Genomic DNA, 71241 nt, shown 5'->3' with positions numbered 1-71241 from the left:
ACTTATTTGTCCATCTACCTATTACAAAAAATTGTTATATTTAAGTTTTCAAAAATTTGCACACATGTACTTAGGGCATCTCCAACGCGGAGACCTAAACCCAAAAAGGACTCCGGATGGGTCAAAACTGCACCCAGATGGGCAACCCATTTTAAAAGCGGATGCTCCCAGCGTCCGGTTGATCCAAAACTGACGCAAATCTGGGAGCGATTTGGGTCGAGGCGGACACGAGCGCGCGTCCATCTGTGGTCGTTATGTCCGGCCGGACACGCGTTCTGGCCCATTTGACAGAGAGATAAAGGCAACTAGGTAGACCCCGCAGCATTCTCTCTCCTCTGTCCTCCTTTCTCCCATGAAAATCCATGGTACATCCGCCGGAGTTTGGCTCGCCTCGTGGACTGCCGCCGTCGCCTACTCATGGAGGCACCCCTCGCTGCCGCCTCCCATTTTTCACACCTGCCGGAAGTCGCCAGAAGCGAAACAAGCAACGCGCCCGCGGCGAGTTTGGAGCCGCGCCGGCGATGTCAAACGGGGCAGCGCGAGCACGGGCGCCGACCCCTCGCAACACCGCCGCGAGCACGGTCGCTGGCCGCGCAGGCACGGGCGGGGCCGGCCACGTCGGCCACGGGCGGGGCGGCCACGGCCGGCCACGGGCGGGCACGAGCGGAGGCGGCGCTCGCCGCGACGGGCGGGGCCGGCCGCGTAGGCCACGGGCGGGGCCGGCGCTCGCCGCGACGGGCGCGAGCGTGGGCGGAGCTCGCCGCGACGGGCGCGGGCACGGGCGGGGCCGGCCTCGTCGGCCACGGGCGGGGGCGACGCTCGCCGCGACGGGCACGGGCATGGGCGGAGCTCGCCGCGAGGGGCGCGGGCACAGGTGAGCACGACCGGCCACGGGCGGGGACGGGCACATGCGGTGGTGGCGTCGGCCGCACGAGCCACGGGCGGGGCGGAGCTGGCCGCCGTCGTGGCCTGCTGGGACGCGGCGAGCCGTGGCCGGGCGTGGCCTGCCGGGACGTGGCGAGCACGGGCGGGGGGAGGTCGCCGGGGCGGGGCGAGCCGTGGCCGGGTGGGGCGGGGCGGGGCGGAGGTCGCCGGGGCGGAGCTCGCCGGGGCTGGTTCATGCCAACTAGTATAGTACTAGTATGTAGAGAAGAGGAATAGTAATTTGAGTCTCTGTAACGTCCTCGTCTATCCGCGTTTCCGGAGACCGACCCAAACAGCCAAAAACGGACGGTTCAACGCGTCTGTTTTGGTCGGAGCGTTGGAGATGCCCTTACATCCATCCATTATCTGAATGCGATAATTCTTTCGGAATTTTCCGAAACCTGAAAATACTGGTTTCTTGCGCTTGAAAAATACTTGACTTTTCCTTATGGGCCCTTCTTGTGCACTATCCATTGGCTGCGGAGTTGGGTACCAAAATTTTCTCCTACTCCCTCCCATCCATAATAAATGCTGTCATTTTTCTAAAAAAAAAATAACAACTAAAAATAAACTAAAATTATGACACTTATTGTGCATTGGAGGGGGTAACTTTTTTATTTCCACGCCGACAATGGGAGGTTTCACTTGTAAACTAAAATTTCCGTAGTACACGTCATATATGATTGGTTGCTTACTGGCCCGTAATTTAAAGAAATTAGAAGGGTGAAGCATATACTAGTGTTTTGCCAACGGCGCGAGGCAAATCTTGCAAGCCAGCCTCGTCCAACAGAGAAGGTTTTTCTAATTCTATGAATCTGCTTAGAATCATTTTCTCTTGAATATAAGTTAATAAGATAGTTTCGAATTGCTGGGTATTCCACCAATTATTAATCCAAAGTTCCATACATTTGCTAATTGAGAAAGAAACTCCCATGTCAAAAGCATGATAAATACAAGATATATTAAAGAAGGCAATAATTTTTGTTTTCTTTTTTGATCCGTGAGTTGTTATTGAACCCGCTTCATTTGCTATTTCATCCCCATACTCCATATGATATGTCTTTTTTTAAGCAAAAAATCTATAGCAAGGTTTGATACCCTGTATCTATTCTTCCCTTATTATTTTTTGTATACTAGTGGAATTTGGTTGTGTTCTTTCTTAGATCTAGATGGGGAGGAATCGTGAAACAGAATAAAAATAGACCTTTCGGATGAAAATGGAAGAATAGTATGGGATATACACTTGGACAAAATAAATTAAAAACATTTTCTCGTATCCTCATTTCTTTCTTTCTTTAGATAAATACTGAAAAACACCCTTACAATAACAAATTCAACTTCGAGGGGACTTCCTCTCTGTGCTGAGAAAAATGTTCTTCTTCGAATTATTCTTCATTAGGTTCAATTTAAAAAAGGGTATTCTAAACACTTCAATAGGTACATGATGTCTACGGGAGATTCTATTCTTGTAGACAGTGTTGGGTCTCCAAGAGCAGAGGTTTGTAGAACAGCAGCAAGTTTCCCTTAAGTGGATTACCCAAGGTTTATCGATCTCAGGGAGGAAGAGGTCAAAGTTATCCCTCTCATGCAACCCCGCAACCACAAAGCAAGAAGTCTCTTGTGTCCCCAACACACCTAATAGGTGCACTAGTTCGGCGAAGAGATAGTGAAATACAGGTGGTATGAATAAGTAGTAGCAACGGCACCAGAAAAGTGCTTTGCCCAGGACAGTAAACAAGCAGTAGTAACGCAGTAGTAGTAACGCAGTAAAACAGTAAACAAGCAGCGATAGCAGTATTTAGGAACAAGGCCTAGGGATTAGACTTTCACTAGTGGACACTCTCAACATTGATCACATAACAGAATAGATAAATGCATACTCTACACTCTTGTTGGATGATGAACACATTGCGTAGGATTACACGAACCCTCAATGCCGGAGTTAACAAGCTCCACAACAATGCTCATATTTTAGTAACCTTTAGTGTAAGATAGATCAAAAGACTAAACCAAGTACTAGCATAGCATGCACACTGTCACCTTCATGCATATGTAGGAGGAATAGATCACATCAATATTATCATAGCAATAGTTAACTTCGCAATCTACAAGAGATCATGATCATAGCATAAACCAAGTACTAACACGGTGCACACACTCGTCACCTTTGCACACATGCGGGAGGAATAAAACTACTTTAATAACATTGCTAGAGTAGCACATAGATAAATTGTGATACAAACACATTGCAATCATAAAGAGATATAAATAAGCACCTCACTATGCCATTCAACAGTGAATAAGTATTCTGTGAAATATAGCCTAAGAGACCCACACGGTGCACACACTGTCACCTTTACACACGTGGGACAAGGAGTCTCCGGAGATCACATAGGTAAAACTCACTTGACTAGCATAATGACATCTAGATTACAAGCATCATCATATGAATCTCAATCATGTAAGGCAGCTCATGAGATTATTGTATTGAAGTACATAGGAGAGAGATGAACCACATAGCTACCGGTACAGCCCCGAGCCTCGATGGAGAACTACTCCCTCCTCATGGGAGCAGCAGCGGTGATGAAGATGGCGGTGGAGATGGCAGCGGTGTCGATGGAGAAGCCTTCCGGGGCACTTCCCCGCTCCGGCGAGGTGCCGGAACGAGACTCCTGTCCCCCGGATCTTGGCTTCGCGATGGCGGCGGCTCCGGAAGGTTTTCCGTATCGTGGTTTTTCGTATCGGGGGTTTCGCGACGGAGGCTTTATATAGGCGAAGAGGCGGCGCGGGAGGGTCGAAGGGGTGGCCACACCATATGGCGGCGCGGGCAGGGCCTGGGCCGCGCCGGCCTATGGTCTGGGGGCCCAGTGCCCCCCCTCCGGTCCTTCCCGGGTGTTCTGGATGCTTCCGGTGAAAATAGGAACCTGGGTCTTCGTTTCGTCCAATTCCGAGAATATTTCGTTACTAGGATTTCTGAAACCAAAAACAGCAGAAAACGAGAACCGGCACTTCGGCATCTTGTTAATAGGTTAGTTCCGGAAAATGCACGAATATGACATAAAGTGTGCATAAAACATGTAGGTATCATCAATAATATGGCATAGAACATAAGAAATTATCGATACGTCGGAGACGTATCAAGCATCCCCAAGCTTAGTTCGCTCGTCCCGAGCGAGGTAAAACGATAACAAAGATAATTTCTGAAGTGATATGCCATCATAACTTTGATCATACTATTTGTAAACATATGTAGTGGATGCAGCGATCAAAACAATGGTAATGACATGAGTAAACAAGTGAATCATAAAGCAAAGACTTTTCATGAATAGTACTTCAAGACAAGTATTAATAAGTCTTGCATAAGAGTTAACTCATAAAGCAATAAATCAAAGTAAAGGCATTGAAGCAACACAAAGGAAGATTAAGTTTCAGCGGTTGCTTTCAACTTGTAACATGTATATCTCATGGATAATTGTCAACATAGAGTAATATAACAAGTACAATATGCAAGTATGTAGGAATCAATGCACAGTTCACACAAGTGTTTGCTTCTTGAGGTGGAGAGAAATAGGTGAACTGACTCAACATAAAAGTAAAGAGAATGGTCCTTCAAAGAGGAAAGCATCGATTGCTATATTTGTGCTAGAGCTTTTATTTTGAAAACATGAAACAATTTTGTCAACGGTAGTAATAAAGCATATGAGTTATGTACATTATATCTTACAAGTTGCAAGTCTCATGCATAGTATACTAATAGTGCCCGCACCTTGTCCTAATTAACTTGGACTACCGGATCTTTGCCATGCACATGTTTTGACCAAGTGTCACAATGGGGTACCTCCATGCCGCCTGTACAAAGGTCTAAGGAGAAAGCTCGCATTTTGGATTTCTCGCTTTTGATTATTCTCAACTTAGACATCCATACCGGGACAACATGGACAACGGATAATGGACTCCTCTTTAATGCATAGGCATGTGGCAACAATTATTATTCTCATATGAGATTGAGGATATATGTCCAAACTGAAACTTCCATCATGAATCATGGCTTTAGTTAGCGGCCCAAAGTTCTTCTCTAACAATATGCATGCTCCAACCATGAAGGTGGTAGATCTCTCTTGCTTCAGACAAGACGGACATGCATAGCAACTCACATGATATCCAACAAAGAATAGTTGATGGCGTCCCTAGAAACATGGTTATCGCACAACAAGCAACTTAATAAGAGATAAAGTGCATAAGTACATATTCAATACCACAATAGTTTTTAAGCTATTTGTCCCATGAGCTATATATTGCAAAGGTGAATGATGGAATTTTAAAGGTAGCACTCAAGCAATTTACTTTGGAATGGCGGATAAATACCATGTAGTAGGTAGGTATGGTGGACACAAATGGCATAGTGGTTGGCTCAAGGATTTTGGATGCATGAGAAGTATTCCCTCTCGATACAAGGTTTAGGCTAGCAAGGTTATTTGAAACAAACACAAGGATGAACCAGTGCAGCAAAACTCACATAAAAGACATATGGTAAACATTATAAGACTCCATACCGTCTTCCTTGTTGTTCAAAACTCAATACTAGATGTTATCTAGACTCTAGAGAAACCAAATATGCAAACCAAATTAGCAAGCTCTAAGTGTTTCTTCATTAATGGGTGCAAAGTATATGATGCAAAAGCTTAAACATGAGCACAACAATTGCCAAGTATCACATTATCCAAGACATTATAGCAATTTACTACATGTATCATTTTCCAATTCCAACCATATAACAAATTAACGAAGAAGAAACTTCGCCATGAAAATTAAAAGCTAAGAACACATGTGTTCATATGAACCAGCGGAGCGTGTCTCTCTCCCACACAAGCATTTATTCAAACAAAAACAAAAACAAAAGCACACAGACGCTTCAAGTAAAGTACATAAGATGTGACGGAATAAAAATATAGTTTCAAGAGAAGGAACCTGATAATTTGTCGATGAAGAAGGGGATGCCTTGGGCATCCCCAAGCTTAGACGCTTGAGTCTTCTTAGAATATGCAGGGGTGAACCACCGGGGCATCCCCAAGCTTAGAGTTTTCACTCTCCTTGATCATAGTATATCATCCTCCTCTCTTGACCCTTGAAAACTTCCTCCACACCAAACTCGAAACAAACTCATTAGAGGGTTAGTGCATAATCAAAAACTCACATGTTCAGAGGTGACACAATCATTCTTAACACTTCTGGACATTGCTCAAATCTACTGGAAGGTAATGGAAAAAAGAAATCCACCCAACACAGCGAAAGAAGCAATGCGAAATAAAAGGCAGAATCTGTCAAAACAGAAAAGTCCGTAAAGACGAATTTTAAAAGGGCACCAGACTTGCTCAAATGAAAATGCTCAAATTGAATGAAAGTTGCGTACATATCTGAGGATCACTCACGTAAATTGGCATAATTTTCTGAGTTACCTATAGAGAATTAGACCCAGATTCGTGACAGCAAAGAAATCTGGAACTGCGCAGTAATCCAAATCTAGTATTTACTTTACTATCAAAGACTTTACTTGGCACAACAAAACATAAAACTAAGATAAGGAGAGGTTGCTACAGTAGTAAACAACTTCCAAGACACAAATATAAAACAAAGTACTGTAGCAAAATAACACATGGGTTATCTCCCAAGAAGTTCTTTTCTTTATAGCCATTAAGATGGGCTCAGCAGTTTTAATGATGCACTCGCAAGAAATAGTATTGGAAGCAAAAAGAGAGCATCAAGAGGCAAATTCAAAACACATTTAAGTCTAACATGCTTCCTATGCATAGGAATCTTGTAAATAAACAAGTTCATGAAGAGCAAAGTAACAAGCATAGGAAGATAAAACAAGTATAGCTTCAAAAATTTCAGCACATAGAGAGGTGTTTTAGTAACATGAAAATTTCTACAACCATATTTTCCTCTCTCATAATAACTTTCAGTAGCAACATGAGCAAACTCAACAATATAACTATCACATAAAGCATCTTATCATGAGTCTCATGCATAAAATTATTACTCTCCACATAGGCATAATCATTTTTATTAGTAATAGCGGGAGCAATTTCAACAAAGTAGCTATCATTATTATTCTCATCAAGTGTAGGAGGCATAGTATAATCACAATAAAATTTACTCTCCATAGTAGGTTGTACCAAAAGACCACTATTATAATCATCATAAATAGGAGGCAAAGTATCATCAAAGAAAATTTTCTCCTCAATGCTTGGGGGACTAAAAGGATCATGAAAACCAGCTTCCCCAAGCTTAGAACTTTCTATATCATTATCAACAATGGTGTTCAAAGCGTTCATACTAATATTACTACCAGCATGCAAATAAGATTTCATAGGTTTTTTAATTTTCGCATCAAACAATCCATGTTTTAAATCAGGAAATAGAATAAGAAGCTCATTGTTGTCCATTATGCCAAACTAGTGTAAACAAGAAACACAAAGATGCAATTGCAGGATCTAAAGGAAATAGCTTCGAGCACACACACGACGGCGCCAGAAAAATACTTTACCTGGGACCGTAGTATGAGAGCCTTTTTACCTTTCCTCCCCGGCAACGGCGCCAGAAAAGTGCTTGGCGCGTAGTTGACGAGGGAGGAAAAGTGCTTAGTTGCCGGGCTTGCCAATGTGTGAGTGCCGTTTACCTTCCCTCCCCGGCAACGGCGCCAGAAAAGTGCTTGATGTCTACGGGAGCTTCTATTCTTGTAGACAGTGTTGGGCCTCCAAGAGCAGAGGTTTGTAGAACAGCAGCATGTTTCCCTTAAGTGGATTACCCAAGGTTTATCGATCTCAGGGAGGAAGAGGTCAAAGTTATCCCTCTCATGCAACCCTGCAACCACAAAGCAAGAAGTCTCTTGTGTCCCCAACACACCTAATAGGTGCACTAGTTCGGCGAAGAGATAGTGAAATACAGGTGGTATGAATAAGTAGTAGCAACGGCACCGGAAAAGTGCTTTGCCCGGGACGAGTAAACAAGCAGTAGTAACGCAGTAGTAGTAACGCGATAAAACAGTAAACAAGCAGCGATAGCGATATTTAGGAACAAGGCCTAGGGATTAGACTTTCACTAGTGGACACTCTCAACATTGATCACATAACAGAATAGATAAATGCATACTCTACACTCTTGTTGGATGATGAACACATTGCGTAGGATTACACGAACCCTCAATGCCGGAGTTAACAAGCTCCACAACAATGCTCATATTTTAGTAACCTTTAGTGTAAGATAGATCAAAAGACTAAACCAAGTACTAGCATAACATGCACACTGTCACCTTCATGCATATGTAGGAGGAATAGATCACATCAATATTATCATAGCAATAGTTAACTTCGCAATCTACAAGAGATCATGATCATAGCATAAACCAAGTACTAACACGGTGCACACACTCGTCACCTTTGCACACATGCGAGGAGGAATAAAACTACTTTAATAACATTGCTAGAGTAGCACATAGATAAATTGTGATACAAACACATTGCAATCATAAAGAGATATAAATAAGCACCTCACTATGCCATTCAACGAGTGAATAAGTATTACTGTGAAATATAGCCTAAGAGACCCACACGGTGCACACACTCGTCACCTTTACACACGTGGGACAAGGAGTCTCCGGAGATCACATAGGTAAAACTCACTTGACTAGCATAATGACATCTAGATTACAAGCATCATCATATGAATCTCAATCATGTAAGGCAGCTCATGAGATTATTGTATTGAAGTACATAGGAGAGAGATGAACCACATAGCTACCGGTACAGCCCCGAGCCTCGATGGAGAACTAATCCCTCCTCATGGGAGCAGCAGCGGTGATGAAGATGGCGGTGGAGATGGCAGCGGTGTCGATGGAGAAGCCTTCCGGGGGCACTTCCCCGCTCCGGCAGGGTGCCGGAACAGAGACTCCTGTCCCCCAGATCTTGGCTTCGCGATGGCGGCGGCTCTGGAAGGTTTTCCGTATCGTGGTTTTTCGTATCAGGGGTTTCGCGACGGAGGCTTTATATAGGCGAAGAGGCGGCGCAGGAGGGTCGAAGGGGTGGCCACACCATATGGCGGCGCGGCCAGGGCCTGGGCCGCGCCGGCCTATGGTCTGGGGGCCCAGTGCCCCCCCCTCTGGTCCTTCCCGGGTGTTCTGGATGCTTCCGGTGAAAATAGGAACCTGGGTCTTCGTTTCGTCCAATTCCGAGAATATTTCGTTACTAGGATTTCTGAAACCAAAAACAGCAGAAAATAGGAACTGACACTTCGGCATCTTGTTAATAGGTTAGTTCCAGAAAATGCACGAATATGACATAAAGTGTGCATAAAACATGTAGGTATCATCAATAATATGGCATAGAACATAAGAAATTATCGATACGTCGGAGACGTATCAGTACACGCAAGAAATAGGCTAGTTCAACGTTCTATTTCTCATGGAGTAAAAGACTTATCATCACTACGAAGGGAATGTCCCCTCGGTCCCGATTTCCATATAAAGGATACGACAAGGAGAAAGACCCACTTTAACCTAAATTGTAATTGATTAGATCTCCCTCATAAAGAATGGAAAGAAGACGTGATGTTCTATTCAATGGAACCCCCAACAAAAAATTGCACACTATTCCCTCTCTTTTCTATTGAATTGGTCATATCCTCTACCTACATTCCACAATAGTACACCACAAGTAGGATCTACCGAATAGGCCCATGATTCTATAGAAAGACATCAAGACTCCCTCTAGATTTTTCTTGTTGAGATGGAAGTATAGATATAATATCTTTACCAAGATAACTAGAAGCACCAACCATTACGAATCCTAGTGAACCTAAAAAAAGAATACATGCCTTGGAAAAATTATCCCTTTTTAAGAACCTTTTAGAAGTTATACCCATACAATTCATTTTCGATATACTAAATTCAGAAATGGTCAATTGAAATTGGCACAATAAGCTAAATAATTTCGACTTTCTTTTTTTGATTCTGAAATGTTCTTCCGCAACTAGTGCTCCTGTAAAATAATAGGTTAGATACATTGACTTTCTATTAAAAAAATAGTTGTTGATTCAATTAAAATAAATCTCACTATACCCGGCTCTGTATATTCATGCATTTATGCTCGTAGCCTAGCTATATCCCCATCTAGTCCATAGTGGGTTTTTTCTCTGTGTGTAGAAAGAGCCACATACCTTGCCATATGATATTACTTACACTAAAAATACTAGACAATCTTAATTTTATGCACATGACAAAATAAAGAATTCATTGCAATTTCCAGAAATACTAAGCCTACTAAAGGCACGAAAATAGAAGGTAAGTTTAAATCCTTCATATAATAGGTGTCTCAGTTCAAATTTACTATTTCTACCTATTTAAAAATAGCTAAAGTTTCTTATGGTATAATTAAGTATATCTATTATGAGGCATATTGACTATTGTTTTTTAGTTTGCAAAGTATTCCATAAAAATATTTTGTAAAAAAAATAGATGTTATAGATAATAAAATTGCAAAAAAGGAGAATTAATTAAAAGATTTCATTCTTCTTTTCCCACCCTCATGGACTTTCTATCCTTCTAATCGAATTTTAGGATTCAAAAGAAATCAACAAGAATTTACTTCTAGTATATATACTCCTGTAGAAGGTGGGGGGTATCTCTTGTCTTCTTGTTTCCAACAGAATTAGTTTCACCTCAGTTGGAGTTCCCTATCTCAACATATGGCGGTTCTCGTATTTGCTATTGGCATAGTTTTTTATTGAAGGAAAAAAGGGAGGGGTCCTTATGGTTGTGTATATTCAGTTTGCTGAGCTTCCTTATGTTTTTTTAGATGTACACGTCGTTAGAAGAAGATCTGGTCGTATGATGATTAGGCTGGACCAGCGGGTGGGAAGAGACTAGAGAATATAGTTGTAATTCATGTGTAATTGTAAAGAAAGTTGTAAAAATGTTGTCTCGATATATAGGCGTGCAGCGGCTGTCTCATCCATATCTGGTCTCGGGGCGTGACCGATCCTCCTAGTTTCATTATCCCATATGTAATGAATGATGTATATTTGTTTAAGATGAAACAAAATCTGCAGCAAAGTAAACAAAAATCTGATTTGTGATGTACAACAATTATTAGAAAATAATCGAGCTAGAGGTGGTAGCTATGAGCGAGGAACGGAAGTTAATGACGCGGGAGCTCCTGCGTACACACGGCCACCCCTACGCTGGCATCAGGGAGCTGCAGCTGTCGCGCTGAGATAGCAGCGCCGGCACCATCATCAAGGGAGAAGGGTACATGGAGTTCATCAAGAGCTGCGGCTTCAAGGCGGACGACGTCGTCCAGATCTGGTCTTTCAAGGAGACCTACTTCCGCCTCTTTGGGAAGGACATGTGCCACGACTGTATCTTTTGATCATCAAGAAAGAGTAGATATGTGTGTGTGTGATATCCCGTTAGTTTCGGAATTAGAGCATGTCTAGTAGAGCCTCTAAACTCTCAAATCTCTATAGCAGTTTTACAGGTTGGAAATAGCCATTTTTGTGCACTTTTACAGGTTGAAAAACAGGGGTAAAGAGTAGAACCCCTAAACCCCTAAAGAATGCAGTTTGAGGGTTCTAGTCTTTGGCTCAACCCCAACCTCTAAAACTGTCATATGCCATATCACAGTTTTCATCACATATCATCATTTCACATATCACAAATATCATCACATTTCACATAAAACAATAATCATTCTAGTTATTATTACAACACCAAATACTACATTTGAGCACATAAAACAATAATCATTCAAATTGTTACAACAATGTTGGACCATACAACAATAATTGTTCGAATCAAATAGAATAAAGGTAAATCATGCGCCACGGCGCAGCCCATCCAACTGCCACTAGTGCTCGACTAGATCATCACGGAGACGACCATGAGTGGTTGCATCTTCAATCTCACGATGTGCTTGAAGAAAAGCTTCTACACGAGAAGGGTTTCTTTCCGGTTGCACACGTGTGCCAACATTGTCATAGAAACAAGGCAAGTTTAACCCCCTCTCATCTTCTAGGATCATGTTGTGTAGAATCACACAACACTTCATGATGTCCACCAAGGTTTTCTTGTCCCAAAACCGAGCCGGACCCCGAACTATGGCAAACCTTGCTTGCAAGACACCAAAAGCTCTCTCTATATCCTTGCGGGCTGCCTCTTGTGCCCTTGTGAAATGAGCCTCTTTTCTGGACAAGGGCACCCCATTTTTCTCCTTGATGGACTTCACAAGAGTTGCCCATTCGGGATAAATGCCATCGGTGAGATAGTATCCCATTGAGTAGTCATTGCCATTGATTTGTGTAGTTGCAAGTTGGAGCATCTCCAGAAATTAATCTTTTAAACAAAGGAGATCTATTGAGCACATTTATATCATTGAGTGTTCCCGGCAACCCAAAGAATGCATGCCAAATCCATGTGTCCTCCGATGCCACGGCCTCAAGCACAATGGTAGCATCACGGCTTTTACCGCAATACATTCCATGCCATGCCTTTGGGCAATTTTTCCATGTCCAATGCATGCAATCAAGCCTACCTAGCATCCCCGGCCATCCCCTTTTTCATTGGTTTCCATCAATCTTTTTGTATCTTCCTCGTTTGGTGCTCGAAGGTATGTCTCACCATACAACCGGATAACTAACTTAGCAAATCTACGGACGGATTCCGTGGTTGTATCTTGCCCAATGCGAAGATACTCGTCCGTGTAGTCCGCAGGTACACCATAGGCCAGTACCCGCATTGCCCCCGATATCTTTTGGTATGCACTAAACCCCATGATACCGGCGGCGGATCTACGACGCTTGAAATATGTGGAGGCCGCCTCACAGTCGGTGACAATCTTCACAAATAGACTACGGCGCATTCGGTACCTTCGCGGAAGAGGCGAGGAGGGTATGTAGGTACCTCGGCGAAGTAGTCTTCCATCAAATGCTCGTGTCCGAGAGCGCGGTTCCGGTAGATGATGGTTCGCCCCATCGTCGACCCTCTCCTCTGATCCATCAGCTTCGCGCGGTCTTCAAACGATTGCACCTCGACGAGGAGGCTCATCATCTCGACATCATCATCTTGCAACAACTCATCAATGTCGGAATCGTCGGATGTCGACCAATCCGACGAATCCGACATCGAGTCCGTGACAACGTCGTTGTTCATCTCCATCTGCAAAAAAATCAACCGTCAATTACTGCTACAAAATGAAACAAAAGAAATGAAACAAAAGAAGAAAAAAAAGAACATACCTTGACCGGGGCGGCGGCGGCTAGGAGCCGATGCGGAGGAGGCCGGGGCGCGGCGGGGCAGGCGGAGGAGGCCGGGGCGCGGCGGGGCAGGCGGAGGAGGCCGGGACGCGGCGGCAGGCGGAGGAGGCCGGGACGCGGCGGCGGCGGGAGGCGGCAGGAGGGCCGAGCGGGAGGAGGTCGGGGCGGGAGGGGGGCGGGGGCGGCGGGAGGGCCGAGCGGGAGGAGGGCCGAGCGGGAGGAGGGCGGGGCGGGAGGAGGGCGGGGCGCGGCGGGGCGAGCGGAGGAGGGCCGAGCGGAGGAGGCCGGGACGCGGCGGAGCGGAGGAGGCCGGGACGCGGCGGAGGCGGGGCGGAGGAGGCGGGGCGCGGCGGGGCTGGAGGGCGGCGGCGGGATCGGGGGAGGAAGAGGGAGGAAGAGGGGAACGAGCTGAATGTTCCCTCCCGCGCGTGTCCGAGACGACTACAGGTCGGGGACGGGTTGGATTGCCCAACCCTCGTTTCTACAGGCCAAGAAGGGATTCCCAGGTCCGACCTGGGAAATTTTTTACAGTTTTACAGTTTTAGGGGCTATAATCCTTGCGATTTTTTCGTCAAAAACTGTAAAAAAACGGTTATTTTTACAGATTAGGGGTTTAGGGGCTCTACTAGACATGCTCTTACCTCCCTGAGGGTCGACCGCCCGCGTGGTCAGATTTGCCCAGCAGCACTATCCTCGTTTTGTCGTATTCGGCCCGTCGTTTCGCCCTCGCGCCCGCAAAATTTAATTGCCGCTCCAGACATTCAAACTTGCGACCTCTCAACGCGCGCCTGAACTCTGTAGTGCTAGCCAGATGAGCAACTAGTCTTTCGTGCTGCATATAGAGACAGATGTATTTTTGTACTATAGACATAAAATCAGAACTTTTTTCGTGAATTCCCTTTTGTACTATTTTCCATTTGTATCATTTATATTTTATTGCGTAATTTTAATCAAAATTCAACCAATTTTTTACAATTCCCTTTTATTAATAGTTCTATTTGCCTGTTTGTTTTATTTGTATCAAAATATCTATTATTTATGTTATATTTTATTTTTAATTCCCTTTTTGGACCATTGGGTTTTATGGGGGAAATAACGGGTGGGAAAACCACTTGCAACTCAAATAAACTACCACTCGCAACTTAAATAAACTACTACTTTCCACTCAAATAAACTACTATTTTTTGGGCCGACAAAGTTTCATATTTACCGTTGATAAATAAATGATAGAGGGTTTGATAAATTATGAGCTAAAAATATGCCCACAATATTCTAAATAAAATTAGGTTTTCGGGGATAATTTTTCACATTTACCATTGATAAATAACGGGTGGATGGATTGATAAATTGTGAGCTAAAATATTCTAAATGAAATTAACTTTTCGGTTGATAACTCTTCACACTTACCATTGCTAAATAACGATTAGAGGGGTTGCTAAATTGTGAGCTAATAATGTTCCTAAAAATATTCTAAATAAAATTAGCATTTTAGGTCGATAAATTTTCACATTTACCATTGATAAATAATGGGAAGAGGGGTTGTTAAATTGTGAGCTAAAAATGTTTCTAAAATATTCTAATTGAAATTAGTTTTTCGGGTCGATAACTTTTCACATTTACCGTTGATAAATAACGGGCAGAGAGGTTGATAATTTTGAGAGCTAAAAATGTTCCAAAAATATTCTAAATAAAATTAGATTTTTGGCTCGATAAATTTTCGTATTTACCATTGATAAATAACTAGCAAATGGTTTGATCAATTGTGAGCTAAAACAGTTCCTAAAATATTCTAAATAAAATTTGGATCCATAATTTTTCACAGTTGCCATTGATAAATAACGGGCGGAGGGGTTGATAAGTTGTAACCTTTCGGGTTGATAACTCTTCACATTTACCATTATTAAATAACGAACAAAGGGGTTGATAAATTGTGTGCTAATAGTTTTTCAAAAATATTCTAAATGAAATTAGTTTTTTTTGAATTGTTAATTTTTTAATATTTTATAATTGATATATAACAGGTAGATGGTTGATAACTAGTGAGCTAAAAGAAACGCCAAAAAATATCAACATTGGTGCTAGCTTTGAAAATCTCGCCGGGAATAATTTTTCTTGGTGAAATATATCTTAAATCGAAGTTACTTTTTCGAGAAATAAAATGATTTTAATTTTCTAGTTAGGAGAGATTCTCGCCGACTTGAACAATTTTCGTATAATAGCACACGGCATCATACTAGGACTTGTAAAATTATTCGGTTAGAAATCATAGCTTTAAAACTCTGAGTAGTGAGTGAAACGGTGGGCCTCGCTGCTGCTTGACTAATCACTGCTTCATTATGTTAGTTTCCTGTTTTTTTTGTTTAGAACGTGTTTACATTTGCTTTTACCTTTTTACGGTGTTGCATATAGTACAAAAGAATGTCCGCGTCTTGATTTACATGAAGCGCGGGTAGCTAAGCTGGTCGTCTCCGCTGGGGAGGAGGAGGAGGAGGAAGAGGAAGAGGAAGAGGCCGAAGAGGCTGAGGAGGACGAAGAGGAGGACACAAGTTCCTCCGACGAGTCGAACGACACCGCCTTTTCGGAAGAGGTGACGAGTAGGAAGTGTCATCGTGATGAGGATGACAAGGCGGGCCCATCGAAGAAGAAGTAGTTTAAAAAATTAATTCATTTTTTGAAGTTTTTATATGTAATTTGTTTATGTTGCACTACTTTGAAAATTAGTTCATATTTTTCAAAGTCTTCACCGTACCTACAAATTTTTCACTCTATTAAAATAAAAATATAATAAAACGGATGCATTATTTTAATGCTTGGGGGGCGTTTAGGAACGCGGCTGGGAAGCGACGTCCCCTAAACGCGGCACGAAGAAAACACATCCCAAACACTCGATCCGGTGCAGTTTGAGGATCGATTTGGGAGACGATGCTGGAGATACTCTAAGGCATAGCCTGCGTGTGCCCTGCAATGCTTGACTAGATATATGTGACGGCGAGAACCCTACTAGTCGGCCCTCAGGCAATTAAAAGCTCTCCAGCCTAGTTCGCTAGCACTTAGCACCGTTCGATCCTGTTTATTTTTACGAATTATCCATGTGTGAAGCTAATCCCGCAAACTAAAATCGTGGCACCCACAAAGCTTGCAGAAATAGCGAGAGATTGTGTGCTCAAATTCAGCAAGCCAGTTGTAATGGGCAGAATAAGTTCCTGAGAGGTCTCGCTGCTGCCTGGATTGCACAACCTAGAATGTTGGACCAGTTAGAAGAGGAAAATTCTGCTCAGAGTGAGCACCATAGGCCGTACATCCTCTTGCTATCAGGCTAATCATTTTAGTCCCGGTACCTCCTATTCTCACCCTAGCCTCATTTTAGAGGTGTTTGAAACTTCATAGGTAGCCTTATATTCTCAAAGCGCGGAGAGATAGGTTCCATGGGTGCTCGTATTTATATATGATGGTTAGTCAGTAGTCACACGTGATGCAGTTGGAACTATTTATACAAGGTAAATTTCATCATTTATTTCTGCACGAATGCTCTTTGGAAATTATGGCGTCCACCGGGCTATAACAAGGGCATGTGCCACTTCTTGTTTTGTACTTGGTTGAGACTCATAATTTCAAGTTCGAAAAAAAAACTCCTTTAGTGTTAGCACCAGCATAGGTGTGTGCACCTTAATTCTTTTTTTTTTTAGAAACACAGTACAAACGCAGGCGTTCACATACACGCGCATACACTCACCCCTATGAACGCACACACGCACACCCTACCCCTATGAGCACCTCCGGAAGACTGAGCCGGCGGATTGGATCTTGAAATTGACGAAGTCAGGCGCCTCGCTGTCGACGGGAACGTCGCCTCCCACTGAATGAATATTCCGCCTTTATGAGACACACAGATGTCAAATCTAGGATTTGAACTCTGGTGGGCTGGGGGTACAACCATCCTCCTAACCACGCAACCTCAGGTTGGTTCTCGTGCACCTTAATTCTTGGTAACTTCTTCCTTACCCCAAATTCTGATTGCAATTCCTTTTACCTCCATGTTCCCCTTTTACCTCCATGTTCCTTTCAAAATGCATCAAGAACCGAACAATATAGAAATCTGATTTCAAATGGTTTTTCAATAAATTGTTGAAGCTCTTACTAAGTTGTGTACTTCTATGTAGAGTGTAGCTTGTGTAATGAAATCGAATCTATGACACACTTGTTCTTTGATAGCTTTGTTCCATAGTCAGTATTATGATCACTGACTATCTAGGAATTGGTTCCAAGTGGTTGTGTGAAACTAGATACATGCAATTCAATGTTGTTCATCTGTTGTCTTTTGGAGCATATGGACAGAACAACTTGGTTAACTATGAAGCACGTGTAGCACCTAGCACTGTGCTACTTGAGGGACTCAAAGTACCCTTCAAAGATCAGGAATGGGCGCTCGTGGATCAATTTAAGCACCTGCTGATAAGGAAACTAAAGATGCTGATGGAGCTGGAGCCAGACTGAGCTGTTAGTCCTTTGGGTGGATTTATTTCCTGGAAGCATCCCTGGCGTCGCACAGAAGAATGACTACTCTTGCCTACCTCTAAGAACACCCTGAAGACGACGCAATGCATATGGTGGTGGTGGGATAATCCTCTGGGTTCTCCACGGATGTGTGCCTTAGGGTAAATGTCGAAGTATGAGAGTTGCCTTTATTTGTAATAGTACTAAGTATCCTTTTGTTTGGGCTTAAATTCTTAATTTTTGGATTCTAGCTACTGTGAAATTAGAATCTGAAACAAACAGGTCTCCAAAATATCCAGATTGTCCAGAATTAATTCTAAAAAATACACACAGAGTACCACAATCTAAGGGGTATCATTACCTAAAGATCAACCTCTCTAAAGGAAACTAAACTAACCAGGTAACGACACGTGTGCGTATGGGACGCTCCCAATCGAGGGGCGAGCCGTTCCGCGAGCGCGCGGGCCGCGTGCGCATGCATGTACTCCCGTACTTCCATCGTACGCGTGATCAGCTACTCCGCGCTTACGCCTGCCTTCATGCATGAGTACGCCTCGTGCGTCCCCCGATTCACTTGCTAGCTAGCTTCAATTCAATTGACATAACCGGCACAGACGGAAGTACTTCTGTAGCGTATGCCTGACACGTGCATGTATAGCTCAAGCCTAGCACAGAACACAAACACAACTACGTACAACACACGAGTACAGTTGTATACAAGACACGAGTACCGTTACGTACAACACACGAGTACAGTTACACACGTGGACGAGTACAAATACAGTCGCGCACACGAGCAGGTACAGTCATTCACAACACACGAGTACAGTTGAACACACAGGCGAGTACAAGTACAATCACGCACACGAGCAGGTACAGTCACGCACAACACATGAGTACAGTTAAACACACGAGCGACAAGTACAGTCACGCACACGAGCAGGTACAAACGCGCATACGAGCAGGTATAGTCGTGAACACGAGCAAGTACAGGTACAGAAGTACAGTGACGCACACGAGCAGGTACAGTCGCGCGAAGTACAGGTACAGTCTCACACACGGGCGAGTACAGTTAGCGAGTAAAGGGAAAAATTGCACCAATACACTAAAAAACAGAAGTACTTATTAGTTGAAACACGAGTACAGTTAAGTACACACCACATGTATAATCATAATATTATTGAAAGTACGAAAAAAAAAGTATCTCCAAACCTATCAACATGGGATCTACTTTTGAAGATCTTGACGCGAGGATCTCAAAAGTGAAAACAGTTCGCAATTTGAACTTACGGTTCTCAAATATTTCATTTTGAAAAAACGAATCTAGAAGAAAAAGAGAAAAACTGACACAACCCAGTCTTCTCTCTCCTCCCCCATCCCCATCTTGCTTCCCTTTGCGACACGTGGCGAGCAGGGAGACCACTTCCCAGGGATTTTCTGACACCACAGCGCGCCACTTGTCGCGTGCGGAGCGAGTTGCTTTCCCTTCACAAAGGTCGGCCTTTTTTTAACGATTTTGCAATCTAAGAATTGAGGAAATAGGTGATTCCCGAGGTTTTTCTGGGCCGAAACGTTTTCTTCGTCCGCAGCCTCGCTCGATCGCTGACCCTCAGGATTTGCCGTCCCCGCTCGAGAGGCCGCTGGCTCGCGCCCGCACGCAGCCCTGCTCGGCCGGCCGCCGCCTCGAGCCCGGCCGCCGCCCGCTCCTCCCGGCCGCTGACCCGCATGTCCCGGCCGCCGACCCGCGCATGCTCGCCGCCCGCTGCTCCCGGCCGCCGACCCACTTCTCCCGGCCGCGCCCAACAAGCTCCTCCCTCTGGCCACGTCCAGCAAGCCACTCCATCCGGCCACGCACAGCAGATCCCGCTCCAGCAGGTCCCTCCATCCGGCCACGCCCAGCAAGCCCCGATCCACCACGTCCAGCTCCATCCGGCGCATCCTGTGAAGGTACGTACATGTACTTTTGTTTTTTTAAACCATGTATACTCTTGTTTGTTTATTTGCTGTTAGATATGAAGTGATGTTAAGAAACTAAGAATAGTACTGCAATGTTTGTTTAGAAAGTAATATGAGTGTAGAAACTCAATTCGGCTCCCAGGTGTGTATGATCCCTCTACCATAAAAACATATTTCCAAGTACTACCTTATTATAGTATCCATTATAGAAGTGATATCATAAACTAGTATCATATATATATACTAGTGTATTATATTTTTCATTGGAACTAGTCTAAGGGCTTTGTTACGGATATTCTAAAGAGCCCACGCCATGGCCGCGAAAGCCAACCATTACATGTGTTTAGATTTTCCATTCGTACCCTGATGGAGGGTAAACGTATGTGCAAAGGAGCTGAGAGTCTATTTACACATTAAGAGATAAGATAAATTCGTCATCTTGTTTGGACAGATTTCGAGAAGCACATATCACTTGAATATTTGGTGTTGTAGTGCAGATTACTCACGCATAGTAGGAAAGTGTTCTTAATGTGGATCTCGGGGCCAAGCTAGACACAGCCGCTGGCTAGACACGCGTCCCGCAATGGTTGAGGATATATGTGAAGGTGAGGACCTGATTAGTCTCTGAGGGAGGCCTCACCCCCTCAGGCAATGCGACGCTATCCAAAAGCACATCTTTTATACTTCCCATGTTTATTAATAGAACTATATAAGACGTTTTAGAAAGCGAAGTTAGTTTTTCAAAACTTTTTATCGAGTAAATGTGTTGTTTATTTCCACGAATTATCCACGTGTCAAGCTAATTCCACAAAGGAAAGTGGCAAAACCCAGTTGTAGACAATCACAAGAGGTTATATGCTTCAGTTGAATTTTTGCCAAGAAGAACCACTAGCTTCGATGAAATACCGAAATGGACTGCTTCTCGGAAAAATTGGCAAAATTGTTATGGTGGCATGGTCGACAAGTGGCACATGGCATGTGTCGCCACAACTTGAGCCAGCAAGGCGTGCCGCCACGGGCTCTGGCGGCGACAAACTCAAAAGCAGCCTCAACTCAGTCAACGCGCTTGTTGCCATGTGTTTCTAGATGTTCTCTTATTTAATTGCAAAACTCAGTTGGTGATTATAATTAGTTGTAGTCATTCGGCTGCTTTTCTTTGGATTAGGAGATATCATCATCTTGTTTACCGAGCAGCCCAACAAGTATGCAACCGCCAATAATTGGTCCACGAGATATGCATTTGTTCTTTCTTTTCGAATAAATAGCCACTCGCTATGCATTAACAAACCAGTGAAACCACTAGAGGAAGCAAGCTAGTATATGCCGCCTGGTCAACTTGCCGCCATGGATGGACAGTCGCGGCATACCTTGCCGCCTCCACCTGTGGCGGCACGTGCCACGTGCCAATCATGCTGTCACAGTAGTTTTGCCAATTTTGCTGAGGTGATCATTTTTGGCATTTCAATGAAGGTAGTGGTCCTTTGATACAAAAAGTCGTTCGGATCAGCAAGACAGTACATTTCATTTCTTAGAGGTGTGGCTACTGTCTAGATTGCACAACCTAGGTTGTTGGCCAGGTTAGGAGAGAATAATTCTGCTCCGGCTGATAATCTCTCCTGAAAAAAGACCAAGCATTTCATTCCCGGTGCCTCCTAATCTCACCCTAGCCTCATTTTAGAGGTGTTTGAAGCTTCATCGGTGGTTTTCTATTCATGAGGCGCAGAACAATAGGCTCCATGGGTGCTCGTATTTATATATGATTGTTAGTCACACGTGATGCAGTTGCTAGAAATATTTATACAAGGCGAGTTTCATCATATATTTCTGCATGAAAGGTCTTTGGAAAAATGGCTTATACAAGGCTACAGAAGGGCATGTGCTACCTCTCGTTTTTCTAGTACATTTTTTAAAAAAAAATTCTTGTTTTGTAGTTGGTTGAGACTCATTGTGTTGATAAATAACATGCCATAAAATAGAAATGATCCCCATCTTGAGGCTCCACGAGGGACCAAACCCTCTTGGAGGCACACTGCAGAAGCCGAAGATAGGGGCACCCACGCGGAGGTCCCCAAGCTAACAACATTCATCAATCCAATGCGCACCCTTGGAAAGGGTAGAACCGATCGAGGGGACATTGGATTCCATCCTCACAAGACATGCATCAAGGACAGGAGGACCGGGCTCCAAAAGCTACAAGACAAGACGGACAGACGTCGCGCACCTCATGGCTGAGCTCAAAAGCTCCATCCCGAGGAGGCAAGATTCCATTGCCTCTTTGGTGCTAAAGTGGGTGATGTTGTGCAGAGCACGCAGTTGGAAAATCCCAAGAGGAAGGTATGATGAGCACAGCAGCAAGTTTTCCCTTAGTAAGAAATCAAGGTTTGATCGACCAGTAGGAGAAATAAATCACTTCTGAAGGTGTTGCTGGCTGACTTTGGCAGGGTGCACTTCCGGTGTCAGCAATAACGTGGAATCTGCACACAACATAACCTCAATACTTTACCGCAACTTCCAGTGAGGTTGCCAATCTCACCGGTTTTACTGAAAAAACATATAGTTTAGAAAGAGGTACTTGTTTGTAGTGAAATAAAGAGAACAATGCTTGCAGTAGGTAATAGAACAGGTATTTGCAGTAGATGGTTTTATCAGTATAAAAAAGGACTGGGGTCCACAGTTCACTAGAGGTGTCTCTCCATGAAGATAAATAACATGTTGGGTAAACAAATTACAGCTGGCAATTGACAGAATAAAGACCATACATGACAAGATAATTACTATGAGATTCATTTGAGCATTACAATAAGATTAATAGACCGTAATCTAACTACATCTATGACTAACAATCCACCTTCCGGTTAGCATCCAGACCCATTTCAGTATTAAGTTGCAAGCAACAGAATATTGCATTAAGTAAAGTATGTAAAGTAAACAATAGAATTATCCTTGGATAAAGCATTGTTGTTTTCTCCCTAGTAGCAACAGCACATCTACAACCTTAGAAGTTATTATCACTCTCCCAGATTACTAGAGGCATGAACCCACTATTGAGCATAAATACTCCCTCTTGGAGTCACAAGCACATACTTGGCCAGAGTATCTGCTACCAACAAAGAGCATGCGAGATCACAAATAACATATAACAAGTCTATAATCAATCTCAACCATAGTTTTCAATATTCATCGGATCCCAGCAAACACAACATGTAGCATTACATAAAGATGATCTTGATCATGATAGGAAGCTCACAAGATTTAAACATGAAGCATAATGAGGAGAAGACAACCATCTAGCTATTGCTATGGACCCGTAGTCCAGAGATGAACTACTCATGCATCACTTCGGAGGCGGGCATGGCGATGTAGAGGCCTCCGGTGATGATCTCCCTCTCCGGCAGGGTGCCGAGAAGTACTTCAGAACCCTCCCAAGCTAGGGTCGACGATGGCGGCGGCGACGGAACTTTTCGTGGATGGAGGCTCGGGTATTTAGGTTTTTCCCGAACATATGAATATATAGGCGGAAGGGCGAGGTCAGTGGGCACATGAGGGGCCCACACGACCCTAGGCGCGGCCAGGGGTGGCCCGCGCATAGGCATGGTGCGGCCGTTTCCTGGCTATTCTCCGTCTCCCCTATGGACTCCGTCCTCGTGGCAGTAAAATAGGAACTTCGGCTTTCGTTTCATCCAATTCCGAGAATATTTCATGTACATATTTTTAGAAATACAAAAATAGCACAAAACAGGAACTGGCACTGTTGCATAGGTTAGTTCCAGAAAATGCATAAAAATGCCACGAAGTGTAATCAAAACATATAGAAATTGGTGTAAAACAAGCATGGATCATCAAAAATTATAGATACGTTTGCAACGTATCAGCAGGCTCGACGAGGACCAAAGTGCCAAGACCCTGGCCTTGCCACTTTGGTGCAAGGCCGAGTGGATGGCACAAATGGCCACAAGAGGCATCATCGACGACCTCAGCACCTGCCATGGACCAACGCTTTAATCGACCATGGACTAGGTCTATCCTGTAAAGGGCGAGGGCACTTTCGGCCCTCAGTTTGGAGATATGGAAACCCTTCCCCCTCATGATATTTCGGGGGAAGAGGACCAGCTTCCCTATATAAGGACTAGCCTTGCTAGCGTAGAAGGGGACGATCCAGAGCGATCGCAAACCCTAGATACTTGTACGACCATCTTCTCCATCGAGACCTGCAATACATCCACCAAAGCAGGACGTAGGGGTTTTACCTCTCCGAGGGTCCTGAACCTAGGTAACCGCTGTCTCTCTCACTCTACAGTGTTACCATCGGCAAGGCGACGACGAGCTCTTGAGTCCCCAACATTCGAACCTCTCGGGTTCGGTTACACCCGTGTTCCCACGAGGACACAAATCTCTGGCACACTCGAGGGCTCGGCGGTTTCTTCATCAACGACTTGGTCGCCTTCACATACATTACTCGACAGTTTCTAGTTCGACACTGCTTCTTTGTTGTGCCCGATGACTTCATCGACACTCGGGGGCTGCGCCGTAATTTTCTTCAAAGGAAGGAGGCCGAATAATTTTCTTCAAAGGAAGGAGGCGACAAAATAGAGGTGGAAAAATCTTCGAGTCCACTGACTCGTCATTTATTTCAGTCGCATATTTGCTGAAAAATTACTTCAAGGAAGTCGACAAAAAAATTCTTCAAAGAAAGAAGACGACAAAATAGAGATGGAAAAATCTTCGAGTCTGCGGACTTGTCATTTATTCCCATCGATAGCACCGGTGGTGTACCCGACAACAATATAGAAGAACCTGTTATCACCAGAATTTGACCGGATCAGAGGTGGGCCGCGATTGGAGATGGGCTTGAAGAATATACGTAGAAGAAATACATGAATCGGCCTTATATACCAAGTTTGGGCTAGTTTGCCCGTGTATCTGTAATATAGTAGGATACGTGTCGATTAGACAGAGTTTGGGCTCGTGCCCGGTTGGGATTATTCCCACGTTAGAGAGTCTACGGACTATAAATATGTATCTAGGGTTTATGAAATAAACAACAATCACGTTCACCACAAACCAATCTAGGCGCATCGCCAACTCCCCCGTATCAAGGGTTTCTTCCGGGTAAGCATCATGCTGCCTAGATCGCATCTTGCGATCTAGGCAGCACACGTTTATTCGTCGTTCATGCGTTGCTCGTGCTGAAGCCTTTTTTATGGCGAGCAACGTAGTTATCATAGATGTTTTAGGGTTAGCATTGTTCTTCATATCATATGCTATCGTCGTGCGACCCTTAGGCATCTAGCCGCCCTTACACCTATCTTGGGTGTAAGGGCGGCACCCCGCATGATCATTATTTAGTAGATCCGATCCGTTATGATTGCTCCTTGATTCTTCAAGGATTAGTTTAATATCTGCATTGTTAGGCCTTACAAACGGGTCGAAGGATCCAGTGGCGCGTAGGGTGTAGTTTGCTAGCCCTAGACAGGATGTTCCGAGGATCAACTTCGTGTTGGTTTTTAGGCCTTGTCTAGGGTCGGTTTACGATCACCGTGCGTGGCCGCCAGGCTCGATCACGAGTAGGATGTTCCGATTATGCGGTGAAAACCCCAAATCGTAGTAGGTCGTTTTAGATTTATGTTGATCAAACAGGACCACCATCTGATCGTACACCTCGTACGCATCATGGGTGGATCGGCTCTTTGAGCCGATTCACGAGACAACTCGAGAGCCGATCGAGGCTCGTATTTAATGTTTACGTGTATGCCATGAAGGAAACTAAGCGAGGCATCATCCAACACCTTCCCGACCAGGTATAGGTCGGGTGGCATGCCCTGCATCAGCATCGGACGTGCGTGCCGAAGGCTTTGCGGGCCGTCGCTCGGAGGGACCAGGGCCAGCCGCAGTCCTGGGAGATTCCCGGCTCTACGGTGTTGCCCGTCGCTGCCCGCCGGTGGGTTTCTGACCGCAACAGAACCCAATACATTCGGCTATTGCATCACGCCTGAGAAAAATATAGAAGAACCCGAAAAATGGATCGTTCCATCAGCCGAACAAAGGCACTCGACAATATATTCTCAGAGCACGTCCGCCGCATTAAAAACTCTGAATGTCGTGACTTGTAAAAGGGTCACGAAGGTAAGACCCCATGATTCGTCCTGTGTGGCGTGGCATCGCACCCGAATGCACTCTCCCACTTTATCCATATTCGCAGATGTGAAGAAAATCCCAGCGGACACGTTGGGTACCCGATAACTTAGCTGGAATTCAGTTTTCGATAAGTCCTAAAGCGACATCTCCTGAATTACGCCAGCATCCCAAGTTTGAAGTAGGTTTATGCGGATTTTTCACAAGAGAAATTAACGGGTACCTGATCCGTCAGATGAACTAACCTCATTTATCATTATCCATGTGCAATATAGATGTCAAATAAAAATAGCAATGGCCTGGAGTCGAAAAAATCAAGAAGAAAAGTCAGGGTTCAGAGATTCAATCCGATTCTGCGATCCAATATCTCCATGGTAAATATATAAAGATTTCTAGACTCAACTCGACTCTGCGACTCAAGTGGGGCCTACTCCCATCGGGGGCACATGGATTTCATCAAGTCCTCCAACAAGACTCGACAATTATACCAAGTCCTCCAGCAGGAGTCGATAAAAAGCGGGGTTGCGCCCAGGAATATAGTCAAGTTCTTCATCGAGTAGTACAACTTGAGTCTATGTCCAGGTGCAAACACATGCCGATAGACTCGGGGGCTACTCCCATCGAGAGCGCTGGTCGCGCACACGATAGAAAAAATAACTTCGAAAATCGTCGATAGCATCTACGCTACATATGATCTACAAACATATGATCTACAACATTGACCTGATATATTTCTGGATCAATGGCCTAGCCTTGTATTTCTTCGACTTTGGATATGATTATGATTGGAGTCTCTACGCAAGTCTTCGACTTCCCTAGACACTCGGGGGCTACTATCATGGGCATACCTTTCGGGTACCCATTATTATCGTACCCAACTGCTCGGTCCAATATGGAGAATGCCCAAGAAGGCAACCCGAAGTAGTCGATTAGGACTCTTGTAAAACTATAGGCTGGTTGCATATATAAAGCCAGCCAGGACACCCATATAGAGAAGATGGCAATATAGACAAGAGAGACAACATACTTCCGCCTATGGCGGCCCCCCGTAAACATACTTGTGATCTTATACTAGATTGCTAGCAGCACATAGGGATCCTCCACCGAGGGGACCCGAAGTTGGGTATATCGTGTGCCCAATCTCGCTCCCAGAATCTCCATCGTCGCTCCTCCCCGAAACACATGTCTACAATCCGTAGGCATTGACGAGTTTATACCTCGTCAGTCTGTCTTAGCCGAAATCCAAAACTCGTCCAGTGGGACGGCCAAAAAGTTGCCGGCGTACAAAACGCGTCCCGCGGCGATTGTGTCGTCGATGCCTCCGAAGGTGGAACCCTCCAAGTTCCGGCCTCCAGACGACACTTGTCCCACGGTGGGCGCCAACTTTCATTGCCTACTCGACAATACCCCGAAGGAGGGATCCTCACGGAGGGGGGAAGAAGTTGGGCCAAAGAGTGGAGAGCCATCGGGATGGTGGTACGCGGATTACCCAGCTTTGGAACACGCTGCACGGAGGCAGGGCCTACTGCTGCTTGTCTGAAATTATATTGGCGCTTTCGCGTTATTACAATGATTTGTGGTTGTGCCTCTAGGGTTTCCGGGATCCGTCTTATAAAGGCGTCAGGATCTAGGGTTTCTACGGAGAGTCCTACCCGAAATACAAGATGCCTAACTACGGAATATACATTGTCGTGCACATCAAGGATCCACCTACTTCCTAACTTTTCGTCATGGATCCGGACACTTCATGGGCCTTCATGGATCCGACTACTAGCGTAGGTCGGTTGGGATCCGACTCCTGTTCCTGGGCTGGACTTACTCCATCTTCTGTCAACAGCAACTGGGCTGTCCGGTGGGCCATAAGTCACCACCACCATCTGTGGGCCACCCGGACTTGCCGGATCTAGACCACGTCATTGACTTACCCATGAAGTATACCCACAACACATATCGTGATGGAGGGTAAACGTATGCGCAAAGGAGTTGGGAGTCAAAATAGACTGTTTCTCATAAAAATTGGCAAAATTGTCATGGCAGCATGGTTGAGAAGTGGCACATGGCATGTGCCGCCACAAGTTGAGGCACCAATGCATGCCGCCACGGGCTCTAGCGGCAGGTTTGCTAGGACTCGCGGTCCTGCCACCTCCCTCCATGGCGGCAAGGTGACGCGACAAACTCAAAAGCAGCCTCAGCTCACTCAACGCGCCTATTGCCATGTGTTTCTTGATGTTCCCTTATCCAATTGTAAAACTCAGTTGGTGATTATATAAGTAGTTGTATGTCCACCGGAGGTGCTTTCGTTCTTTCTTTACGAATAAATAGGCACTCGCTATGCATTGCCAAACCAGTAAAACCATTGGAGGAAGCAAGCTAGTGTATGCCGCCTAGTCAACTTGCCGCCATGGAGGGACAGTCGCGACACACCTTGCCGCCTCAAATTGTGGTGGCACATGCCACGTGTTACTTGCCGACCGTGTCGTCACAGTAGTTTTGCCAGTTTTGATGAGGTCATCATTTTTGGCATTTCAATGAAGGTAGTGATCCTTTGAAATAAAAAGTCCTTGGATTGAGCAGGACAGTACATTTCATTTCTTAGAGGTGTGGCTACTGCCTAAATTGCACAAGCTAGGTTGTTGACCCGGTTAGGAGAGAATAATTCTGCTCCGGCTGATAATCATCGATCGTACTGTGTCTTCAAGAAAGACCAAGCATTTCATTCCCGGTGCCTCCTAATCTCACCCCAGCCTTATTTTCGTGGTGTTTGAAGCTTCATCGGTAGTTTCCTATTCACGAAGCGCAGAGAAATAAATCTCACCCCAGCCTCATTTTAGCGGTGTTTGAAGCTTCATCAGTGGTTTCCTATTCACGGAGAGCAGAGAAATACGCTCCGTGGGTGCTCGTATTTATATATGATTGTAAGTCAATAGTCACACGTGATGCAGTCGCTGGAAATATTTGTACAAGGTAAGCTTCATCATCAGATATTTCTGCACGAAAGATCTTCAGAAATTATGGCTCATAGGGGACTACAGCAAGGGCATGTGCTACCTCTTGTTTTGTATTACTTTTTTTTTAAGTGTTTGTACTTGGTTGACACTCATTGTGTCGATAAATAACTGGCCATAAAATGTAAAGAGTTGTGGCCCATATATCAAGTATTTCTTCCCCTCACTAACCAAGTCCTAACTCCTAATGTAGAGATCAGAAATCAAACTCACATTCAGATAGTAAAAGAAGAGATGAATTAGCTGCCTGGTTACTTGTTTGGGGAGGTTTCGAGAAGCAAAAATCACTTGACAAAATAAGACCATGTTATTAATTCGACGACTCTAGATGCTCCAAATCATCATATCAAAAACAAAACAGAGAATCGTGAAGCTCCAAATCATCATATCGAGAACAAAACAGAGAATCATGAAGTGTTGGACACGATAATTGCAAGATAAACATTTGTTGCCCCATTGAACAACTAAGCAGGTTATCTTGCAAAGTTTCCTCTAAAATTTTAAAATAATAATCTGGTCAGATTGTTACAAACTTTTGAAGTGAATACAATTAGCTCAGCTCAGCACAATGAGATTCGACATATCCATCCTATGCGCATGACTTGGGCAAGTGCGACAGTGAGACATGCTCCGCAACTTTTCCGTATATGGGCAAATCAGATCCTTGGTGCTGCATAAGATACAAGTACGAGCCTTTAGTTTATAGGTTTACTACAGCCAGAACATGTAATAGAATAAAGAGAGCACAAAGTTGAACACAATGTACCGCCAGGTTAGAAAAAAAAACATTACCTCCACCAATTGTTGCTTCAGGAAGTCGTTCTATCGAGTACCTGTGTTGGGTGATGTACATGATGGGAACACCAGGAACCTGCCAAACCAACATGTACACGATATCAGCATAAAAGCATTGCTTATGTGAATACTGATATCAGCTTTGAATGCTGAGCTGTAAGGCTGCAAGACATACCTTTCTTATTCTCCTCTTCAAATCTCTATCACAAGTCGCAACAATGTAACATTTGTGCTGTTACATAAAACGCTTGGTTTAGAAAAATTAAAATGAATGCTTGACAAAATAACATATGCAAAGAATGATTATGGACTAGCTTTCTGAAGATGAATTTTGTAATAAAAGGCAATAGAATATGATGAAATTTTTTAGGATAGCCAATGCAGGTCATAGTATATTCATGGGCACACAAAAATATTGAAGCTTCTACAAACACTCCCTCCGTTCACGAATGTAAGACCTTTTAGCTTTTGTAGATTCACTTATTTTAGTCCATATGTCGTCCACTTTTAGTGTGTAGATTCACTCAATTTGATCCGTCCCTAGTATATAGTATTAAAATATCTAAAAGGTCTTACATTAGTGAACAGAGGGAGTAGTACATATCACCTACTATGCATTAATATGTTCTGCTCAGGTGCCTATTCATTCACTTGGAAGAAATCTGGATGACACAAATGGAGACATATAACGAATGCAAATCAACATCCACTATCAGGTGAATTTAAATAAGTGTCACTTTTTCTGTTGAATTCTCAATCAAGTCTTATGATCTTCCATTTCAAGGAGCAACCAAAACCGAACATTCAAATTGTCGCTATAGACTAGCACAAAACTGGAGGGCCATTAATTTCAGATGAAAGTTTGGAACACCAAACAGATATTATGTCCTTAAAATACCAGTGACATATAGTTATGCAGATTATACAGGAAATCGACAGGTTTCAGCAAGTTCACTAACATGAACTATACTCCACCACCTAAAGGTAGAAAACATGACTTGTACTCTGACTTCAATAGCACAAAAAACAATTCAAGAAGGCAGAATTCTACCTGAGTAATCCTGTCCACGATACAGTCATCAGCATAAGTTCCCTTGTGTGTGCATGCTAATCTCTGGAATCTAGGGTCCTTGGCAATTCTGTAACAGAGGCAATCACACGAATTTTAAGTATTAATGGATAACAATTGCACGACATCCAACCCTAATCAAACATATGTGCCAGAAACAAACTCATGGAGAGAGGCATACCTCAAAGCCACACGATATTTTTGTCCCAACTTTTCAAGTTCAGCCATAACACAGTCAGTTATACAAGGGGTACCTTCAGAATAAGAAGTCTGAATTTATCAGGAAGAAAATATATACAGTTCGAAATACGTCAAAGGAATAGCACAAGTCCAACAAAGCCAACAGAAAGCAAGAGAACATCGCAATAAGCTTACATTTTGCATAAAGACAGTCCATCATTCCTTTTTCCAAATCCAACTGCATAGTAGAAAAGAAGCATTCAGTCACACAGATAATGTCCTATCCATGAAGATGTCTCTGACTTAATTGGAATAAAAACTAGCAACCTACATCTAATGGCTATATAAACCGTTTATCCTGGCAGTTTGAAATAGCTGTCCATAATGTTAGGTTCTCTAGTAAGAATTGGTAGCTCCAGGTTTTGGAAAAAGAAGCCTTGCTGAATGGAAACTTAAAAATCTCTATGGACGAACAAAGCAGTTGTAACTGTAAGACGATGGCTGGTGAACAGAACACTAAATACTTTGTACAGTTGAGATTCCACGGGTTGCCAGCAAGTGAAACAAAACAACCCAGAAAAAAGATATGGAAGGACGGACCTTGTTCTGGATAGAGAAATTGATGAAGTTGGTGTCCACAATAACCCGGTACGGCGGCCCGAGCGCCATGTTGTAGCTGAAGAACAACGCCGAGGAAACCTGCGGCCTGCGAGCACCAACCCAACCAACATGATACATCAAAACAAGTACCCCATGAAAACAAAGTAGCCCAAAATCCAGCCGCGAGAAGGCACCCACACATTCCGGCCGAGCTTCTCCGTCTCGGTGTCCTTCTTCCTAGGGTCCAGCACCTCGTCCTTGTACCTAACCGATGCAAAATTCAGCATACAAAACCATGAAATCGTAGAGGAGCGGGATTGGGGCAAGGGAGATGGCCGCTTACTTCTTGATGGTCTTCTTGCTGATGATCTTCTTGACGGCGGCGAACTTGGCGCCGTTTCGCTTCGCCTTCCCCATCCTCAAATCGAAGCCTAGGACCGGCCGCAGCAGCTCAGCGCTCTCCACTGCAGTCGGCGGCGGCGGTGGCGGTGGCGGTGGCGGCGGCGTGTAATAGCTGTCGAGGTCGGCGAGAGGAAGACAAAGGCGGCGGGCTGCGGCCGCGTACTTCTCTCGGCATCTACTGGGCCGGGCCGGGCCAAAATATTTGGGCCGCGCGTGTCGCTTTCCTTACTTGCCCATGTTCTAACCCATTCGGTGGTTCTTCCCCTGATCTCGACCCAAGCACTAGCCGACGGCGGTCACGGGCAGACAGCCTGCGCTGGCGCGCGGCGGCGCGATTCCGGCGTTCCCTGTTCCCATCGAGCGAGGCAGCGAGACGCGCTCGCTGCGCTAGCTCGGACTCGCCGCTCTGACGCCCTCGGCATCCGCTCCCGCTGACTCCGGCTGGGTGAGGTGAGGAATCGATGAATCATCGACCATGTCGATTGTGCTGCTACCCTACTAGTGCTACTTGTCTATTTGATTAGTTACAATCACAATGCTTGCAAACTGCATGAGTCCTCTTCTGATCCATGTTGAGTTAAACTTTGAATTGTTAAATTTCAGAACTTGTCAGGGATTTCATTTTACCAAGTTCTTGTTGGATACCTCTTCTCTTTGCCAAAAAAAATAAATAAATAAACTAGTTCTATTAGTCTCACGGTGAGATATTTCCTGGTGTGTCCGATCCTTTCATCTGAAAAAAAGTGTAGCACTCTTTTGCTCTCAAAGCTAATACCATTGCTGGGCTTCTCTAGAAAAATATGCTTTCGGTAGCCGCTGGTAGCCATTGTAAGGTCTACCTGAAGGAATTTTTGTATTTTATTTTGACATACATTTTTCTTTTGGTTTGCCCAGGCTCGGCCTGTTGGAGAATGGCGGCAGCAACGCTGCGATGGGTAGTCCAAATGCACCGGGACGTGCCGCGGGCAGCACGCTTCTATGCGGAGGGGCTCGATTTCAGCGTCAACGTCTGCACGCTCCGTTTTGCAGAGCTGCAATCTGGGCCGCTCAAGCTCGCACTCATGCACACCAATGACAGGTTTTGGAAACGCACTGCTCTCTCCTCTTCAGTTGCTATAGTTCCTAGGATTTGAGGATTGTAGTGGATGTGACTAAAGAGGTGTTTGATGGAGGAGGCCTTGGTAAGGCATGGCCTCCATGTGTTTGTTGAAATGTTGAATGACATCCCTGGGGCATTTCATTTAGTCAGTTGATTAAAGTTGTATATCATGTATGCTGGTTGGTGTCCAAGAAGAAGAAATCTAGTCAACAACTATCTGGTTCATGGGTGAAAAGTTGAGCTCTGCCAACAAGATTATCCAGAAATTTTAGTTATTGCGCTCTTCCAATTTATTTATTTTACCACAGGTTGCAAATGAGCTCCGCAAATTCTTGCTTTTTCATTAGAACTGTAGAAGATTATTTTTGTTGATCTGATTAGACTTGTGCTGGGTACTATGCTGAGTTCAATACATATCAATTTTCAAACATGCATCGTACTCTATCAGACTAACAGCATAACTGCTCTCATGCAGTACAGGAGTGTTGGATCTGCTAGGTTACTGGTTTGCCCATATTCTTCATTATACTACCACCAAGCTGAGCAATAGCCCGATTTTAGATACTATATAAACAATTATGTACTGTATGGTTAAGTCCCATATAGTACGTGTTCCTTGTTCCATCATGTAAAGTCTCTTTTTAAAGGAGGCATACATCGTGTTCTATGTTCATCAGTATGATGATTTGAGATGTTTAAAGTATTACACATTGTAGTAATGTTAAATTTATTCAGAAAAGTTCTTTTAACAAGATGGCACTAAAAATGTGATATAGTTATGCTAGTTTCCTGAATTGAAGCTAGGTTACTTTGCATTTTGTGCTATTCTTTTGTAATGTATGAAAATACTTCATTTGATGCATGTATTTTTAGAGATTGTTCTGTTTTCTTGTGGATTTCTTATATGATCATTGTTTCAATATGAGATATAGCACATCATGTCTATATGGAGATGGCACTATGTTGAGAAAGTAGTATGCTATGTGCAAAATATGAAGTTGTTCTATAAGTTTTGTAGTGCCTTTGTATTGGAATATTCTGGCATCTTGTTGCAATTAACCAGCATAATATTGTAACTTCTTTTATCTGAATGTTGATACATATCTTTACAGTACCCTTGCAACACAGAGAGCCTATTCTTCAATGCTGTCCTTCACCGTACCGGACATAAGCAGTACGGTAACAAAGTTAATGGCTCTGGGAGCTGAGTTGGATGGTCCCATCAAATATGAGATCCATGGAAAAGTAGGCTTCTATATCCCACAACGTTCATATATGATAATGCCCGTTTGTGGTTTCCTTGCAACATTTCTCATGACATTATATTTATTTTGTATGCAGGTTGCAGCCTTACGATGCATAGACGGACATGTGCTAGGTCTTTACGAGCCAGCCTGAAGAACCTACTGTATAGGCAATGAGAAGTCATTTTAGCCGCTTGCAGATTAGAGACACTATATGAGCTTAATAATCGTGCAAAGGAGATGTTTTGGCATGGCAACTAACTCGGTGTACAATATCTGGATGTTAGGTGTGTTCGGGGAATTAGGATGTCAGTGTGCTGCTAACTGTTTAGCTCATATTGCCGGCGGTGAAGCACATTTCTTTGTCACAACCAGCTGCCCAGCAGCTAGGATGAAACTATCTTTAGGGCTCCTTTGATTCAAAGGATTTGCATAGGAATTGTGTAGGATTTGGTTCCTATGGGAAAATTTCCTATACATGTTGTTTGATTCATAGGAACATATCCTATAGGAAAAATTCCTATAGGAATCTTGTAGTGTAATTCCTATAGGAAAAAACCATTAGCTCATACCTCATGAAAAAATTCCTTTGCTACAATCAAACAAACTTCATCTTCCTATAGGATTCAAGTAGACATGTCATTCCAATCCTATGCATTTCCTATTCCTATGCTTTTCCTATCCTTTAAATCAAAGGAGCCCTTAGTGATTCTGCTTGATCGATGATCATAGCCTTGACTATAATTAGTGTAGCAAGTAAACTTTTCCTCATATTTCAGTTTTTCAATGTATCGGATGGATATTCTGTGTCGGATAAAAGTCGTTTATCTGTCTACCACAAGGAGTACAATGTCATCACTACATATCTCGCATGACTTGTCGAGTGAAGTGGTTAATGTCTTCTCGCAGCAATCAGTTAAAATTTTTGGCACCAAATAGGCGTCCGACCCGTCAGAGACCTAAGACCACCTAGACAGGTCCACGGAGAAGAGTGCCAACCCGGGTCGGTCCACGCAGAAGACGATCATGTTCCGGTAATCAGGGGCCAACCTGCCCCCACTATTATCAACAGAGACATGAGCACATCAACCCATAAGCAAGACATTCTGTGATCACCCTATACCATATATTTCTCGACAGATTTGGAACCGATCCAATACTAATCGGTTACGAATTTGAATACGAATATACAAGACCACAGATTTAGAACGAAATCGGAGCAGACTCAGCATGGAAACAAATTAATCTGACATGTAGGTTGACAAACCATACACGACGAAAAATAATTGATAGAAAGAGTTTAACAAATCATTCATAAAGTAAATAATGTTACATGATAGAATGAATAAATATATCATAAGCATATGAACAAAGGAGGTTTATATGGATGTAATAACACAAACGCAAAGGTTAGGATGCCACCGACGCATACTTCAATAGTTCAATATTCCAACAAGTTTGGACTCCATATCCATAGAGTGACCAGTAAGTTAGCTATTGCTTAATGAACGAACTCGGTAACTCACTAATTGCAATATATGCTCTATTAGCTTCAGCATTTCAGATGAAAATCAGATTATCCGGATAAAACCATCGAATGATCCTAAATAAGTTTCGAATACATGTATACAAGTGCTATTTGCATACCATATCCAGTCAAATTGGAAATCAAATATCCTTATTAGATTCTTTTGAACCGGATAAGAAAACTCTAAAATGGATACGAAAACTGCCTGGCCTGAGATCCTATACTGGATTCGATCTATTGACGGACCTCCCATTGTAGAAGGGGACTTCGAGAAATGGTGGACACTGGTAGTGCGTTCCAACCCACGTCATATGCTCAAAGGAACCTCGTTGTTGGTCATGTACACAGGGTGGTGGATCTGGAAGCATAGGAATGTGATTGTCTTCGACAACGAGCTGCCTTCGGTAACCTCCCTAGTTGACATGGTCAAGGCCCGGGCGAGATCATGGACGGATGCGGGAGCACGAGGGCTACGTCAAGTTCTCCCTTAGGCTAGGTTTTCCGAGTTGAGTTGTATGGCTTGTGAGTGTCAATCCACTCTTTGAACTTGTAAATACAACTTCTTTTCCTATCAATGTAGGGTAACGCAAAGCTTTTTACATTTTCGTGATAAAATAGATACGAAAACAAATTCCGTAGGAAAATTATCTTACCCCTCCACGCCACTACTTGTACCATTAGCAATACGAATTCAAAATGATGATTTTAGTATGATGCGAGAGTCAACCCGGCCTGCCGCGCGCCGCCCCGTAAAGCTGCCGCACTCCAGGAACTCCGGTGACGCATGTCCCCGTTGTAAGTTAGGTGCTCTGCCATCAACTGCTCCATTTGAGGCGTTGCAGGGCCTGTTGTGAAACGCAGGAATTTCGATAAGTGTTGCAGATGTTCAGCAAAGCATCGCACGAAGAAATACTCTCTCGTTCCAAGAACCAAGAGGCTGCATTTGTTTCGCTCAAGCCAGTGACGCCCCCTAAATAAAGCAAACCATTTCCCTCCTCTGGTGATACCAGCCTCTCGTCCTCCGTTCCGGCCACCGCCAGCTTCCACCGTTCCGACGGGAAGCCGGTCCCGGTCGATCCCTCCGTACGTCGAGATGGCGGCGTCCTCCAGCCGCCGCCACAGACGAAAGCGTTAGCCGTCCATGCACAGAAGCTACAATGGCGATCACGTCATCGCCCTTGCTGTCGCTGCTCCTTCTCGCGTTGCTGTGCCATTCCTCTCCCTCCGCGGCGCAGGATCACGGCGCCGTCATCAACATCTCGGCCGTCGAGGCGGCCGTCCGCGACCGCGCGTTCGAGCTGCTCCGCCGCACCAACCAGCTCGTCGCCGTCGCGCCCCTCCCGGACCACGTCTCAGCTTCCGCCGGCGCCGAGGTCGAGGCCTCGGCGCTGCGCGTGCGGAGCAACTCCCTCTGGGCCGACGGCGTCAACGAGACCGGCGCCACCGCGGGGTTCACCGTCCCGCCGCGCGTCGTGCCGGCCCCGTTCGCCCGCCGCGTCGACGTCGTCTTCCTGCGCTTCCTCCTCCCCGACGGCGCCGCGCTCTTCGTCGCGCCGCCAGGGTACGCGCTGGCGGCCCCCGTGGTCGCGCTGCTCGCGTACGACGTGTCTTCCGGGCCCAACGGCAGCGAGGTCGCGCTCCGGGCGCTCGGCGCGCCGGTGCGCGTGGAGTTCGGCAACCTCTCGCTCTCGTCGTCGGTCAACGCCACGGAGGCGCCGAGGTGCGTGACATTCGCGGCGGCCAGCGGGAAGCCCGTGGCCACGCACGCCATGGCGTCGCCCACCGAGTGCGCGGTGACCGGCACGGGGCACTACGGCGTTGCTGTGCGGCTGGAGGTGCCCTCGCATCCGACGCCGACGCCCGCGGCCGTGAGGCAGCGGTGGTGGGCGTGGACGGTGGTCGCAGGCGCTGGCGGGGTTGTGGCGGTGAGCTTCTTGGCGGTCACCGTGGCCGGCGCGGTGCGGTGGAGCAGGAGGCGCAGGAGGGAGGAGATGGAGCTGCGGGCACTGGCGGGCGAGGAGCTGGGGCGGATGGCAGTGCGAGGGAGCAAGATGCCGTCGGCGAAGATGGTGCGGACACGGCCTGAGATGGAGGAAGGCAGCCCGGTGCCCTGGCGGCGCTAGCTAGCTCCTCCGCGAGTTGCACCGGCGCAACCCTTGTTCAGCTAGGTGTAATTCTCAGTATGGGACTTCTATTGTTGTACAGTATTACTACATACATGGTACTCTATGATTTTTGGTGTGTCCAAGTGTAAAGTCAGCTCAAATCAGATTAAAATGTACATTACCTGCAGTAGGTTGTTCTGGGAGTAGACTGCAACAGATTATGATGAATCTATTTTTGTGTTCCATCCAGGATAGTACACTGACAATAAGTGGAATTACTACGGTAAGCTAGTACAGCAAAGTATAATGTATACAAACTAGTTCCAACAATATATCATCAGAATCAGATCATTCCTTCTCCTAAGCAGCTCCAACAATATATCAATGGTGACAGCAGGGTTACAGATTTGAAGTCCCTCCCATTTAGGCATCGATACCCGACTGCTGGAGCAAAAGAAACGCTCATGATTTATGTCAGCCTCAGCGCTTCTAAATAGCGGCAAAAACTGCCAACGGAGATAAGCTAAATCGTATCTTGCTCCAAAAACACATAGCAAAAGATATTTCCAGCCAATAACTGGAAGATATCTCTGTATTTTCTTCAGATTTCAAATAGATGAATCCCATTGAGGTACAGCAACAGATCACCTGTTATCTTCTCAAGGCTAAACATACCCTTTTCTGAAACTTATTCTAGCATATCTCCTGAGAAACTGCAGCAGTATACACACACCATCGATGATCTCTCCTAAATGTTTCCATTCGATGTGTATGACCTGTACTCGTTGACCAGCTTGCGGAAGAGAGACCCTTCAGTTTCCATGAGCCTTTTGGGTTTGTCATACTCCGCTACTCTCCCTGGAAAAGTAAATGGCTCATTAGTATGGAACTATGGACTATGGAGCTCTATGCTACAACCCTAATAAGTACGCCATAAGAGAACCATACCATCGCTCATTGCAAGCACCATATCGCAGTCCATGACTGTCGGTATACGGTGGGCGACTGTAATAACGGTGCAGTGTTTGAACTCGGTACGGATCGTTTTCTGAAGGATGGCATCTGTTGCATTGTCTATAGAGGCTGTTGCTTCGTCAAGAACTAAGATACGACACCTTCTCAAAAGTGTGCGGCCTAAACAAAAGAGCTGCCTTTGACCCATGCTCCAGTTTGACCCGTCTTCTGCAACTGTATTGCAAGATCTTGATTAGTACTATGAACAAGACAATTCCAGACATCCTGCTAGAAAGTTACCTAGGAGGGCTAACATTTTGAAAAATTTAGCCGCACATGCATTTTAAGACCCCTATTTTTTGAATTCTGAAACAACTGGATCGAAGTTTTATGTTTGCCCAAGTTGTTAGGGGCACAACATAAACTCCATAAATCAAATTATAAATACACTGAGGTTCCTACCAAGTGAATCCAATCCCTGCTCCTTCTCCTGGACAGATTCAAGAAGTTGGCATTTGCCAAGAACCTGCAGAATAACAGAATACGAAACAACCAATTAGAGATTTCTTTTAAGATGTATGCATGCCTTAAACAGAGAACGGTAACTTGATATTTGACATGCCCCTAAATCTGGTTATTCATCCAAATTTAATAAGATGCTGAATTTTCTATTGTTCATATATTACACTTCTTACCTCCCATATTTGTTGATCCGAGAAGTTCCCAAGAGGATCTAGATTATATCTTACTGTACCCTGAAAAAGTGTTGGCTCTTGTGGAATGATACCCAAACGCGAACGCAGGTCATGCAAGCCTAGTGTGGTGATATCCACAGAGTCGATACTTATATTCCCTCCAGCAGGTTCAACAAGACGAAATAGTGCACCAATTAGAGTTGTCTTGCCACTTCCTGTTCGACCAACTATACCAATCTTATCTCTACCTTCAAACTTGCAAGTGATACCATGTAGTACCAGGGGAGCATCTTTCCTATACCTAATCTGTCAAACAGAAATCAATCACATACATTTGTAAGAACTTCGTAAGGGTTTCACCTAGTCAGGCATGCATGTATATTTGGTTACCTTCAAATCTTTAAGCTCCACACTGCCAACTTGGGGCCAATCTGGTACTGGTCGGTTTTCTTCAATAACTTCCGCTGCTTCACTCTGTATGTCCATGTACTGGTCCACTCGTTCGACAGATATTATTTTATTTGCAAGGTCGCATTGCTTTTGAATAGAGCTAACAAAAGAATTATTTAGGGAAAGGCCATAGGACAATGCCATACCAACAAAACCTGCGGAAGAATGATATAAAGTAATTAGGTATCTTATGATCATGTTAATTTCTCTATAACCTGGTTGATGTTTTCTTAATGACTCTGGCACATAGACATTATATAATGTGTTACTGAAGGGAAGATTGCATATATGAAGACCAGACTACCACTATGGTTTCGAGCTATTCACTAGTATCAAGTACAAATATGCAACTCCATCCGATAAAGAATGTAGGCTATCATAACAAAACATTAACCCTCATAACACTTAATACCAGGAGCCTACAGAAATATAGAGAAAAATTCTTTGCTGTGCGTATAACAATTCACTGACAAATGCATGCAGGAATGAATCGTCTTAAAACTTTTAAGTTACTAGGAGAATAATATTATCCAGCACGCGGATTATTTTTGTGATGGTTGTACCTAGAATAAGCTACTTACCAGGGCCAAAGGTTCCTGTAGGAAGGAGAGCCATGACAAAAGCAGAAAAAGAAAGAACTGCAGCACTCATTATTTCCAAACGTTGAATCAACCATTCAGTTGCTGCGAAATTATAGAAGTATGGGCCAGCATTCTTGTCAACTAGCTCCAAATTTTTAGCAAAAAAACGGTCTTCTTCTCCAAAGGCACGTATTGTTATAGCCCCTGAAACTGATTCACCTAAGTGATTGGCTAGAGCAGACTTGGTAGTGCCGTTGATTCGCATCAATTCCTTAGCTGAGGCTAAATAATACCTCTGCATGAATAAACATAGCTGATCTCAGCCAATGGAAATTATGAAACTAAAAGAGTAGACTAATTGACCTCTTGGATGAAGATAGCAGTAGAATATCTTGGTGAATGAAATACTACCCAAATAAAGGGGCTTTAGCCATTCATAATAACAAAGAAAAAAAGCAGTAGCCATACAGGAAAGAGCAACGATCACCTGCAACCGAATTGCCAAGAGAATCATCGGCACCGATACAAATAGAACTTGCCATATAACAACAGCAATTACACCCATATTGCTATATGCATTTAAGCTGGAACTAAAGGCAAACATGAACGCAAATGGAATATCAAGGTCAATGATACTCAAATCTGAAGAGACCTGTAAAAAAAATCCATCATTAAAAATCTACGAAGCTAAGATAAACACAACTGTAATTTATCATAATTTTCATTTGTTTCAGAAGTTTTACCCTGCTAAGAACCCTTCCTAAAGGGGTAGAATCAAAAAAGGACATAGGTGCACGGAACAATGAATTAAGTAATTGGGAAAATAAGGATCTTGAAGTCTGGATCCCAAGAACAACGGCGAATAAAGACCTTGATAGCACAAAGAACATTGTGCAAACTCCAATGCCAATGTACACAGAAATTAACTTCAGTGTACTAACACTAGGATTTTGGACATTAGCAGCCATCCATGAATTCTGTGATATTTGCCCAGCTATGAAAATTATGTGAGATATAACACAAAGAGACGCATACAAGAAGCCTTTGTTCTGGTGCAGGTAAAGCATATAAGGCTTAAGACCTGTATCACCCGATTCTCTTTCCTCTCTCTTTATCAGTTGATCTACTGGTGATGGCTTCACAGACTCTAAATATATGTTTCCATGAATACCATCAGTCTCTTTTGTTGGTATTTCTTTTTGTCGGCGATAAACCACATTGGTAATATCTGAAACAGCAACAGTATCTTGATGGGCATTTACAAGGTATTTAAATTCTTGACAATCTGCCAACAAATCTTGATATGGTGCTGACTGAATAACCTCTCCATCTGACATTAACTGCCAAAAAATATCACTAGTTTAAGATCAAATCGACAAATAAATACAGCTCCCTATAAAAAAATATAAATCATAGTACGAGATAAATCATGAGAGAGACAGAGACCGACCAGAATGGAATCAAATATGGGTAGAAAATCCACTTGATGGGTCACTAAAAGAACAGTCTTCTCTGATAGAGCACTCATCACATATTCCTGTCACACAGTTAAGAGCATCATAAAACAGTCACAATCAAGTAGCAATGCAATTGGCACCTGCTGATATGATACTTACATTGAAGAGACTTGTTGCTGTATGGGCATCAACAGCACTGAAAGGGTCATCGAGAAGATAGATGTCTGCATTCTGGTACAATGCACGAGCAAGCTGAACACGCTGCTTCTGACCACCACTAAGATTTACTCCTCTCTCCCCAATTTGGGTAAGGTCGCCGAATGGAAGCACTTCAAGGTCCTTGACCAACGAGCACCTCACAAGTGTTTCTTGGTATAATTTTATGTCCATTAAAGATCCAAAGAGGATATTATCTTGTACAGTTCCTGTTTGGATCCATGCAGTCTGAGAAACATACGCTATTTTCCCACAGACTTGAATCTGGAATATGTACATAAAGATGAATGATGATATTCAGATATTAAGTTCTTAACAAAAAGGATCTAGTTTAACATATATTGTGTTGGCAACTATTATGAGCCAGAATACTCAGAACAACATGGGAAAACCAAACATAATTCAGTGGTCAACAGTCTGTATGTCGGTAAAGAAATTAGCAACTAGCCAAGCTCAACCATACTGAGAAATAGTGTGTTGCCCCGTGCACGATGAATATGGCATTTGTACTTGCAACATAATGGAAGAACATAACATCATACAAAATCTGCAATCTGATAAAAAGGGACCTAATGAATGCGCCAACAACAAAACATTGCAGAACTAACAAATTATTTAGTTCATGAGAAAACCCAAAAGGGGTAACAAAAGTACATATTTCGAGATAAGATCACAAAATGACAGCCATTGGATTTTCTAGTTCATAAAAATAGATAAGAGGAATAGACAATCATACCACGCCTTCAATTTTGGGGACCTCTCCAAGGACAGCAGCCAAAAGAGTGGACTTTCCTGATCCTACCTCTCCACAAATTGCAATCTTTTCTCCAGCTCTGACTTCCAAATTTATATTCTTTAGAGTTTGTTTTGATGAAGTCTCATCCCATGAGAACCCGCATGAGTTCATCGTTATTGGGTTATCAGTGCCCACATGGTATTTCTTCCTAACTTCCCCATTCAGCTCAGGTGCATCAAGGAACTTTGATATCCTAGTGAAAGCAACCTTAGCTTGTATGAATACCGCAATAACAATTGGTATTGACCTAACTGGGTCTTGCACAAGACGCAGAGTTGCCACAGTGGTAAACACGTTGCTAGCATCAAGAGGGATTTTCAAAAGATAGCATGTTAGAAAGGTTGCCGCTGAAACTAAAACAGGTGATGACCAGAACAGGAAACTGTTGTATGCCCTCCTAAGCAGGAATGCTGATAACCACTTATACTCAACCTCCCTCAACCCCTCGATAACCTTCTTGAAATGAGCTTCCCATGCATAAAGTTTCAAGATCTTCATATGAACTAAGGACTCAGACATGGCCTTCAATCTTACATCTTGTGCTTCCATAAGCTTACTCTGAAATTTGTGTTGCAGCTTGGCCAATGGAGCATTAGCAAGTACAGTGATAATTATGACAGCCAACGATGAAGCCGACGCAGCACCAACTGCATTGTACAGGATTGCCAGAGCAATGCAAAGTTGAACAGTTGTTGTCCATGTTTGGTGGAACCAGTATGGGAATTCCCCAATCCGGTAAGCATCGACAGTCACATAGTTCATAATTTCTCCAGAAGAGTGCCTCATTTTTGCAGAGTTAGACAGCTTCTGTTGCTTCTTATAAATAGCTGCTGACAGGAGTGATCTCACCTGTAGACCTAATCTGCGAGTGCGGAAGTACCACTGCCTCTGCGACAAAGATTCACAACATTTGCCGACAAACATTGTTGCAGCCAGCACGAAGCCTTCATATTTAAAGGTCCCTTTCCCAAGCGATATATTGATGAATGCCTTCAGAAGTATTGGGCCTGTAGATAAGGTGAGAACCTTGAGTAAAGCAAAGAAACCTGACACGAAGATCGCACGCTTGTGACAAGAAACAATAGTCCACAAGATTGATGGTGTGTCGTGTGACTGGGACTGTTTATTGTTCAGTTCCTCCAAGAACATCAAGTACTGGTTATGTGCACGGTCTGTGGTTTGTAGAAGTGGCACATCTTTTTCCTCAAGAGGTTTCTCATAACCCATCTTCATCAAATGATTCAGCCACCAAAATGACATGTTGCTGAAAAAACCAGCTTTAGCTAAAGGAGTCACCTTATCATCAGAATCAGCCATCTCACTATCTGCCCCCGTGTTCAGGGGCTTGTATAAAGCATTTCCGGTTCCTTGGTAACCCTCTTCATCATGGCTACACTGAATGCAATGAAGTAGAAGGAGAAATGCAGCTGGTAGGGACAGAAGATCTAAACAAGCCTTAATGGTGATTGCCTTCTCTGCAACAATCTCAACAATTGAGGAACAACATATGAATGCTCCGTCGATGGTCAGCGCGACAGACCAGAATCTAATAAATGAAGCTCCAAGAAACAGAGGCCTGATGCTGAAAGCGAAGCCGGAAAAGAGCAAACTGAATCCTTGAGATAATGTCAGAAGCCACCAGTGTGGTAGGTAAACATAAGCATCCCGACTGAACATATTCAACAGCATCCACAGTCCTAAGCCAAGATAAACCAAACCCAAGCAGAAATTGAACACTACCGCAGCCAACTGCAGTGGTGAACTGAGTGTGACAAGCTGTCGCATAGAAGCTCTACTCTTCGGTATTTTGACAATCAGTTGGAGTGTGAGCATGACTATGAGCAGCACATTGATGCCAATCACCATCAGATGATTTATGCAAGTGGAAGAGTCAAATACTTCCTTCAGCACACATGAAAGTACAGCTTGGTTGGAGCATACTGGGCTCCCACACAAGTTTGTCATCCAATTACCTGAAGAAATGTCCAAGTATTGGAGTGAGATTTCCAGCATGCTTTTTTCCCGAACAAAGTTGATGGTAGGAGGTAGCAATAATGATGTAGCAAGCTATGCTTCAAAAAGTTGATGTAGCAATGTAATTTGAGAAAGATGAAGATAGGACCGCTAACTTGTGAGGGAACCCATCTGCACAATCACCATTGCACTGACGGGTGGATCAGCTCCTGTTTCGGCCCTGCAGGAACCCAAGGATATGAATCTAGCTAAGACAAAGAACAGATATAAAAACGAAAACATTTGTTTTACTGAAGAAACGGACAAAGAGCAAAGAATAAAAACACTTGTACTGGAGACTCCGAGACTGTTTATTTATTTATTATTATGCAACCACTGATCTTTTCTTATAAAAATGTAGCCACAGATATTCCCACGCTCACACAAGACAAAGAACCCGGAAAGCTGCACTTGCTTTTAGAACTCCAAAGCTGCACAGTTCTTCATGGTCAATTGGCCACCTTGCCACGCCATTCACCATGAATGTCAAGGAAATGAATCAGCGACAGCGGAGAAGAAGAAATCAAAACTGCGTTGCCGAGAAAGGATTGCCAAAAGAAGCCAGAAATCCTACCTAAACTAAACCCCATTCCCGAATTGACCTTGACCCTAGTTAAAAAAAAAATCCCCTTTTTTCTTCCCGTACCAGTTCCTCTAGCGGCTACGGCGGCCTCCCCGCCGTCGGCACCGGCCGCGAGCTTTCCAGTGTATTAACTGGCGGGCGGACGAACGGTGGAACGCCACTGAGTAGCTGCCCCTGGGCTCGTGGTCGCGGGCCTTTTTCATCAGTGGATGCCGGAGCTAGATGACAGGATGCGACTGGGACGGAGGGCACGCGGGCGCGCGCGTTCGTCACTGCTCGCGTCGTCGCGGCCGGCCGGCATACCTGCACCCGGCCTGTGGCTGTCGGGCGTGCCGTGCCCCGCATCGCTTCTCCTCCGCCGGCCTACCCTCGCGACTGGGACCGGGATGACATTGCACAGTGACCATACCACGAGCATCTCCACTCGCCCTCACCAAAGAATAGCCGATTGGGGGCGTCGGCACGGAAACGAACGTGCCACAGCCCCAAATTTATTTTTCCGCTGACGCGACCCAATTCTTCGTTCCGGCTCAAAACCTGTTAAAGTGATGGTAGGGTTTATTCCGAACGGTTTTCAAAGTTTAGGGTTGAAAGTTGAACCAAATAAAAATTCAGGGATGTAAACTGAACCTTAGGACAAGTTCAGGGGGTAATATGGACTTCTCTCATTTACAAGGGCTAGCGGGGACACCGACGGGGTGAGAAAACGCCGCATCACCCGCCGGAATAAAAATGTCTCCCCCGCGGCTCGCTGCGCTGCGTGGTGGTTGCCCCATGCTGGCGGAAGGCTGGGCACGACATGTGATGTGTAGAGAGCAGACGCCGGGTGTTATTGTCCGATGGAGGCACCCCTCTGTGGTCGTCATGACCTCGTTCCAGGGAGGAAGACGATCATGATGAGGCATGAGGTGATCATGCGATATGGAGAGAGAGAGGAAGTACATGTACCGTGTATGTTGTATGTTGATGAGTTGGCACAATATATAGGGAGAAAACCGGTTCAAAACTTGTCAAAAAGGGTAGAAGGTTCAATTCCGAACGGTTTATAGAATTCAGGGTTGAAGATTGAACCAAAGTAAAGTTAAGGGTTGTAATCTGAACTTTGAGACGAGTTTAGGGGGTAAATTGAACTTCTCTCTAAATGTATCAACGATTTAGTGTTTCGTGATGTCACCCTAGAGAATTACTTCGAACTACTGTACTATCCTGACCGTCATGGGTTTCAAGCGTCGCCTCCCACTCTCCTGTGCTTACGGATCTACCTGAGAGAAAAATATATATGCAAACATAAAGGGCCAATTGCACCAATAATCCCATCTTGTAGTGCACATGTGTTGATAGCCTAGGCCTCAACCGTCAGCCCGAGAAAACTATGCACACATGGTGATTAGATTAAAAATATGATAGACATTGTAGAAAGAAATAATCTAAGATGAATGATTGATAGTCTAAAATTTTCGTGAATCATAATCTCTAGATCGGTTCTACCGTAGATAGTATTTGGGTGGAAGCAATGCCGTATTTCACACATGCGTCTTAACTCTATCCCCGCCTTAATGGTATTCTTCGGTGGTATCGAGCAATTCTTTGGATTAGTTCCTCGAGGATTATATGGTCCAGCAAGCCAAAAGTCAAGTTATTGTCTTGTATGCAATGCGAGCAATGCAGCATCGAACAACAACACCTTGAAATGGCTCTAGCCTCATCACAGTGAAAATCTGTACACGTCGAGGTTTGACTGGTGGCTATCACTCTATCTTGGGGGATGTGTCGGTGTGTGGGATAATATGGTGTGCTTGGAGGTAGGTTGTTGCCTTGTGGAGGGAGGATCCAATGCATTCCTTCTACAAGACCAGATGGAATTGACGGATGTAGATCTAAGAAGCATGTGAACGATCCTCAGTCAACACACCAGAACGACTTCATCCCTTTCTCTTGGCGGTTCTCTTATCGAAAAGGAAATTTTATGATGATTGTGCTTGGTAATAATGTATCCCTGGCAAGCGCCTAGGAGGCTCTTCGTATCGAAAATTTTCAGTGATGATGGCGATTGCAGCAATCTCTAGGCGCTTCGATGTAAATTTTCTTTTTGCGAGGTCTTTTCTCGAAATGCTCCTCGATAATTTCCTCTCCCTCTTTAGGTATTTCACATGTATGACTTGTAATATTATTTCTCTTTAATATTTAATGAACATGTGGTGATTACTCAAAAATAATTAACTTTCTTATCAATTTCTATGTCGTTGTTCAGAATACTGTTAGCATCGAAAAACAGAAGAAGAAAAGTACAAGCACACAAGTTTTTAAATAAGCATTAATACTCTCTCCTTGCTACAATGTAGTGTATATAAGTTCTTCTAAATGTCAAGAGACATAAATTTTGACTAAGTTTATTAAAAAAAAATATTACAACACCAAATGTATACCATATAAAAATATGCATCATAATGAATCTAATGGTATATTGATTTAGTATTCTAGATGTTGATGTTCATTTTTATGCATATGTGGGTCAAACTTTACATTGTTTGACCTAAAAAATATTGTGTGCACTGCATTTGAAAAAGATTATATTATATGCCGAATTTAAGCTCGTCAACCGACGCAGAATTTCATGCCAGATAATAAATATTATTTCAAAAACACAAATGACATGCACATGCCAAGTGTTATGAAATTATCTTTGTAGTGCATAAAACAGTTTGTTCAACACGAAACAATCATAACGGGTGTTGACTGTCATTTGATAATGCCACCTTTTTTGTATAATAAAAAGGCACATTTTGTTTTATCAAGACCTCATGAATGATCACACTAAATTGGACATGATCTAAGAGATGTGTTGTTTGTGATTCGGATGAAAGGATTGAGCATTTATTTATTAGATGCCCCTTTACGAAATTATTTTGGAGAGGGGTGCATTTTAATTTCAATATATCTCCCCTGCTAATATCATAAATATATATGGAAATTGGATGAATGGGATGATAAGAAAATAAATGCTCTAATTTGCGTAGGAGTTTGTGCTTAATGTGTTGTTGCCACCTGGTGGTAATGCCACCCCGCTAGCTGCCGTCGGATGTGGCTGCAATGCTCAGATCTGTTGTGACTAATGATGTTATTAACCATTCTAAAATCTGGCGAAAGCCTGGAAAATCAGTGGTCCTTTCTGTTCGATATGAGTTTGTGTCGGAAAGGTTGACTGGTCATACATAGGTGCTGCCCATGCATGTGTACGAGCGTAACTCTCGACGTCTCTCCTAGTTGAGTAAATGGTGCAGCCCAGACATACCAGCTATGTAGCTACTGTAAGTGTGAACACATTCTGACATCCTCTACAGTCTGTTCTCTTACACGGTTAGGGCATCTCCAACGGGGCGACCCATCCCGCGCCCGCGCGTCCGGATGGGTCGAGCTGGACAAAATCCCGGCCCAACGCGGGGATGCACCGCATAAGCGGACGGCCGCGGAGTCCGGAATGACGCAAACCCGGCCCAAATCTGGGCCGGGTTTGCGTGGCCGCGGATGGCACGCGGCGTCCTCGCGTGTCCGCCTCGTCCGCGTGGCTGGCCCACTCGTCGGTGCCCCGGTCCTATTAAATGTGGATCGGGGAAGGGGACCTGTCCCTATCCAGTCCCCACTCTCCACTCCGGTCGCACGCGCGAGCTCGAAGCTTCCGCGCCGCCATGGCCCCGAAGCGCGAGTTCCGGCCCGTCCGCCAACGACCACGAGGCCGACGGCCAGCCGACCGGCCGCGCCGGCGCCGTTCGCCATGGGCCCGCCGGCGACGCCCGTACGCGAGCGGATCTACGTCACCGTAGCGGTGGCGCGGATGTTCCGGGACGCCGGCGTCCCAATGCCGTGGGGGACGTGCACCTCCCCACGGCCGGCACCCGAGCCCGGATCGGGTTCCGGTGCCGCCCATCCCGGTCTCCGGCCGCGCCCGCGTCGCGGAGATCCGGAGGCGCCGCGCGCGAGCCGCCGCGGACCTCCATCGGGACCCCGCTTACGGCGACGCAAGTCCCAACTCGGGACTTGTGGTTCGAGGTGGAGCACGATGCGCGCCGGCACACGTGCTTCACCTCCGCGACGGCGCGGCCTCGCGCGCAGCCACGCACACCCGCAAGGCGGGCTGGCCGCCGCCCGGCGGCCTCTACATCGCCGAGCAGCCCCGGGCCCCGCACCGGCCCCGTGCCCGGGCGGAGGAGGACGACCCGGAGCCGCAGGCGGCGCTCGCGGCGTCCCGCGAGCGGAGCGATCTCGACGAGTTGGCCAAATGGCCGCACCTCGCCGAGACGCCGCGCGCCTCCGCGCCGGAGGAGGCGGCCGGAAGGCGCAGGAGGACGCCCGTGCGGAGGCGTGGGCCTTCCTCGAGCCGGCGCGCCATCGGGGAGGAGGCAACGCGTCGGGCGGCGCTCCGGGAGGAGGAGGAGCGCCGGCCGCGCGCCCGGCGGAGGAGGAGCGCCCGGCCACGCTCCGGCTACAGGCGGAGCTGCAGGCCGCTGCGGAGGAGCGGCTCCGGCAGGAGTCCGCGCGGAGGGCACGGCTGCGCAGGCCGGCGAGCCCGCCGAACCCGCACTCCGCCTAGGAAAGGGCGCAGTGGTTGCCCTGCACTACGGGAGAGCTCCAGTATGCCGACGGCCGCCAGCCGTCGGCACAGCAAGGAAGGCCGTCGGCACAGGCTGTGCCGACGGTGACCGTCGGCGTAGCTTCGTCGGCATAGTTCCGGTCGGGGACTGCCCGATCACCGTCGGCACAGACTGGCAGTCGGCACAGATTGTTGTGCCGACGGTATAACCGTCGGCATAGTATTTCAATTTTTTCAATTTTTTTTTGAAAAAAGATTAAAAATATTTTTTTGAAAAAATATTTTTTTATTTTTTTTCAATTTCCTTCTTATTCTTTTTTACTTGCTAATCTTTCACAATCACACTTACACTTAGTACATCTAATCTTAGGTCAAATTGAACTTGTATTCAAACTTCCCAGTTGGTCACCCATCCTCACACTACCCCTGCCCCAAAGACGCTTAACTTCTTTGTTCTCTTCGGATAAGCTTCCATGAAAGAAATGACGCCCTTGTTGTTAATACTACCATATCAATCATATTAACCCTTTGACCATGCTGCCACATCTCTATATTTTTGAATTCTAAACAATTACTTAAGTAAACAACAATGAATATATGTAAATAATAATAATATAGAATTTGAAAAACAATTAAATGATTTAATTTTTGTCTTTTTATTTAATATGGAATAATTAATATCAAGTAAATACGAATTTGGCAAATAATATGTCTAAATTGATCAGAAAAATAAGAGGAATACAAATATGACATCCATATCATATTTTGAACCTACAATTTAATTTACCCAAAAATCATGAGCAATAGATCAAGTACCTCTAGTTTAAATCTGGTTGACTTTATCGAAAATGAGGTGGGAAACGGTCTCGGCATGGCATAGTTTGCCGAAATGAGGTCATATTTGGCACGTGTGTGGGTCCTAGGATGGGAAGAAAGACCCCGGACGCGGATTTCTAATCCGACCCACGAGCGACCATATTTTCATTTTTAGCGTGCCCAAGCGGTTTTTATTTGTGAAGCAGCTACATGGGGCGCATTTTAGTATGACGTGAAACCTCCGTGCGATGATAGTAGACCACCTACGCACCACCTATCACATGGCATGTACACGCGTTAGCTATTTGAGAACCCATGCGGCTTCCGGCGGTGTCCCGCCGATTCCGTCGGAAACCGACCGGATTTGAACTAGGGCTCTACTATCCGCCACTCCAGAAATTCCGGAAAAAATGTTTTTAGTTCTACGATGCATCATTATATGTGCTAATTTTTGTCCGTTTAGTTTGTTCGCGAATGGGTGCACCCGCACGCCCGGTACGGCGATACCGCATGTCCTGGGGGGCTGTTTTGGCCGGATGGCAATTTGAACGAAGTCAAAAAATCTCACGGAGCCGCGTGGCGTCATTTTATATGTCATAGTAACTATTCCGTTTGTCAAAAGTGGGATGTGGCAATTATTTTGGAAAACCCTTCACGAAAAGAGCTATCACATCCGGAGTTCTATGGATTTCGGGGAAATGAGGTGGGAAACGGCCTCGGCATGGCATAGTTTCTCGAAACAAGGTCATATTTGGCACGTGTGTGGGCCCTAGGATGGAAAGCGAGACCCCGGGTGCGGATTTCTAATCCGACCCACGGGCGACCATCTTTTCATTTTTAGCGTGCCCAAACGGTTTTTATTTGTGAAGCAGCTACATGGGGCACATTTTAGTATGACATGAAACCTCCGTGCGATGATAGTAGACCACCTACGCACCACCTATCACATGACATGTGCACGCATTAGCTTTTTGGGAACTCATGCGGCTTTCGGCGGTGTCCCGCCGAATCGCTGGAAACTGACCGGATTTGAACTAGGGCTCAACTATCCGTCGCTCCAGAAATTCCGGAAAAAATGTTTTTAGTTCTACGACGCATCATTATATGTGCTATTTTTTGTCCGTTTAGTTTGTTCGTGAATGGGTGCATCCGCACGTCCGATATGGCGATACCGCATGTCCCGGGGCCCCGTTTTGGCCAGATGGCAATTTGAACGAAGTAAAAAAATCTCACGGAGCCGCGTGGCGTCATTTTATATGTCATAGTAACTATTCCGTTTGTCAAAAGTGGGATGTGGCAATTATTTTGGAAAACCCTTCACGAAAAGAGCTATCACATCCGGAGTTCTATGGATTTCAGGGGAAATGAGGTGGGAAACGGCCTCGGCATGGCATAGTTTCTCGAAACAAGGTCATATTTGGCACGTGTGTGGGCCCTAGGATGGAAAGCGAGACCCCGGGTGCGGATTTCTAATCCGACCCACGGGCGACCATCTTTTCATTTTTAGCGTGCCCAAACGGTTTTTATTTGTGAAGCAGACTACATGGGGCACATTTTAGTATGACATGAAACCTCCGTGCGATGATAGTAGACCACCTACGCACCACCTATCACATGACATGTGCACGCATTAGCTTTTTGGGAACTCATGCGGCTTTCGGCGGTGTCCCGCCGAATCGCTGGAAACTGACCGGATTTGAACTAGGGCTCAACTATCCGTCGCTCCAGAAATTCTGGAAAAAATGTTTTTAGTTCTACGACGCATCATTATATGTGCTATTTTTTGTCCGTTTAGTTTTTTCGCGAATGGGTGCACCCGCACGCCCGGTACGGCGATACCGCATGTCCTGGGGGGCTGTTTTGGCCAGATGGCAATTTGAACGAAGTCAAAAAATCTCACGGAGCCGCGTGGCGTCATTTTATATGTCATAGTAACTATTCCGTTTGTCAAAACTGGGATGTGGCAATTATTTTGGAAAACCCTTCACGAAAAGAGCTATCACGTCCGGAGTTCTATGGATTTCAGGGGAAATGAGGTGGGAAACGGCCTCGACATGGCATAATTTTCCGAAACGAGGTCATATTTGGCACGTGTGTGGGCTCTAGGATGGTAAGCAATACCCTGGACGCGGATTTCTAATCCGACCCACGAGCGACCATTTTTTCATTTTTGGCGTGTGTGAAAGCCATGAAACCTCGAACATTATAGCTCATTTATAAGAAAATTTATTTAGGTATTTGAAATATTCCAGTTTTTATATTTTTCTATGATAGATCTTGTTTTTCTGCAAAATTTGATATATTATACTTATTTTTCTCAGTTAGAATGATTTAGTTATGCTTTTTTGAAGACCGCCGTTGAGAAATAGGAAAAGCTATGCCGACGGTTTAACCGTCGGCACAGCTTCTGTAGTGGAAAAAAAAGAAAAAGAAGTTGTGCCGACGGCCGGATCGGTCCCGTGCCGATGGCCGTAGCCGTGCCGACGGTGACCGTCGGCACCTCCAGCCTGTACCGACGGCCAATTCAACGCCGACGGTCATCCTCGTCGCCGCGCTCCGGAGGCTACTGTGCCGACGGCCCCGACATTTGGCCGTCGGCACATCGCCTGGCCGTCGGCGTACTGAAATTCTCCCGTAGTGCTGGCCGGAGTCCCCGGTGCCCTCCGGCGTTTCGAGCCGGAACAGCGCGTCGCCGCCGGGGGGCGTCGTCGTCATCGACACCGACAACGACGAGTACTACTGGGGGTAGTACTGCCGGCGGCCACCGTGTGCTCGCAAACCCTGTCTAGGGTTTTTTTTTTAGTTTAAAGCCCATATAGGGCTTTCTTTTGTGTAAAAATTGCCCAAAATAGGGCTAAGTTTAACTAACCAGTAGTTTAAATTTATTTTTTGTTGTTTTTATTTTTCATTTTCATTTGTGTTTTTTTTTATTACATATGCGGTGCGTCCGCGCGTTGGGCGCACCGTGCGATCCAAACGGACACGCGGGCCGCTGTCCGGGTGTCCGCTTGGCCACCCAAACGGCCTAAAACGGATGGCCCAGCGCATCCGTTTGGGTCAGCCGGTTGGAGATGCCCTTACACCACATATGCATGCATCATTTCTCTCTACTCTCCATTGTTCTCTCACCCTTACACACATGGGACGTGTTTGGCTGGTGAAATTGTAAAGAAACTTGATTACGCTGGTAACAGAAGACGTTAAAACAAGTTTGGTTCGGTTGCTCCTGTATGCAACTACACGGTATCGAATTACAGCCATAGCCCAGCACAATTCTGTTACCGCTGCCGACCAGAAAACGATGAAACCTTTAGAGCAACCCTAACGGACACCTTAAATTGCAAACCCTATATACGCGTTTGCAGGATGAAAATTTTGTGATTTGGAGACCGACAGAAACGTGCGTAAACCCGATACGCTAAAACAAAACTGCATATTTAAAAAAGATTGACGCAGGAAATAGAAATGATTCGACAGTCCATACATAATTGGGTTATGATCATACAAAAGCTACTCGAATTCGCCTACGATTCGAGCTACATTACGTCGCCAGTGCAACCTAGTACTAAAATTCGGCTCTGGGATGCTCGCCGGAGCCATGTGCCGTGGTGGCGACGCGTTGACGACTCCCTCACTCGCCGTCGCTATCGAGGTCGACATAGATCTTTCCCTGCTCTTCCGTGACCAGCCGCGACTCCTCTGCCTAGTCCGCTTCGCGGCAGGTCATCTGCGAGATGAGCCCGATGAAGGTGTCAAGGTGGTTGTCATTGACGAAGTCGTCGGGCTTGAAGTCGGCATCCTCGTCGAGCTTCAGGAGGATCAGCTCGAGCTCCGCGTCCTCGACGAAGTCGCCGGGCACGTCCACGAGCTCCATCTTGCGCAGCAGGCCAGCGTGACGCGCGTGCAATAGCCGCGCCAACCGAGCGGCTCGCTCGGCCCATCGTGGGGCCTAGATCTCAAGTGCCGTCGCCGGCAACCTGCAACCAAGCCACGACCCAGGCCGCCAGCAGCTGCATCCAACTAGCCGCAACACGCCTTGTCTTTCTTCGCCCTTCACCAATCACCACCACTGCCTTGTCGCTACGCCGCCGTGTAAATACATGGTATTGATTGTCAAAACAATTGTTCGAGGCCATGCCCTGATTTGGAGCTAATTAACATTCTTGATTAAGTTAATTACTAGCACACGTTATATCTTTTTCATCCGTCGAATAGAAATCTGAAATCTGCTCATGGGGCTCGTCTAAAGAGCACCAGGAAGGGCAAATAAAAAAACGTATCTGCTAGTTTCATACGTGTCTGAAGAGAAGGAAAAAAGAAAGGCCTCGAGGACTGGAGTAGCTTGTGTTCGTGGAGGTTTCAGAGCAAGCTTATCGTGACAGACTCGAAGCAATAACAGACTCCATCGAGTGCACTGATAAAGACGATCGAGTGCACTGATAAAGACGCGACGCATGTACTCGTGGGAACCATCGGTATCGAGTTAAACCAGCTCCTCATAGGTGGCTCACAAGTATGTGAGTCGTGTGGATGGTCTTCGTTGGTGCAGTGTTTTTTGGCAGAGCAATGATTCGTCTAAAGCAACTGATGGTAGAAACATGTCATCATTTATTGTACACCTGCTACCCATTGTTTTTTCCACGGATATGTAGGAGAGTAGCAACTGACAATAGAGTACATTTCTAGAGAATTAACAGAAGCTGGCCTAATTAACAAACGCAAAGTGCAAATCTCAAGAAGTCATCGAACGGCATATGAGTGGGGAGGCATTGCCACCGGGTGGCAACAAATCCACTCTCTTTGACCTAAAAAATATTGTGTGCACTGCATTTGAAAAAGATTATATTATATTCCGAATTTAAGCTCGTCAACCGACGCAGAATTTCATGCCAGATAATAAATATTATTTCAAAAACACAAATGACATGCACATGCCAAGTGTTATGAAATGATCTTTGTAGTGCATAAAACAGTTTGTTCAACACGAAACAATCATAACGGGTGTTGACTGTCATTTGATAATGCCACCTTTTTTGTATAATAAAAAGGCACATTTTGTTTTATCAAGACCTCATGAATGATCACACTAAATTGGACATGATCTAAGAGATGTGTTGTTTGTGATTCGGATGAAAGGATTGAGCATTTATTTATTAGATGCCCCTTTACGAAATTATTTTGGAGAGGGGTGCATTTTAATTTCAATATATCTCCCCTGCTAATATCATAAATATATATGGAAATTGGATGAATGGGATGATAAGAAAATAAATGCTCTAATTTGCGTAGGAGTTTGTGCTTTGCTTTAGGCAATTTAAAATTGTCGCAATGATGTCATTTTTAACAGAGGAGAAGGTGCGTTCTTTTTGCAGGTTACCTGCAGAGCTGCTTATTGGATCCATATGTGGTTCGATCTCCTGCATGTGGATCAGTGAAAACCTATGAAGTCTGAATGCACTCGGTTCAGTCGGGCTATTTTCAAGCAGGGTGACTAGCATCATACTAAAAGTATACAAGATTTCTAGTGAACTTGTGTACTCTCGTTTTGGTTGGCTGATTCGCTTGCATGCTGTAAGAAGCTAGGGGACTCATCTCAAGGGGGGATCCATCTCTGTGGGGTGATCTGTTGAAGTTGGGGATCTTGGGGAAGATTACTCTAAGGAAGTTAAAGAGGTCTTAACCTACATTGAAAAGAAGGATGTCTTGCCTCTAATCGTTGTGCTACAGATACTATCAAAAACCCCATGTCTTGGGGAAGATTACTCTAAGGAAGTTAAAGAGGTCTTGACCTACATTGAAAAGGAGGATGTCTTGCCGATACTATCAAAACCCCCATTCTTAACGCTCTCGGTTGCCAAGGATTACATTGCTCGCAAACTTGAGCAAGAATCAAAGCTTATTGAAGATGATAGAAAATCTATGAACAAGTGTCAGCTTAGTAATTCAATTGTGATTTCTGCAGCCTTTTCTCTCTGTTGCTATTCTCAAAACCTTTTATAATATAATTAGTATTAAGAATAGCTTGGTTGGGTGCAAATGTCATATAAAAAAGGCATTCCCCTATATGTTGTTAGATGTACTACAAAAAGGACAAGTTAAAGAAATAATTAGGCAAATTGTTTTCGCTGTGTGTGCTATCATTTGTGAAAGTAATAAATAAAATGCCTAACTTGATCGGTAGCCCATGAGGTTCCAATGGTTAGTTTTTTATTTTGTAGGATCAATCAAGAAAACAAAGAAAAGGGTAGGATTCTCTATTACCAACTTCCCCCATTGTCCTGTCCTAATTGGTCATTCATCTTCAGACTAGCTGAACTCTGTAGAACAACACAACCTAGGTGGTTTGACTAACCTAAGACAACTCCTGGCTACATTCAGTCCTATCGAGATACAAGCTGTTACCAACCTGATACAACGCAAGTCACAAGCTTGACACAGCGAGAATGGCTGCAACTGACAACTCCTGCATCTGAGAATGACAACTCCTGCAACAGATATTGACACTCTCAACTGAGCTCAATCCAGCTGTGAACAATAAACAACACTGAAAGTAAACAACACGGTTATCACAAAACTTGGATTCTAAATTACAACATTGTAGGCAATGAACCACCACTAACGGCCCATAACGTTGGCTGATAGCCGCTGATCGTGGAGTACTTGCCGATCCATCAGCGAGGAATGTATCATTTAGCGAGCTAGCCTCCTTAAGGAACATGTATGTGAGAGTTCCACTTTAGCTCCCTCAACACCAACCGGGACGAGTGGCCATATACCACGCGTAGCCACACGTACTCGTCTGTCCTTTTCTACTTAGTTGGATAGATAACTTTAGAAAATCGTATCGAAATCAAGCAAGAAAATGGATGCACTAACGCGCAACGTCTTTCGAGCTAGTTTCTCAATCCGTTTTCAGGTACATGTACCTTTTGTTGAAGGCCGTTCGATCCAACTACAAGGAAAAAAGCAGTCTGATTCTGATACACATTGTTATGGTATCTTTGACCTCTTTTTTTTATTTGACATGGGAAACAAAACAACTCACATCCTTTCTTTGACTCATTTTCTTTCTTTATATGGGAAATTCTCCCAAATGACAAATGAATATGTGTGGAAGTTATAATTGAAAATAAACCACGATCAAATCTATGGAAGCATTGTGCCCACTTTATGCAATTCCTGAACTTTTAATAACTATGATCACTTGATACTTTTTGATAAAAATCGCCGCATGCATCACTCTGATACCCCTTTTCGAAAAAAAGTGCAGAAAAACAGTTTTGTAAGCACCAAACAATCATAACGAGTGTTGACTGTCATTCGATAATGCCATAATTTTTGTTCAATGAAAAGCCACATTTTTTGGGCGAAGTGATGCATTTCCAGATAATTTTTTGTTAATGGTATCCCTACCGTGTAAAGAAAAATACGGCTAGCCCTCTTCTATTCGCAGTATGCATGTGATTGACATAAGTTTTGTCATTCTCCAATGAGAACGTATCGAACTTCTCTACTAGACGCACCTTCAGACATGCATGCATCTCTTATGATATGTTGGGATCTAGCAGCTGATCCCATTCGGTGGTGATTGGCTCCCGAGAACACTCGATGGGGACTGATGCATGGATGTTTGACGCAGAACCGGTGACACGGCGATTTAATTGCAAAAGCATCACCTCAGCCTGATAAGTCCACAGACAGCCAGTCGGCAACGTAAGTGGCCAACACAACTTTGCATTATTTGGTGTCACCAGATCCACAAAAATTAGTGAACTGCGGCAATGCGCGGGAAGCCACTTCGAAAGCTTTAGCAAGTAAACCAACAAAACCCGCAGTCTCTTCTAAATATTTGAGTTCGATGTGTGCGACCAATACTCCTTGACCAGCTCACGGAAGAGAGATCCTTCCGTTTCCATGAGCTTTGCAGGTTTGTCGAACTCCATTACTCTCCCTAGAATCATTCATATATATAGCTCAGCACAATAACAACGTATTTTTCGACCGACACTTATTTTATTATAGCCCGCTATTTTTTTCCTTCTTCGGAACGAGGTCTAGCTAGTTTCTGGAGAGAGATCAGTTTAGGCTATCTTCCATGCCGTAGAACATGACAGCCATTAGAAGGAGCTTCCCTTCCCTGCACCACTTCCCAGAGAAGCCAACCCACGTGTCCCTGCAGCTGCCGTCGGGCCTCAGCTGCCTGCCGCAGCTATACCCAGTGCTGAAACCAACGTTTCCGTACGCACTGTACACAACAACATTACACCACATACTGCATGCAATTAGTAAAATTGGTGCTCTAAAAATTAGAGCATCTCCAGTCGCGTCCCCCAAAGCGTCCCCCAAACCGTGCCGGATTGAGCGTTTGGGGGACATGTTTTGTTCGTGTCGCGTTTGGGGGACGTCGCTCCCCAGTCGCGTCCCCCAAACGTCCTTCCCAAATAAATATTGGTGCAGAAAATAAAGGTTTTTCATTCAAATTTGATTATATATTACAAAGTTTGAATGAAAACGGCTAGATTTCATCTAAACCTAGCCTACTAACCGCCCGGCGGTGCGTTCAACGGCCCCGCCCCGTCGTCGCCTCCCCTCCGACGCAGCTCTTGTTGCGCGCGCCGCCTCTCAGTGCGTAGGGCGGTGGCCAGACGCCGCTGCTCCAGCAGCGGGTCGACGTCCGCCCTCCCCTGCTGCGCCGTCTGGATGGAGAGCTCGACGGCGCGATGAATCTGCGCCTCTTCGCTGGCACGGGCGTCGTCTTGGAGCTTCTTCTCCGACTCGAAGGACTCGACGAGCGCGTGTTGCTGATCGGCCGTCTCGTCCGGGTGCGGCCCGTCGTCGTCGGACCACGCGAACTCGACGTCGTCGGGAAGAAAGCGCGGGTGGTGGCTGCCATTGAGCCAGGAGGGCCTTTTATAGACGTCTGCGTCGGGAAGAAAGCGCGGGAAGAGGCGGGAAGAGGCGGGAAGAAAGCGCGGGAACGGGCGGTGGCGTGCGAACGCCGGCGACGTGTGGAGGCTCGGCAGCACCGACGAGACGTCTCGCCTGCCCCTCCGTCGCCATTAAGGAAAAGATGCCGTTGTGTGTCACTGCGCGCGAATAACTTCCGCCGCGAGGTAGGCGACGGTTAGGTCGAAACTTGAATGAGTCGCTGACTCGTCGGGCCCGTGTCGCTTCGCCTCGCTTTTCGTTGTGCCCGGCGTGCCCGGAGCGTCCCCTGTGGGGCGGGACAGGCTCGGGACGCCGGACACCGTATCGGGGCGCGCCAGACAAAATTGGGCTTTAGGGGACGCGGTTGGAACTGTTTTTTGGTCCGGTGCCCCAAATTACTTCGTTTGTGGGGGACGCGACCGGAGATGCTCTTAGTAAAACTGAACAGCTACCTGGCAAATATTGGCACCACGGCGAGATTAAAAATAGATCTCTTATATATCATGCGTTTGCCTTTTCTAATTACCTGATGACTTCGACGACGATGTTGAGGACGCTGAAGTTCAGGGGATCGTCGGCGATCTGGCGCCGCTCGGTGATGCATATGACGACGATGAAGATGGCTAGGCACGCCAGCGGCGACATGAGCAGCTTCTGCCATTGCTGCGGCTCTTCTGGTCGGACTCTGGCCCCGTTTGTTTGTCACTGTCTTTCAGCGGTAGAAATGCAGTGTAAGGTGGTAGGTACCTGCAGGCACGAGCACAACAGAGTTCAGTTTGGGTAGGGATACTAATTTAACATATGATCAAGCTTACTTTAGTAATTGGAATATAATTACGAAGTAATTATACGAGTGTAACTAGTGGCACAACACAATACAAGGACGTATGTTATCACCGCGAATACACGAGGGCCAACTGAGACCTGCATTAGTGGTTACGCACTTACCATACGGAGTACTGACATGTCGACATCAAGCGTGTAGTACAATAGGTTATATCACTTGTATGTTGACAGGAGTTAATCAACGAACAACTAGCTAGGAGTAGTATTATTGGTGTTTACAACTTTCCCGTTAACTTTGTAGTGCAGGTTATACTAAGAAATAAAAGGTTATAACCATCTGTCAGCGGATTATTTGTTGGGATACCTTTTGCATGCAGACTTTGAGAAGATAAAATGGACCGTTTTAGTGATCTAGGGGCATTTTTTTTTCATTTGCACGTCAAGGAAGAGAGCTTTTAAACCTCCCGTCCAGTAGCCATCAAGGGAGGTGATGATAATTTCAGATCCGACGCCATTAGAGAAAATAAGAAAAACCAAGAGAAAAATAAAAGAGAGAAGGTTGAAAGATGAAGCTTGTTATCAAGCAAACAAATACTCTCATGATATTGTTAAGTTCAAATGCACCAGATTCTCACCTTCAAACAGTGATTTCGTCATCTCTGGTGCTATCTAGAAATTGTAGTGTCCCGCACTTGATAATAGTGAAAAAAATGATTAAAATAGCTTTGGAGAAACTGCAAATTTAACCCCGATTTGGGTTTTTTTTTTCACATACAAAGCCCGGTGCCTACATTTTGATGTTGCTGCTGCACTTTTGGGGCCGAGAGCACCTCATTCTTGTGTTATCTACTTGTGAAAAATTGCTCATGTTTTTCTAGCTGTATGCTGAAATCACACGTGAGATGTCCTAAGTTGACATAGTGGGGAAGAACCCGTTCATAACTACTTATAGTTTGGATGCAAAAGTTGTTTCCTTCCATGATGAGCAACGTTAATTAAGTTACATTTTATTCCCGACAGTTTTAACACTAGCAACAATGGAGAATTATCATCTTTGGTTCCACACAAGCCTAATATGTAGTCCCTCAGTCCCTTAATATAAGATGTTACCATAACCAATATAGAGTATATTGGTTGTAATAACGAGTGTGGACCTTTGGAGCACGGGCAACATGTACGTAGCCAGTTTTTTGAAAAATAAAGTGGCATTTCTAAAAATTCCGAGCAAAAATTCTAGATGTAGTAAATAATCTACTAACTCAAAAAAAATCTCAAGTCGAAATACCCAGTGGGCTGCATAAAAATGACAAAATCTCACATCTAAAGTATACTCCAAAATATAAATTGTTACTATTATCCGTGGTGGGATTTTATATGTCGACATAATACATCATTATCTATGTCTATAAATGTTTTGCAGAATTTTTGGAACTTCACAAATCATGTTTTCAAAATTTGAAAAATAAAGGGTTCCATGTCAGCCGAGCTCTAATGGGAATTTCTGTTGTAATTAATAGCATCTTATTAACGGGGAGTATTTTTTTTTCGAAATGATTAACGGGGAGTAATTTGTAAGCTATGTATTGCATAGTGCGGACTCAGTGATAGACATGCATGTCTTTCGTGATGAGACTTGCAGAAGCTTAGATGCCAACTTTACTATCATACCAGTCAATAAAGTAATAGTAGTGTTTTCATAGTGCTCTATGACGGTCATCGTCTGGTTCCATCCGACCGTGCAATGATGGATTAGTGTGCCTATGGCTATATGTCAAATGTGCGTATCAACTTATCAACAGACAACAGTACGGCCTGTGCATGAAGGAACATGTCTGGACCTACCTAGACTGTAACTAATATGTGAATATATACGTTACCAACAATGGATGGAGGTACTTACATCATCAGCACGTAGAGCATCACGACGGCTGACGACAAGGTGGAGAGGTCCACGACCGCCTCGCCGGCGTGCCTGGAGTTGCCCAGCGGTGAGCCCGTGCAGCGCCCCTGGGAGCCCCACTCCATGGCGCAGAAAAGCACCAGTTGCAGCAGCAGGAACACGGCCACGGTGAGAGCCAAGAACCAAGTGTGCCTGCATGTCAGCAAGTGGTCGTACACTACAGAGTCCCCATCACATGGACTCCTACTGATCCTTCCCAGCTCACCAAGCTCAGGCCTCTTGGTGAGCCTCTGGAGAGCCCAGATGGCCAGCCTCAGGAAGACGGGGAAGAGGGTTGAGAGGGGAAATTACCGGCCCACGAGCAAATCCCGAAAATTCCTGAACGGGCCGGTTACTTCTCAGGTATATTTCGGAAATTTACCGGCCCATCCCCGAATATATCGATCCGCTAAGCCCTATCCTCAAGTATTCTCACCCACGAGCCTACCCCCGTGTTTCTTGTCGTGGAAAGGCGAGAGGGAGGCGACGGCGGCGACAGGAGACGACAGCGGGGAAAGGAGACGGCGGCTGGGAAAGAACAAGTGAATCACAACGGCTCCGGCGAGACCCCCCCCTCTGGTGACTGGTCTCCGGTTAGTCCTCGCGCGCCTCCTCTCCTTTTCTCCTCTTCCCTAGGGTTTCTTGGTGTCGCGGCCGTCCGCGATGAAGCTCTAGGAGCTCGCGGCTCCGGCGGCCATGGGGATCTATAGTCTCTTGGTGTCTACTATGTCGCGCCCGGATGAGCACGACATGGCTCCGACCGCCATGGGGATTCGTCGCCTACTGGTTTGCCTTGTTCCTGGCCGTCGCTCCATGCCGCTGGTGAGGCGTTCTTTATTGCAAGGTCTAAAGAGAGGCGAATCCCATGTCCTTTTGCGCGCCAAGGTCCACGATGCATGCATGCCTATTAGCCATTTCTATACGGTGGTTTTGGTTAATCACCACAATAATCTGTTCCTGAACTCGTATTAGTTGACCGTAGATCTATTTTCATAATGATATTAGCTGGAGTAGCTGCTCTTACTACAATCTGCATATAAAAGTTCCAGCAATCTATATAGTCGGAGGTTAGAGCTAGCCGGTAGTCGCTGCACTCGGCTGCGTTGCAAGGGCAACTACCCAACCTCGTGTATACAAATTCCAGCAATCTATATAGTTAGCAACACTAACTATATAGATTCCGATCGTATCATCCGTGTCATGGCAACACTATCGTCTTGGCTTTTGAACTGAAGTCATATATATTCATGCTTTTGGTGGCAGTCGTGCCTCGCCTTTGCATGTACTAAAATGTGAAGAACATGAGTGCAATTATCACAGAATTATAAAAATAAACAAGCCATTTTCTTCAGAATGTATCATGTTGGATATGCTATCATGTTGTCAATATCACCCATTTTCTTCTGAATGTATCATCTGTGTCATGGCACCACTCATTGTCTTTTTGGTTTTGAACTTAATCTCTGCTCCTGTGTTACTATGTACTAAAGCAATAGTGGTCTAGGTTAATTAGGTTTGTCCCTCACGTTTAACATACCAATCAATCTCCATGGTAGTAATTTAATACTAAGTTAATCTCTGCCCTGGTGTTTTTAATTTAGTGGGTCCTTTAGACTTTTGATTAAGTAGCTTCTTCTTTTTTTGGTATATACCTGCCCCTTGGCCTATTGTTGGATTGGATCAACCACCTCCATCTTGGGAAGTTGTGAGAACTCCTGTTTTTGGTACGAACCATATTTACTACCTATACTTGATTTGAAACCATGCAATCTAGCTCTTGTATTCTTATTGTCCGCATTTAATTTGTATTGTTTTAGTGCTGCAATGATGTTAACTTGTATACATAGGATAAATAGCTGAGGGGAATCACAATTTCACTTCAAGCTCTAAGGCATCTCAACTTGATGAAGAGTTAGAAGATGAGAGAGTGCAAGAAGCTGGGTCTGAATTTGATGAGGACGTACAAATTCTGGATGAAGACCGTACTGAAAAGAAACACGAGGGCACGGGAAGTTCAGCCAGCCGTGGTAATTCCCTTCAGTCAAGACTAAATATATATAACAAATTGTATCAAGTGTATATTAACATTTGCAATTGCTATATCTAGTGAATATTGGTGAAAGAATGGATAAGAAGGCAACTGGTGTACCAAAGAAAATTTCTCCAACAGAATTAAAGAAGCCTATCAAGAGCGATGAAATGGTGCAAGTAGTAGACATGTATGTGAAGATGAAAGAAAAACAAGAGCATTTTCTCCCTTGCCAAGTGCATTGCTGATGTCAACAAAATTTAGGACTTCACACGTCAAGAAAGAGTGAAGGCTTCAAAAGTCTTGAAAACCGTGAAACCTTCATCACTTGGGTCGCTGAAGACGAGGAGTCGGCTATCATGTGGCTTAGGGGTGAGCTGCAAGAGTTGACTTGTGGTATGTGTTATCACCAGAATTTGACCGGATCAGAGGTGGGCCGCGATTAAAGATGGGCTTGAAGAATATACATGGAAGAAATACATGAATCGGCCTTATATGCAAAGTTTGGGCTAGTTTGCCCGTGTATCTGTAATATAGTAGATTACGTGTCGGTTAGATAGAGTTTGGGCTCGTGCCCGGTTGGGATTATTCCCACGTTAGAAAGTCTACGGACTATAAATATGTATCTAGGGTTTATGAAATAAACAACAATCACGTTTACCACAAACCAATCTAGGCGCATCGCCAACTCCCTTGTCTCGAGGGTTTCTTCCGGGTAAGCATCATGCTGCCTAGATCGCATCTTGCGATCTAGGCAGTACACGTTTATTTGCTGTTCATGCGTTGCTCGTACTGAAGCCTTGTTGATGGCGAGCAACGTAGTTATCATAGACGTTTTAGGGTTAGCATTGTTTCATCGTATCATATGCTTTCGTCCATGCAACCCTTAGACGTCTAGCCGCCCTTACACCTATCTTGGGTGTAAGGGCGGCACCCCGCTTGATCATTATTTAGTAGATCCGATCCGTTATGATTGCTCCTTGTTCTTCAAGGATTAGTTTAATATCTGCATAGTTAGGCCTTACAAACGGGTTGAAGGATCCAGTGGCGCGTAGGGTGTAGTTTGCTAGCCCTAGATAGGATGTTCCGGGGATCAACTTAGTGTTGGTTTTTAGGCCTTGTCTAGGGACGGTTTACGATCACCGTGCGTGGCCGCCAGGCTCAATCACGAGTAGGATGTTCCGATTATGTGGTGAAAACCCTAAATCGTAGTAGGTCGTTTTAGCTTTATCTTGATCAAGCAGGACCACCATCTGATCGTACACCTCGTACGGATCATGGGTGGATCGGCTCCTTGAGCCGATTCACAGGACAACATGAGAGCCGATCGAGGCTCGTATTTAATGTTTACGTGTATGCCATGCAGGAAACTAAGCGAGGCACATCCAACACCTTCCTGACCAGGTATAGGTCAGGTGGCACGCCCTTGCACCAGCATCGGACGTGCGTGCCGAGTCTTTGCGGGCCGTCGCTCGGAGGGACCAGGGCCAGCCCGCAGTCCCGGGAGCCTCCCGGCTCTACCGTGTTGCCCGTCGCTGCCCGCCGGTGGGTTTCCGACCGCAACACATTCGGCACGCCCGGTGGGACAATCTTCGACATCAACCGCATCGCCATCTACATCTGAGATGGCGGAAGGCACTCCAGTCACGTACGAGGATCTGACCGAGGAGCTCAAGAAGAAGTATGACGAGGTCAAATCAATCCTCGAAGCCGACCTCATCGGCTCTTTTCACAGAACCCGCTCGCATGGCATCAGGTGGAAGGGGTTCTCACCGAAGCGCGCTCGATGGAGTGGACCTGTCCGCCCCGTCGAAGAACGCACCGGGTCTCGCGTCGAGAGATTAACTTCATGGTAGCTCATTCGCTACACCGCCATTCCGAGAGCTCCGGTGAACACTTGGGAGCGTGTCGCTCTTCGCGTGATCCAGGAAATCATGAGGCATCGCTACTCTCCGTCGGGACCAGCTCTGGGGACTCATCAAGGAGAGATGCCACTCCAGTCCCGACCACCGCTGCCATTCGCGTTGGCCGCACCAGAAGTGCCGAATTCACCGGCATACGTCGTCTACAAGATCGGTGGTGACCCTAGTGACTACCAGTTCTTGCATGAGGCGCCTAAGGAGATCCCTCACGGATACACGTGCACATACGTGCCGTGATCGCATGAATCGGGCACTCACAAGCCGGACCGCAACGAGCGAGGACTTCGGAACAGCGAGAGGAACTTCGGGAACGGATCTTGAGAAGCGGATGTGGCTAGCTAAGTATGCCACTCCGACAAACCTCCGCAGCTCAGCTCCCGCAGCTTGGCTCAGAGCTAGAAAAGCAAGCATGGCTGGCTAAGTATACCACTCCGGCGAATCTTCGAGTTCGACGCCTACAACCAAGCACCGCGGATCAGATTAGTACCATCTTAAAAGACCAGTTCGGCATGGTGCCGAAAAGGAGGACAATCGGCTATTCCAAGCCGTACCCCAACGAGTACGAGTTGATCCCGCTACCACCCAAATATCGGCTCCCTGATGTTATCACCAGAATTTGACCGAGTCAGAGGTGGGCCGCGATCAAGATGGACTTGAAGATATATGTATAGAAGAAATACGTGAATCGGCCTTACATGCAAAGTTTGGGCTAGTTGGCCCTTGTATCTGTAACATATTAGATTGCGTGTCGGTTAGTTAGAGTTTTACCCGTGCACGGTTAGGTGCACGCCTGAATTAGAAAGTCCGCTGGACTATAAATATGTATCTAGGGTTTATGGAATAAACAACAACCAACGTTCAACACAAACAAATCTCGGCGCATCGCCAACTCCTTCGTCTCGAGGGTTTCTCGGTAAGCACCATGCTGCCTAGATCGCATCTTGCGATCTAGGCAGACAAGCCTACCCACGTTGTTCATGCGTTGCTCGTGTTGAAGCCTTTTTGATGGCGAGCAACGTAGTTATCTTAGATGTGTTAGGGTTAGCATTGTTCTTCGAATTACATGCTTTCGTTATGCAACCCTTGCACATCTAGCCGCCCTTACACCTATCTTAGGTGTAGGGGCGGCACCCCGCTTGATCATAGTTTAGTAGATCTGATCCGTTACGGTTGCTCCTTGTTCATCAAGGATTAGTTTAACATCCGCAATAGTTAGGCCTTACAAAGGGTTGGAGGATCCAGCGGCGTGTAGGGTGGCGTTTGCTAGCCCTAGAAAGGATGTTCCGGGGATCAACCTCGTGTTGGTTTTTAGGCCCTGTCTAGGATCGGCTTACGGTCACCGTGCGCGAGCGCGAGGCCCAATCGTGAGTAAGATGATCCGATTATGCGGTGAAAACCCTAAATCGTCGTAGATCTAATTAGCTTTATCTTGATCAAGCGGGACCACCATATATTCGGACACCTCGTTCGAATCATGGGTGGATCGGCTCTTTGAGCCGATTCACAGGATAACCTGAGAGCCGATCGAGGCTCGTATTTAATGTTTACGTGTATGCCATGCAGGAAACTAAGCGAGGCATCATCCACACCTTCCCGACCAGGTATAGGTCAGGTGGCACGCCCTTGCGATAGCATCGGACATGCGACCGGGAGGCTTTGCGGGCCATCGCTCCGAGGGATCGGGGCCAGCCGCAGCCCTAGTTGTTCCCGGCTCTACCTGTGTTGCCCGTCTCTGCCCGCCAGGGGGTTTCTGACGTCAACACATTCTGGCACGCTCGGTGGGACAACCTTCGACATCCACAACATCGCCATCTACATCCGAGATGGCGGAAGGCACTCCGGTCAAGTACGAGGATCTGCCTGATGAGCTCAAGAAGAAACATGACGAGATCAAGGCAACCCTCGAAGCCGAACTCATCGGCTCTTTCCACCGAACCCGCTCCCATGGCGTTAGGTGGAAGGGTTTCACACCTGAAGGCGCACTCGATGGAGTGGACCTGTCCGCCCCGTCAGAAGGACGCACCAGGTCGCTGCGTCAGGAGATCAACTACATGGTGGCTCATTCGCTGCACCGCCACTCTAAGAGCCGGGTGAACGCGTTGAAGCGTGTCGCTCTGCGTATGGTCCGGGGTATCATGAGCCACCAGTACTCTCCGTCAGGGCCAGCTCAGCTGCTCTCACAGTGAAGACAAGGAAGAAGCCGTTCCATGCAACCGGCTCCGACACTATGTAAGGGCAAACACGGTAATGCCGATCCGTGAGATTGGCCCCTAAAGATCTGTGAAGAAACTTCGCCGGACCTTCATAGACCTATTAACATGGAGGCCGATTCTAGAAATCGGCAAAAATCATCATCATCATGCTTTCGGCCTGGGTTCAACGTCGATCTAATAGGCAATGGGATGCGTCGGCTGATGCATTGGAAGAAATCCACATCGTTCCTAACAAAGCCGACGTTCACATCATGGTACCTTTGCTAACCATGGAGCCGATACCACCAGTTACCCGGCAGAATCGGCTCGGGGGGAGCACCTCGCCATATGAGCATGCGCGACACCATCTAGCATGTGCGGAGAAATATTGGTAGCCGATAGGGAAATCGGCCAGTAAAAAAAAATCACATCGGTACATGCAACCAGAGCCGACGCACGGCAGTTAACTTGGACAAATACGTCGAGGCAAGTTGACATACATCAGGTTACACGAAGAGGCCCTACTGAAGAAAAGCATTAAGGGCGTGAAGAGCATCGACACGGATGCGATCCACCTCGGCGATCTCGGCCTCGTCGTCCTCGTCTCTTCCCATCACCAGTTGGCTGCTCAGGGCACGAATTTCAGCCAGGTCGGTCTTCAGGTCAGCTGTGAGGCCTTTGGCTTCCTCTTGGGAGCAAGCAATGAGGGCTTCCTCATCTTGGATAAGTTGTTTGGTCTCCCTTGTTCTCCTTTCGAGGTCCTCCAGTTCCTTGCGCAAAGTTTCAAGTTTGACACTACGGGTGGAAGTGGCGGTCTTGGCGTCTAAAGCGGCTTTCTTCTCGTTGAGCCGTTGACACTTGTCTGCAATATCAGCTCTCAACGGGAGTTGGGCGCGGCGAAGAGTAATCCTTTGACGAGCCGACTGCACCCTTGACCTGAAAACTGACAGAGTCACTGCCGGCCAGAGTTTAACTTGCAGCGGTACTGGGAGACGGGGCTGGATGTCCTCGAGGATGCCCTTGATTGCTTCTGGGTTCTCGACCAAGGTTTCAACCGAGGAAGAGAGCAGAACTTTGAGACGCTGGAGCGGGCCATCGACCGCGCTAGGGTCTGGTTCTTCGCTTGCTTTGGGAATGGCTGGCTCGATGGAGTCCGGGTCGAACGTCAGCAAACTTGTAGGATCACACCCCTGATAGACGCGCAAGAGCAGTATGAGAACACGACAAAGGAAAAGGGGTAGGCCCGAGAGAGAGGAGCTTACCTCTCCCAAGAAAGGAAGGAAAGCCGATGTTGTGACAATCGGCTTTGCGGTAGTCTGGACCAGGTTAGCCACTTGGTCAGTCGCGCCTGGCGAATTGGACAGGCCAAGGGCAGCAGATGGCATCGGCACCTCTTCAACGTTCTCGCTAGAAGTCCCATCAGTCTGCAAGGGAAATGGTAAGGCAATCCAGTTAGTGGCAAGACGATGTGGAACGCGAACTGCTGAGTATATTACATTTGAAACTTCCTGGCTCGGCGAGGAGACTTGTGGGTTTGAGCGGGCCCTTTTGAAGCATCGACGTTTCATGCGCGACCTCGTCTGGATCGGAACCGGAAGGACAGCCGGCTCGGAAGTCGACCTTTTCTGAGAAGCCGACGTTGGCGAATCCGTCTGGCTCTGTGTAGTGGACCTTTCTGTATCATCTGGGGAAGAGCCCCTTGGACTGGACTGTGCTCCCTCACTGGAGTTCTCTTCAGTAGAAGCCTGGGAGAAGAGGTACAACCGTGTTACAAAGATTGGGAAGGCAAATGTGTTCGATTAAGACACGGATCAACTTACGTGCAAGCTTTCCTGAGCAGGAGCTTTGCGCTTCAGGGTCTTCCTGACAGCCACCTTCCTCACTGCCGTCCTCGCCTGAGTCGAGGCTCGGGGGGCAACTGGCCCCAAAGTTGCTTTACTCTTGGGAGCCGATTTCGGAGGAATCGGCTAGCTCTGCATTATGACTTTCTTCAGGGATGGCGAGCTCTGGCAGAAGAGAACCACCGGAGCCAGAGGAAGAAATACGAAGGGGGAGCCGTCGGCTTGCTTGGGAACCGGGCCCTCTTGTTGCTGCTAGGATGATAGAGTCAGGTCACCAGATGATTGCCATAAGCGGTTACGAGAAATATGTGAGTAATAGTACCTGGTCTGCGGGGATGTCATACTCGGCATCGAGTTGTCTCAACAGCGGTCCTAAAGCCCTTCTGAAGACATGGGTCTTCCACATGGACCACCAAGTCTCGAAACCGTCGGTGGTAAAGGAGAAATGGAGGTTGTGGGGAACTGGGATGGCCAAAGCATCAAAGAAGGTGTAACACCTTTGGCCAGTGAGTATGTCAGGCAGTTCAGCTCTTCTTACTGTCAGGTGGTGTAAGAAGAAGTGTGGCGGCACCTGCCCGAGACCAAGTTGTCGGGCTACCACTACCGGTTGGTAACA

General features: G+C 45.5%; 4 protein-coding genes and 1 pseudogene across 5 annotated transcripts; 2 read left to right on the top strand and 3 right to left on the bottom strand.

The window, feature by feature from the left end:
• Positions 1-29150: 29150 nt before the first annotated feature.
• Positions 29151-31931, bottom strand: LOC124669592 (rRNA-processing protein FCF1 homolog). Its single transcript, XM_047206180.1, has 9 exons — positions 31805-31931; positions 31660-31725; positions 31462-31567; positions 31057-31099; positions 30863-30935; positions 30664-30751; positions 29788-29844; positions 29610-29688; positions 29151-29487 (listed from the first exon to the last, which is right to left on the bottom strand). Exons 1-9 carry the CDS (start codon positions 31876-31878, stop codon positions 29474-29476), a joined length of 600 nt encoding a protein of 199 aa, XP_047062136.1. The 5' UTR covers positions 31879-31931; the 3' UTR covers positions 29151-29473.
• Positions 31932-32546: 615 nt separating this feature from the next.
• On the top strand, positions 32547-34607 carry LOC124669579. The gene is made up of 4 exons (XM_047206171.1): positions 32547-32562; positions 32758-32941; positions 34075-34207; positions 34304-34607. The coding sequence occupies exons 2-4, from the start codon at positions 32775-32777 to the stop codon at positions 34358-34360; spliced, it is 357 nt and encodes a 118-aa protein (XP_047062127.1). The 5' UTR covers positions 32547-32562; positions 32758-32774; the 3' UTR covers positions 34361-34607.
• A 2284-nt stretch (positions 34608-36891) lies between these two features.
• LOC124669569 lies at positions 36892-37857 on the top strand. Its single transcript, XM_047206168.1, has one exon. The coding sequence runs from the start codon at positions 36892-36894 to the stop codon at positions 37855-37857; it is 966 nt and encodes a 321-aa protein (XP_047062124.1).
• A 234-nt stretch (positions 37858-38091) lies between these two features.
• On the bottom strand, positions 38092-45772 carry LOC124685080 (ABC transporter C family member 10-like). 2 transcript variants are annotated; one of them, XM_047219384.1, is made up of 13 exons: positions 45648-45772; positions 45118-45182; positions 42929-44961; positions 42136-42456; positions 41970-42056; positions 41263-41859; positions 41007-41171; positions 40520-40814; positions 39879-40093; positions 39489-39794; positions 39256-39319; positions 38788-39027; positions 38092-38697 (listed from the first exon to the last, which is right to left on the bottom strand). In XM_047219384.1, exons 2-13 carry the CDS (start codon positions 45146-45148, stop codon positions 38588-38590), a joined length of 4464 nt encoding a protein of 1487 aa, XP_047075340.1. In that variant the 5' UTR covers positions 45149-45182; positions 45648-45772; the 3' UTR covers positions 38092-38587. The 2 variants fall into 2 exon arrangements, with proteins under 2 accessions (XP_047075340.1, XP_047075339.1); XM_047219383.1 differs by lacking the exon at positions 45648-45772 and having other exon boundaries at positions 45118-45357.
• A 13292-nt stretch (positions 45773-59064) lies between these two features.
• Positions 59065-62937, bottom strand: LOC124705527 (annotated as a pseudogene).
• Positions 62938-71241: the final 8304 nt, after the last annotated feature.

This window comes from Lolium rigidum, chromosome 1 (genome assembly GCF_022539505.1).
Source record: "Lolium rigidum isolate FL_2022 chromosome 1, APGP_CSIRO_Lrig_0.1, whole genome shotgun sequence".
NCBI lineage: Eukaryota > Viridiplantae > Streptophyta > Magnoliopsida > Poales > Poaceae > Lolium > Lolium rigidum.
The sequence above is the reverse complement of the archived record's forward strand: the minus strand, read 5'-3'. Positions and strand labels throughout refer to the sequence as shown.

What these genes read in the sequence shown, in the direction of transcription:
- LOC124669592 (XM_047206180.1), bottom strand. Translation starts at nt 31,878, where the DNA reads ATGGGGAAGGCGAAGCGAAACGGCGCCAAGTTCGCCGCCGTCAAGAAG. An exon ending in GGACTGTCTTTATGCAAAAT is followed by an intron (nt 30,936 to 31,056) that starts GTAAGCTTATTG and finishes CTTATTCTGAAG; the next exon opens with GTACCCCTTGTATAACTGAC. An exon ending in AAATATCGTGTGGCTTTGAG is followed by an intron (nt 30,752 to 30,862) that starts GTATGCCTCTCT and finishes CCTCTGTTACAG; the next exon opens with AATTGCCAAGGACCCTAGAT.
- LOC124669569 (XM_047206168.1), top strand. Translation starts at nt 36,892, where the DNA reads ATGGCGATCACGTCATCGCCCTTGCTGTCGCTGCTCCTTCTCGCGTTG.
- LOC124685080 (XM_047219383.1), bottom strand. Translation starts at nt 45,244, where the DNA reads ATGTTTTCGTTTTTATATCTGTTCTTTGTCTTAGCTAGATTCATATCC. An exon ending in TACAGGAACCTTTGGCCCTG is followed by an intron (nt 40,094 to 40,519) that starts GTAAGTAGCTTA and finishes ATTCTTCCGCAG; the next exon opens with GTTTTGTTGGTATGGCATTG. An exon ending in GGTGCTTGCAATGAGCGATG is followed by an intron (nt 38,698 to 38,787) that starts GTATGGTTCTCT and finishes TTACTTTTCCAG; the next exon opens with GGAGAGTAGCGGAGTATGAC.
- LOC124669579 (XM_047206171.1), top strand. Translation starts at nt 32,775, where the DNA reads ATGGCGGCAGCAACGCTGCGATGGGTAGTCCAAATGCACCGGGACGTG. An exon ending in CTCATGCACACCAATGACAG is followed by an intron (nt 32,942 to 34,074) that starts GTTTTGGAAACG and finishes ATATCTTTACAG; the next exon opens with TACCCTTGCAACACAGAGAG. An exon ending in AATATGAGATCCATGGAAAA is followed by an intron (nt 34,208 to 34,303) that starts GTAGGCTTCTAT and finishes TTTTGTATGCAG; the next exon opens with GTTGCAGCCTTACGATGCAT.